Source organism: Medicago truncatula, chromosome 4 (genome assembly GCF_003473485.1).
Source record: "Medicago truncatula cultivar Jemalong A17 chromosome 4, MtrunA17r5.0-ANR, whole genome shotgun sequence".
Lineage (NCBI taxonomy): Eukaryota > Viridiplantae > Streptophyta > Magnoliopsida > Fabales > Fabaceae > Medicago > Medicago truncatula.
The window spans coordinates 8,685,283-8,746,230 of record NC_053045.1 but is presented as its reverse complement, the minus strand read 5'-3'; the positions used below and the strand labels follow the sequence as shown (position 1 = coordinate 8,746,230).

At 32.5% G+C, this 60,948-nt stretch overlaps 5 protein-coding genes across 5 annotated transcripts; 1 reads left to right on the top strand and 4 right to left on the bottom strand.

The window, feature by feature from the left end:
- Positions 1–649: 649 nt before the first annotated feature.
- Positions 650–2,066, bottom strand: LOC25480307 (F-box/kelch-repeat protein At1g26930). The gene has a single exon (XM_013587254.3). The coding sequence runs from the start codon at positions 2,022–2,024 to the stop codon at positions 678–680; it is 1,347 nt and encodes a 448-aa protein (XP_013442708.3). The 5' UTR covers positions 2,025–2,066; the 3' UTR covers positions 650–677.
- A 15,211-nt stretch (positions 2,067–17,277) lies between these two features.
- LOC25480924 (F-box/kelch-repeat protein At1g26930) lies at positions 17,278–18,780 on the bottom strand. The gene has a single exon (XM_013586592.3). It carries the CDS (start codon positions 18,736–18,738, stop codon positions 17,392–17,394), a length of 1,347 nt encoding a protein of 448 aa, XP_013442046.3. The 5' UTR covers positions 18,739–18,780; the 3' UTR covers positions 17,278–17,391.
- Positions 18,781–26,233: 7,453 nt separating this feature from the next.
- LOC112418000 (uncharacterized) lies at positions 26,234–27,036 on the top strand. Its single transcript, XM_024774177.1, has 4 exons — positions 26,234–26,444; positions 26,548–26,644; positions 26,738–26,865; positions 26,957–27,036. The coding sequence occupies exons 1-4, from the start codon at positions 26,234–26,236 to the stop codon at positions 27,034–27,036; spliced, it is 516 nt and encodes a 171-aa protein (XP_024629945.1).
- A 12,008-nt stretch (positions 27,037–39,044) lies between these two features.
- Positions 39,045–40,463, bottom strand: LOC11424014 (F-box/LRR-repeat protein 2). The gene has a single exon (XM_003605072.1). It carries the CDS (start codon positions 40,461–40,463, stop codon positions 39,045–39,047), a length of 1,419 nt encoding a protein of 472 aa, XP_003605120.1.
- Positions 40,464–53,813: 13,350 nt separating this feature from the next.
- LOC11418939 (uncharacterized) lies at positions 53,814–55,091 on the bottom strand. The gene is made up of 2 exons (XM_003605056.4): positions 54,933–55,091; positions 53,814–54,728 (listed from the first exon to the last, which is right to left on the bottom strand). The coding sequence occupies exons 1-2, from the start codon at positions 54,987–54,989 to the stop codon at positions 54,126–54,128; spliced, it is 660 nt and encodes a 219-aa protein (XP_003605104.1). The 5' UTR covers positions 54,990–55,091; the 3' UTR covers positions 53,814–54,125.
- Between the last annotated feature and the right edge of the window lie 5,857 nt (positions 55,092–60,948).

Below are 60,948 nucleotides of genomic sequence, written 5' to 3'. Positions count from 1 at the left end.
TAAATAAGTATATTCAATAAAATTATTGTGCATATATTTTCTTCCTATCTTGTTTATGCTTTATACATAAATTAATTTTTGCATAACCCAAGTGATGTTCATAGTGAAAAACTTTTGTTATTAATCAGAAGGTCATGTTGTTGTGAAACATGAAGAAGTTTAATTAAAAAAAATGTATCTTATTACTTACACAAGTTATTTTACTTGTAAGAAATTATGCACATTTAAATGTAAATATAGGTTATCAAATTTCATAAGATTTATATTATGACTTAATCTTTCCAACAAGAGAAGCTTTCATTAGTGTCAAATTGACCTTACTAATTTCATTAAGCATTTTGAATTATAGGTTATAAATTAAAAAGTGTTAAAATATTAACCCTTCTTTTTGTGACACTTTCACTGTAGTCTTCAAAAAATAAAACCGCTATTGATATCTATTACTCCATCAAATAAAAACCATTGACAATCCATCATAACAACTAGCTAAATATTTTCTCACTAACACCAATAAGAAAATGGAAATTAAAAACAAAAACAACATATAATAAAGACCAGAAAAATCCATTATTATAAAAACAACACCCACAACAACAAACCGAAAGTTATTATACTACAATATTTTGAGCTAAATTAAAAACATGAAATAATAAAAAAAAAAAGCAAAAGTACTACCATCAACATCCCATCACAGTACAATTATGCACAAAACCCCCTGATTGATTTCCTGCAAGCCGATTCCATTGTGGCTCTCCTTCATTTGGGATCCAAGCATTGATTTCCATCATTATTCCACCATGAATAACAGGACCTCCAAGAAATAATAGATGATCTCCGCATGCTCGAAAGGCTAATCCCCAACCATTCATCGAAGTAGCTTGCTCGGGAAAGCTTCCAATGATGACCCAAGAGTTGTTGTCTTTATCATACTTCTTTACTTTTTGTTGTCCATAATCTGCAGCATACAATACATTTTTTACAACTGCAATCAAAGGAGGTGACCCAAAAGAAGGTGGTGTCTCAAACACTCCAGTTCGTACGGGGAACATGTTAGGTATTTCACGCCATTTTTTTGTCTTCATATCAAACTCCTCCCCACATGTAAGCTGTGTTTTTTTGTCAGCTGCTATCCCACCAAGGACATAAAATTTTCCATCCATGAATACACTTGAACACATTTTTCTTGCTTTATTCATGTTTGGAAGGGTCTTCCAATTTCCAGTGTCTGCGTTATAGAGCTCAGCAGCGCTCAATATGTTGCCACATGGATCACAACCACCGGCTAGTATTGCAATTTCTCCAAGACTAGCCGAACCAAACAAGCATCTCGGAGTATTCATCATATTTCCAACTGACCACATATTTGTCAGAAGGCTATACTTATGAATGATAGGATCCATTAATTCCTTTCCAAAGACTAGAAGCTCAGTACCAACAGCAAATGATTCCCTATCCGCCAGCGAAAAACATGCATCACAAGTCATTTTTGGAAAATGTATCCATCGATTACGATTTGGATCAAAAGCCTCCCATTTAAGGGCTTCAGAAGAGAAGTACACCCAATGTTCTACTATGCCCGCTTTTCTCCGTAACTTATATAGTTCTCCTGATCTAATTAGAGATCTAAAGCTCTTGTTTATTGCAGCAATTGAACCATAATCAGATCTTGACAACCGAAGAAGACAATGGATTGATATATCTCGACCGAGATGCTCACTAAGCAAATTTGAGTCAGAAACCATAATGTCATACCTTTTTCCATTCCCGTTGTCTATGGAATGGACAGGAAAAATGACATCATTTTGCATATCCTCTTCTTCATTCTTCGACTTTTCCTCTTCCTTTGGATCAACTACTTGCTTTTCTAACTTTTTTGACATACACTGCTTTTCTTCTACATCCAGCTGATGATTATTGCTTGGAAGATCCATCAAGTGATCAGCCTCAAAATTCAACTGGTTCTCTTCCTTATATGAGTTTGACATCAAACACACATAAGCCCACACAGAAACCTGAGTAAACATGCATACAAATGTCAAATTGTAAAGTACAATCAACAAAAAATAATAAACAATTTCAATCAATAAACAAATTTTAATTCAAATGAAGAAGAAATTTCATGTTGAATCATAAATTAATGCTTTATGGATACACAAATTTCACACAAGGATCACAAACATGGAAGTGAGTATCCAGTTTACGATACTATCTTATAAAAAATGATAATAAAAAATAAAAATTTAATGTCCTAAAAACTTATTATTTTGAAAGTCAAATACACATAGGTTACTTTTATTATAAATTAAAATAAATCAAAATGTAGCATATCCAAATTTAAGGTCTACACCATTCCATCAACAATCTTTAAAAAAAAAATCCATCAGCAACAAAATAACTTTTGAGAAAGGTTCCCTTATAAGTAGAATTTGCATGACTCTCACTCTCCTATTGCTACACGATTATTTGTACTAAAAAAATGAAACAAAAGGATTACCAAGTAGGAAAAAAAAAACACACATGAAAAAAATCAGATCAAAATAAAATGAGAGCACAAGAAGAAAAACTTACGAATTTGAAAGAATTGAAAAGTTAGTTCTCTATCTACCACTTCTCTATTCTTGAGAGTGTATATACTCTCTTTAAAATTTTATATTTCAGAGATCATATTGTTTGTGTGTCTATATTATTCTTTATTTATAGTGAAAATAATATTAAGTTATATTTCAAAGAAATGTGTGCACCTATGGTGAACGAAAACCACATAATGCAAACCACTGACGTCCGTTACTTGAAAATACTGTCAACTTTAGTTTGGAGCCTGAGTAAAGACAAACCCCTAACGTCTGTTACTTGAAAATATTGTGAACTTGGTTCATTGTATATAAATTTAATTTCTCTTTTAATTTACTTTAATTTTTGTTTTTTCTTTCTTTTCCACCATATCAACTCCTTTCATTTTATTTAAACTTTTTTTATCTTTTTCTCACGCATCTACTTTTTTTTTCCTAACCCACCGTAATTTGGATCTTTGACCTCTAGTAGGTGGTCTAAGGTATCCAACAGTAAAATCCCTTTATGCGACTAATCCGTGAGGTGACAATCGAACATCCACTTTTTCACATGGGATAGACAACCTATTAAATAATTGTTTTCATTGGGAAGTGCTATTTTTCCAACTCTCTCGAAACTATGCTTTTTTTTAGCAACTCCCAACACCATGTCGGTGTTTTGTTTTTAAATTTCCCCTATAAAAAATAAGAGTAATTATGAAGTTTAAAAACTGAAGTTTTCTATGGGTAGACTTTGTTCAAATCCCATTAAATTTAATTTTACATTCATTGTGTGAAAATGATAAACAAATTTGATTTTTATTTTATTTTTATAATTCGACAATTTTCTATGGGTATACTTTGTTAATGGGTAGACTTTGCTAATATTTAATATAATGTTGAAAATGACAAACAAATATGATTTTTTTTTTCTTTCTGAAAATCGACAATTATAATATAACATAGGGAGTATTTAATAATTCAAAAGATAATACTTAATTAATATTGTTATAAAATTTAGAATATTTTTTATGTGATTAGAAATCAAGTTATTCTAGAAACTATGAAGAGAGTTATTACTTCAAAAATGAATTGGTCTAAAATTGAAAGGATTTGGTCATCTTAAGTAGACAATCATGGATTTGATCGTTGACTCATACTTATGGTAATTTAGAAAAAATAGTGAGGAATGATATAGTGTTACTTTACTTATAGTTACTCGTGGAGTAACTCTATTCTCCTCTTTATATATAATTAAGATAATTATATTATAAAAATTATTTAAATGAACTAAGTTAATTTGAGTTTATCAAAAACCTTTGACTACTTCAATATAAATTTTGACCATACAAATAATAGCAATCTATTAAAAAAACTTATAGCAATAAAAATATAAAATATTTGACCAAAATTGGCATTAATGTATTTTTTTGGGATAAGAAGCTAACCAAAAGAAAAGAAAACAAAAATCATTTAAAAACTAGTCTCTGTGATACATCTCTCGCCGGGTATCAGCCTGTAGCTGCGGAAGTAAACCCTCTGGTGGCTCCGAAAACATTTTGATGTTTTTATCTTTTAACGCACCACTGCCTTGCAAACTAAGAGACTTTATTTGAGGGCTTATAACAATATCCATTAAAGAATTATAATTCTCTACACTTCTTATCCGACTTACCCAACGCTTGTAGTCGAATATGATCTCTCTAAGTGAAGGGCAGTTCCTAATGCATGCAAACAACATCGCATAGTCTTGTTGTCGTTCATAGAGTGTAAAGGATAAAAACCAAAATGTTGATTTTTCAAGTAGAGCAGAAGCAACGCCTGCTTCTGTTAAATGAATACATTTAACAAGGATGGCCTCTTCGAGAAGCTTACAACTCTTACACAATTGGAAAAGAAATTTTCCGTTTACATAGTAATGATCAGTGAGATTAACCATGCAGAGTTTGAAAAATGCCAAGGATAGTATCTCTAACTCTTCTCCATAGAGGAAGTTAACGAGATCATTGCAATGTACAAGGTTGCTCCACATAATTTTGAAGGTGAAAAACACAAGAAGGGGGGGGGGTTGAATTGTGTTTTCTTTTTCTCTTAAAAAATACTTCTTCTGATAAAACTTCAGAAGCAGTTTGATTGCTTCTGATGAAATGATCAGAGTCAGATTGCAGCGGAAAAGAACAGAGCAGAGAAAAGAAAGACAAAGACACAAGCAGTTATCCTGGTTCCTTCCACAACACGGAAGTAGTCCAGTCCCCCTTGCACTTCCAAGGAGATTTCACTATAATCACAAAGATTACAACTGCTCAATACTTTCTAAGTATGAGACTTCACAAAACTATGCTCAAGCACACACGCAAGAGTCTTCCAATGCTCAAGCACTAAGCAAGAGACTTCTATTGCTCAAGCACGCAGGCGAGAGACTTCTAATCAAACAAAAATACAGAGAATTGAGTTTGAATTGAACACTTGATATACAATCAGTGGTGTTCACAATACAATACAGAAAAGACTCTAGACTTTGAATTTCTAAGATGTATCAAATCAGTGCAGAAATTCAGTGTGCTTTGTAGAATCAAATTGACAGAGTTTTGGCGCTTTTGAACTTATGTATATCTCTATCAAATCTTCAAGTCTTCACTCCTTTATATAGAGGCGTGAAAGAGACGTTGAGATAATCAGCACGTCTAAAGAGTCGTTTGAAATCCTTTGATTATCCACCAGTGATCCTTTGCCTGATTTGGGTGTAGTCCTTTGAAGAATAAACTTCAAATTCATTCCCATCTTGAGTTGTACAAATTCTGCAGGCATGGCTGTTGTTTTGTCTTGTAGCGTAGACAGAAAACAGAGTAGTGGAGGTAGTGGTTGTACACTTGTACTTTGTCAACTCTATTAATGAGAGGCAAGTGCTCAGTGTTATCCATATATCCGTTGATACCTCCCTTTCAGTTCTTCGTTCTTCTTTGATAAGACTGAATTGAGAATCAGCAACTTTGAATCTTCAGTTTGATTAAAGGATCAAATGTAGCTTCTGGTGAAAATATTGCTTCTGATGAAAACTTTTGCTTCTGATGACTTTCTGCTTCTGATGACGTCATCTCTTCAGGAGCAGTTTAGCTTCAGGAGCAGTTTAGCTTCAGGAGCAGTTTTCTTCAGATGCTCAGAATTTCTTTTTTTTTTTTCATTGTTCTTCCAAGACCTATTGAAATAACTTGAGTAGCCTTTGGTCCTGTACACTTGAACAATTATTAGTAATAACCAATTGACAATTTTTAATACCTTGTTATCATCAAAACTTAATAAGGTTCATTGTGAAACACATTTTGTTCCAACAATCTCCCCCTTTTTGATGATGACAAACAATAGTATTTAAAATGTTCAATTGTTGTTGATCTAATTAATAAGTTGACCACTGGGATAGAGGTTTGTAAGCTCCCCCTGAGTCTAATAGATCCTTAAGGTGAGGTTTGTAAGCTCCCCCTAAGTTCTATTCTTATTAATTAAATTTCAATAAAATACTCATAAAAACAAATCAGAAGTATTTAAAAGAAATTTAGAAGTGGTTGTAGTGGGGCTCAGTGCCTTAAAAATACTATACATTTACTCCCCCTTTTGTCATCAACAAAAAGAATAAGAACAAAAGACAGAGTAGCAGAGCATATAACCAAATAAAAACATAATAAGTATCAGAGCAAGAAGTATCAGAGCATATGACATTAAAATCAATAAATATCATTAGAGTTAAAAAAATAGAACATAATATTTCAGAAACAATGATAATATTTATAAATGAAGGTTAAGGTACAAAGATAAGACTACACAGAACAAAAGTAAAAACAAGCTAGAGTTGGGTGTGCAACTAAGGTTGGGCTTGCTTATACAGCTGTTCTAAGAGATACTTGATCTGTTCATCTTTCTTCTTAAGTAGCTCATCCTTTTCCCTCATTCTTCTTACATGCCCAGCATGAATTCTTGCAGCTCTTGTGATATACTCTTCTTCAGGATAGAAAGGAGTGATGTCCAGAAGAGGTACATAATTCAGCTCTTTGTCCTTAGCTGCTTCATGCATATCATCCAAAAGCTTCTTCAGCATTGCAGAGTGAGATGACACACATTTGGTTCTGAGTTGATCCAGCAACTCATCAAAGCTCTTCTGAAGATCTATCCACTGATCATAATAGTGAATAGGAGGTGCAGGAACTGTTCTGCGAAGAATCAGTGCCTGAATCTCATCACTAAGTCTGATCAGCTGTTCCTCTATATACTCAGACTCTAGGATATGGTCAGGGATGGGTGAAGGTTCAGTTTGAGTTGTATTTGATGTGGTTGGTTGGTCAGAGGTTAAGTCTATTATAGTGGGTGAGTCTGGTTGTTGTTGTTCTGTTGTTTGATGGTCAGAAGGTATTGTTTGATGGTCAGGAGCTGTTTGGTCAGAAGCAACTTGTTCAGAGGCAGTTTGCTCCTGAACAGTTTGCTCAGGGATGGTTTGGGTTTCTGTTTGGGTTTCCAAAACAGTCTTTTCAGGAACTGTCTTAGAGGCCTTAGTGGGTGTTGGTTGCATTTCACCACCTAGATGTTTTTCTAAGTTGTGAAGGGTTGAGGATTCTTGGTGTTGGGGGTTTCTGAAGTAGTTGCATCTGAAGCTACTTCAGAGGCTTTTTGTGGAGATTGGTTATTTGGTGAGTTTGTTTGGGTAGGTTCTGGGTTGGGTTGAGGTTGTTGTACACTAACAGGTTCAGGATTATCTGGAAAGAGTGGATGAGTAGGAGGCAAATTGAATTTCTCACAAAGTTTAATTCTATTCTTAGAAAATTCTATTTGAGTTTGCTCCCAGTCAAGTGTTCCTAAATCTGTTAGTTTGGTAGGTTTGGTTTTAAGAAGCTTGTCTATGTGTTGGCTAAGGGGTTGGTCATCTGATTCTGTTGATGATGAAGAGGGTGAAGAGGGTAGAGAAGGAATCTGAGTATTAGTTGGAGCGTTAGATGGATTACCTGAAGACTGAGCTTCTGGATGAACTGCTTCTGGAGCTTCTGAGGCTGGTTCTGATGAAGTTGCTCCTGAAGCTTGCTTATTCTTCAAGGCTTGAGAAAGCAGAGTTGCTCCATACTTAACAGTTTCTAACTCCGATGCTAAAGCAGCAATGTCAGGAGTAGGCACATACCCTGCAGCCTTGAGACGTTCATCCCTTTCTTCTTCATACAAAATCTTCATCCTTTTCTTCTCTGCTATCTTGGATGCAGCAACCTCCCTAGTATACTGCTTCATTTCTTCAGTCATTTCGAAGCTGGGCATGACTATGGGCTCAGAAGTTGCAGTCCTTTTTGCTTTCTTAGGGCTTGAGTCTTCATCCCAGTTCTCTTCCAGTTCTTCCAACATTTGTGCCCTTCTTCCTTCAGCTGTCTTCAGATTTCTTGTTAAATTAGACCTCTTCCTTTTGATGGTCTGAAGAGCAGCTTCTCTTTTATTTTTGGGACTTGGAGGCTTTTCAGAAGCAGCTTGATCAGAAGCAGCTTGTTCAGAACCAGTTTGTTCAGAAGCAGGCTGTTCTGCTGTTTCTTGAGTACTCCTTGTCCTTTTTCTGATAAGAGGGACATCATCCAAATCCTCCACTTCCTCAAGAATGGTGGACATAGCAGATTTTTCCTTCTTTGCTTTCTTATGCTTCTGAGCACCCACCTCAGTAGCATTTTCAGCAAGGTATTCTTCCTTGGTGATCTGCTTCTTCTTAGATTTTCTGCTTTTGGCCACAGGCAGATCACCACCATACATTTCTTCTGGAATATCTTTCAGGCTGATTTTCTTGTTGTAGCTCTTGTAGTAGTCTAAGATGTAGGCCCTCTGCACATCCAGGGGATCTTTCTTGCAGATAGGGATGTGATGAGTGACTAGATCAGATATGACATCAGATTCATGCATATCTGTATCTAGTTTCTTGCAAGTTGAAATCAGCCTCATCTTGACTAGAGTTGCCCCATTGATTATTTTTCCTGTGACTGCTCCCAGCTTCTGATTATCATAAATACCCACATCTTTCAGGGCACTTAGGAGTCCTCCTTCTTGAAAGATTATGGAGAGCAGCCTTCCATAGGGAACAAACTTCCTGTTCTCCATCTGGCTCTTCTTGAGTTCCTTGATCATGTATTTAAACATATACTTGGGAACGTTCATTGTTGTTTCCTGAGAGATGGTGTGATGCAGAAAGACTTTGTGACCAAGTGAAGGTTGATCATTTCCTCCACCTTTGGGAAAAATGTTTTCATTTTGGATCTTCAGCAGCATTTTCTTTTCCATGCTTAAGGTGCTGTAAGGCTTAGCATCCTTTGATCCATAGATAGTGTTGTTTACTATCTCCTTCCATGGGCTTGTTCTGGGGTTAGGAATCTCTTCTCCATCGTATGTCCCAGAAGCATCCCTTCTCATGGCTTGAGCAATCACATGCTCATTGATTGTTACAGGAATCCCCATGACGTTTGATCTAATCTCAGTCCCAGTGAAGGCGAGTAGACCCATTTCTTCTCTGGTTTTTCCCTCCAAAGTAGGATCAACCAGAATCATCTGAGCTTCTTCCTGTTTAGCAGCAACTTTGTCAAATACTGAAGCTCTTACCCAGAATTGTCTGACAAGCACTTCATAAGTAGGACCGTTGAGAAGACTGAAGTAACTCATCAGCTTCTGCTTTTTGTAGAATCTTACTAAGTCGCATCCATGATGAGTTAGAGAAGTGAAATCCACTGGATTTTCCGCTTGAATGATTAGATCCCATTCCTCAATCGACATAGTTCTTCCTTTGATTTCATAAGCAGGAGTATCTATATCCATATTCGATGAAGAACCACCGGCAGAACTTGAAGATGCCATTGATATGAAGTGGTTTTAGGGTTCTAAAGAGTTTTGAGAGGATGAGAGAATGCGCTTACGTTCGCAGAGGGTTGAGAAGAAAATAGAAAGTGTTTGTTGTGAAGTGAGAAGTGTGTGAAATGACTTAGTGTTTTTATTAAAACGTTTGTAATTCAGAGGGGACAAACAAACACAGCATTAATGACAAATTGGGGGCGCGTGTAAGTACGTCAAAAAGCGAATAAAAACATCATTGCCCTTTTTGTTATACTCCAATACAAATAGACCACGTCAGAGACTCTTCAGAAAACTACCTTTTGGGTAATGGGACAGCTGTTACATAAAGTAACTGCCAACGTTCCCACTAGCCAAGCTATTCAGAAGCAAAGAATAACACTTCTGAAGTTTTAGTGCTGACGTCATCTTCAGAAGCACATTTTCCTCAGAACCTCAGTTAAGAGCTTCTGATGAACCAAAATGCTTCTGAATAAACTTCAGAACCAAACTTCTTATTCAGAGGCAAGCAATTTTTCAATCAGACACAAAATGCATGTTCAAATTTTTCTTAATAAAATCAAATCTTTCAACAGACAAAGGTTTTGTAAATATATCAGCCCATTGATGTTCAGTATCAATGAATTGTATATCTAAAATTCCTTTTTGAACATAGTCTCTGATAAAATGGTGTTTGATTTCAATATGCTTGGCTCTTGAATGTAGAATTGGATTCTTTGACAAACAAATAGCAGCAGTATTATCACAATAAATGGGAATACTGTTAGCATTGATCTGATAGTCTTCCAACTGATGTTTCATCCAAAGTAGTTGTGTGCAACAACTTGCAGCTGAAATGTACTCTGCTTCTGCTGTAGACATAGCAATAGTTGCTTGTCTTTTGCTTGCCCAGGATATCAGATTCTCTCCCAGGAATTGACAATTTCCACTGGTTGATTTTCTTTCAATCCTATCACCAGCATAATCAGCATCACAGAATCCAATCAACTTATAATCTAGGGATTTCCTATACAGGAGTCCAAGATTAGTTGTTCCTTTCAGATACCTGAAGATTCTCTTAACTGCAGTTAAATGAGATTCTCTAGGATCTGATTGAAATCTTGCACACAAGCATACACTGAATAAAATATCAGGTCTAGATGCAGTGAGGTATAACAGAGAACCAATCATACCTCTGTATAGCTTCTGGTCTACTACTGTTCCAGTATCTTCTTTGCTTAAGGTGCAGGTTGGATGCATTGGAGTGTTCATCACTTTACAATCTTCTAGCTTGAACTTCTTCAGAAGCTCCTTTGTATATTTTGTTTGATGAACATATACTCCTTCTTTACTTTGGTTGATTTGAATTCCCAGAAAGAATTTCAATTCTCCCATCATACTCATTTCAAATTCATCCTGCATTAACTTAGAAAATTCTTTGCAAAGAGATGCATTAGTAGAACCAAATATTATATCATCAACATATATTTGCACAATCAAAATATCTTTCTTAAGAGTCCTTCTGAAGAGTGTTGTGTCAACTTGTCCTCTTTCAAAATCATTTTTAATTAAGAAATTACTTAGTCTATCATACCAAGCTCTGGGAGCTTGTTTCAAGCCATATAGTGATTTCTTAAGTTTATAAACATGGTCAGGATGCTTAAGATCCTCAAACCCAGGAGGTTGTTTAACATACACTTCTTCTTCAATGACACCATTAAGAAAGGCACTTTTGACATCCATTTGATATAATATTATGCCATGATTAATTGCGTAGGATAGAAGTAACCTGATTGCTTCCAATCTTGCAACTGGAGCAAATGTTTCAGTGTAATCAATGCCTTCTTGTTGACTGTAGCCTTGAGCAACAAGTCTGGCTTTGTTTCTGGTTACTTCTCCTTGTTCATTCAGCTTGTTTCTGAATACCCATTTTGTTCCAATAATGTTCTTCTGAGAAGGTTTGGGTACCAGATCCCACACATCATTCCTTTGGAATTGATTTAGCTCTTCTTGCATAGCTAATATCCATCCATCATCTGAGAGAGCTTCTTCAACAGTTTTGGGCTCAATTATTGAAAGCAGTCCTATTAAAGACTCTTCTTGTCTAAAATGTGATCTTGTTCTTCTAGGACTATCTTTGCTTCCAATGATTAACTCCTCAGGATGTGAAGATTTGTGCTTGAATTTAGGTTGAATAACCTGCTGAGTGTTATCTTGAAAGTCCTCAGAAGCACTTTCATTCTGTACTTTTGGGCTAGATTCTGCTTCTGAATTAGACTCAGCTTCTGGAGTGATTTCAGCTTCTGGACAAGATTCAACTTCTGTATACTTTTCAGAATCAGAAGGTTGATCAGATTCTGATGCATCTTCAGAATCAGTTGTACCTGCATTACTTTCACTTTGCTCTGAAGTTTTACTTCCAGGCTCTCTATCATCAAATTTTACATGCATAGATTCTTCAACACATTGTGTTTCTGAATTATACACTCTGTATGCCTTTGACCTTTCAGAGTAACCTAAAAAGATTCCTCTTTGAGCCTTGGCATCAAATTTCTTCAGATAGTCTTTAGTGTTTAAGATGTAACAAGTACATCCAAACTGATGAAAGTAAGAGATATTGGGTCTTCTTCCTTTAAAGAGTTCATATGCTGTTTTCTCCAACATAGGTCTGATATAGATCCTATTTTGAATATAACATGAAGTATTGACTGCTTCTGCCCAAAAATGTTTAGCTAAGTTGTTTTCATGGATCATGGTTCTGGCCATTTCTTGTAAGGTTCTGTTCTTTCTCTCTACAACCCCATTTTGTTGAGTTATAGGAGAAGAAAACTCATGGAGAATCCCATGTTTTTCACAAAAAAGTTCAAATGGCTCATTTTCAAATTCTCCACCATGATCACTTCTGACTTTCAAAATTTTCAATTCTTTTTCAGATTGTATTTGAGTGCAGAAGCTGCTAAACACTTCACATGCATAGTCTTTACTTTTAATGAATTTTACCCAAGTCCATCTGCTGTAATCATCAACAATGACTAATCCATATTTACTTCCATATAAGGATGCAGTGTTAACTGGACCAAAAAGATCAATATGGAGTAATTCTAAGGGTCTGGAGGTTGATACAATGTCTTTAGATTTGAACGAACTTTTCACAATTTTCCCTTTCTGACATGCACCACAAAGTGCATCTGAATGATAATCAATGTTAGGCAATCCTTTGACCAGTTGTAACTTGCTAATTTTAGAAATTAATCTCCAATTAGCATGTCCCAACCTTTTATGCCATACCCATTTTTTATCATTCATTGACAGAAGGCAAACTACCTTCTGATCAGCCAGATCAGAGAAATTTATTTTATAGACATTCTCAACTCTCTTTCCCTTGAATGTAATGGATTTGTCATCCTTGCTGACTAGTGTGCAGTTGATCTTACTGAACGTTACATCATACCCATTGTCACAAAATTGACTAATGCTCAATAGGTTATGCTTCAGACCATCTACTAGCCACACATTATTAATTGAGATGGAGGAATTACCAATAGTACCTGTACCAATGATCTTTCCAGTTTGGTTGCCACCAAACTTCACTTCTCCTCCATCTTTCATTGTAAGGGTAAGGAACAAAGCTTTCTCTCCAGTCATGTGCCTTGAACATCCGCTGTCTAGGTACCATGACCTTTGTTTCTCTCTTGCCCTTAAGCACACCTGCATTTTTGGCCAATTCAGATTTAGGTACCCATATCTTCATGGGTCCTTTTGGGTTAGTTTTGGAGGTTTTACTTTTCCTCCCTTGTACCTTAGGGTGAATGCTGAGTGGCTTCTGATCATTCAATACTTTAGGTTTGACACCTTTTGGTATTGTTTTCTCAGAAGCAGTAGCTGCTTTGTTCTTCTGATCCTTTTGTTTTGGAATTTTAGATTCTGGTTTAATCAGATTCTGATGAACAGGTTCTGATCTTTTCAGAATTTTAATCTTTTGACTCTTAGGATCAGATTTTGTCATTACCTTGATCTTAAGATTCTCTGGCTTTGATGTGATCTTAGCCTGTGAACCTGAAGCTTCAGGTTTTGACTGAACAGCAGTTATAGCATTTGTACCTTCAGGCACAAAGGTGGATTTCAATCCATCCTTGATACAATCACAGTAGCTCTTGAGACTGTATTCTTTGGATTTCTCCTCAGAATATCCAATCCCTTTGCCTTTGTTCTTGTATGTGCTGTAGATCATAGAAGCAACTTTGCTTCTGTCTATTCCAGCCATAATAAAATCATCCAAGGCAATCTCATGTTTATTGCCTGAACCTTTATCACATTTTTCTTGTAGCTTCTGACAAAGACTCTTGAGTCTATCTTCATATGTTGTTGATATGAGGTTAAACCCTTTGAGTTCTTCTTCAGAAGCTTTCAGTTCCAATAGAGTTGATTTTTGTTGTTTCATCAAATCAACATATTTTTCTTTTAAATCTGTCAACTCATTGGTTCTGTGTTCAAACAGTGATAAAAGTTCTTTTAGAGAATCAACAAGTTCTTGTCTAGGGATTTTGGAATATACCTCATTTTCATCTTCTGAATCTGATTCAGCTTCTGATACTGCTTCTGATGATACTGTTGCTACCAACCCAACGGCTGCCTTAGCATCATCATCAGCTTCTTCTTTATCAGAACCAGATTCACTATCCAAATCTTCCCAGGTTGCCATCAAACTCTTTTTGATTTGCTTTCTGAATTTACTGGAGTTGAAGCTTGATTTCTTGGATTTGCCTTTAAACTTCTCCTTCTGAAGATCAGGGCAATCAGCAATGAAATGACCAGGCTTCTTACAATTGAAGCATCCCTTCTGATCTTCTTTCTTGGAGTTCTTGTAGCTACCTCTCTTGCTCAAAAATTTCTTCTGCTTCCTTGCCAGATACTCAAGCTTGTTGGACAGCATAGCCATTTTTACAGATTGATCTTCATCAGAATCTCCATCAGGTGATTCTTCTTCAGATTCACTGGCTTTGTAGGCTTTGGAAGATTTTGAGATCTTTCCTTTAGATGGTAAAGCAATGGATTTACTCTTCTTAGAGGTTTCATGCTCATTTAAACTCATTTCATGCACTTTGAGTGAGCTAACAAGATCTTCAACACTTAAAGTATTTAGATCCTTAGCTTCCTCAATAGCAGTTACTTTGGGTCTCCATCTTGAAGGTAGGCTTCTCAAAATCTTACTAACATGATCAGAAGAAACATAGCTTTTCTTCAGTATTTGCAATCCAGAAACTAAAGTTTGAAATCTTGAGTACATTTCTTCTATACTCTCATCATCCTTCATTCTGAAAAGTTCATACTGATGAACTAGCATCAAAGCTTTAGCCTCTTTTACTTTCTTGCTGCCTTCAAAGTTTGCACATAGAGAAGCAAACATAGCCTTCGCAGTAGATTTGTCACTCATTTTCATGTATTCGGTGCGAGGTATAGAAGCCACAATGATTCCTCTTATCTTGTGATGTTTCTTATAAAGCTTCTTCTGAGCAGGAGTATGTATTCTTCTGTCTATAGCAGCTCCTTCTTCATCCAAATCCAGATCATCAACTCCATCTTCCAGTATATCCCATAGCTCTTCATCCAATCCCATGATAAAGCTGTACATATTAGTTTTCCACCATGAAAACTCTTCTGGATCTCCATTAAACTTTGGAGCTTTTCCAGAGTCTGTTTTCTTGTCAGCAGTATCATAGTCATGCTTGACACTTGTGTATTTTGTAGTAGTTGATTCCTCATCTCCAGACATGTTTTTCTAATAGATCTTGAACTGTAACACGGTTAAGTGCTGTGATAACAGAGCAAGCTCTGATACCAATTGAAGGTGAAAAACACAAGAAGGGGGGGGTTGAATTGTGTTTTCTTTTTCTCTTAAAAAATACTTCTTCTGATAAAACTTCAGAAGCAGTTTGATTGCTTCTGATGAAATGATCAGAGTCAGATTGCAGCGGAAAAGAACAGAGCAGAGAAAAGAAAGACAAAGACACAAGCAGTTATCCTGGTTCCTTCCACAACACGGAAGTAGTCCAGTCCCCCTTGCACTTCCAAGGAGATTTCACTATAATCACAAAGATTACAACTGCTCAATACTTTCTAAGTATGAGACTTCACAAAACTATGCTCAAGCACACACGCAAGAGTCTTCCAATGCTCAAGCACTAAGCAAGAGACTTCTATTGCTCAAGCACGCAGGCGAGAGACTTCTAATCAAACAAAAATACAGAGAATTGAGTTTGAATTGAACACTTGATATACAATCAGTGGTGTTCACAATACAATACAGAAAAGACTCTAGACTTTGAATTTCTAAGATGTATCAAATCAGTGCAGAAATTCAGTGTGCTTTGTAGAATCAAATTGACAGAGTTTTGGCGCTTTTGAACTTATGTATATCTCTATCAAATCTTCAAGTCTTCACTCCTTTATATAGAGGCGTGAAAGAGACGTTGAGATAATCAGCACGTCTAAAGAGTCGTTTGAAATCCTTTGATTATCCACCAGTGATCCTTTGCCTGATTTGGGTGTAGTCCTTTGAAGAATAAACTTCAAATTCATTCCCATCTTGAGTTGTACAAATTCTGCAGGCATGGCTGTTGTTTTGTCTTGTAGCGTAGACAGAAAACAGAGTAGTGGAGGTAGTGGTTGTACACTTGTACTTTGTCAACTCTATTAATGAGAGGCAAGTGCTCAGTGTTATCCATATATCCGTTGATACCTCCCTTTCAGTTCTTCGTTCTTCTTTGATAAGACTGAATTGAGAATCAGCAACTTTGAATCTTCAGTTTGATTAAAGGATCAAATGTAGCTTCTGGTGAAAATATTGCTTCTGATGAAAACTTTTGCTTCTGATGACTTTCTGCTTCTGATGACGTCATCTCTTCAGGAGCAGTTTAGCTTCAGGAGCAGTTTAGCTTCAGGAGCAGTTTTCTTCAGATGCTCAGAATTTCTTTTTTTTTTTTTCATTGTTCTTCCAAGACCTATTGAAATAACTTGAGTAGCCTTTGGTCCTGTACACTTGAACAATTATTAGTAATAACCAATTGACAATTTTTAATACCTTGTTATCATCAAAACTTAATAAGGTTCATTGTGAAACACATTTTGTTCCAACAAATTTGTTCCTTTTATATCATGAAAATATTTGGAAATAATTTTGTTATATTTGTTGACAACATAAATATTATAATAACTTTCAAATAGTTTATGTAAAGTTTCATTTAGACTAATGTTATGTTTCCATATATTTTCTTCCATTCAAGAATCTAACATATATTACTCTCTAAAAAGCTCCATAACTTATTAAAAATAAAGATACATAAATAAGTATATTCAATAAAATTATTGTGCATATATTTTCTTCCTATCTTGTTTATGCTTTATACATAAATTAATTTTTGCATAACCCAAGTGATGTTCATAGTGAAAAACTTTTGTTATTAATCAGAAGGTCATGTTGTTGTGAAACATGAAGAAGTTTAATTAAAAAAAATGTATCTTATTACTTACACAAGTTATTTTACTTGTAAGAAATTATGCACATTTAAATGTAAATATAGGTTATCAAATTTCATAAGATTTATATTATGACTTAATCTTTCCAACAAGAGAAGCTTTCATTAGTGTCAAATTGACCTTACTAATTTCATTAAGCATTTTGAATTATAGGTTATAAATTAAAAAGTGTTAAAATATTAACCCTTCTTTTTGTGACATTTTCACTGTAGTCTTCAAAAAATAAAACCGCTATTGATATCTATTACTCCATCAAATAAAAACCTTTGACAATCCATCATAACAACTAGCTAAATATTTTCTCACTAACACCAATAAGAAAATGGAAATTAAAAACAAAAACAACATATAATAAAGACCAGAAAAATCCATTATTATAAAAACAACACCCACAACAACAAACCGAAAGTTATTATACTACAATATTTTGAGCTAAATTAAAAACATGAAATAATAAAAAAAAGCAAAAGTACTACCATCAACATCCCATCACAGTACAATTATGCACAAAACCCCCTGATTGATTTCCTGCAAGCCGATTCCATTGTGGCTCTCCTTCATTTGGGATCCAAGCATTGATTTCCATCATTATTGCACCATGAATAACAGGACCTCCAAGAAATAATAGATGATCTCCGCATGCTCGAAAGGCTAATCCCCAACCATTCATCGAAGTAGCTTGCTCGGGAAAGCTTCCAATGATGACCCAAGAGTTGTTGTCTTTATCATACTTCTTTACTTTTTGTTGTCCATAATCTGCAGCATACAATACATTTTTTACAACTGCAATCAAAGGAGGTGACCCAAAAGAAGGTGGTGTCTCAAACACTCCAGTTCGTACGGGGAACATGTTAGGTATTTCACGCCATTTTTTTGTCTTCATATCAAACTCCTCCCCACATGTAAGCTGTGTTTTTTTGTCAGCTGCTATCCCACCAAGGACATAAAATTTTCCATCCATGAATACACTTGAACACATTTTTCTTGCTTTATTCATGTTTGGAAGGGTCTTCCAATTTCCAGTGTCTGCGTTATAGAGCTCAGCAGAGCTCAATATGTTGCCACATGGATCACAACCACCGGCTAGTATTGCAATTTCTCCAAGACTAGCCGAACCAAACAAGCATCTCGGAGTATTCATCATATTTCCAACTGACCACATATTTGTCAGAAGGCTATACTTATGAATGATAGGATCCATTAATTCCTTTCCAAAGACTAGAAGCTCAGTACCAACAGCCAACGATTCCCTATCTGCCAGCGAAAAACATGCATCACAAGTCATTTTTGGCAAATGTATCCATCGATTACGATTTGGATCAAAAGCCTCCCATTTAAGGGCTTCAGAAGAGAAGTACACCCAATGTTCTACTATGCCCGCTTTTCTCCGTAACTTATATAGTTCTCCTGATCTAATTAGAGATCTAAAGCTCTTGTTTATTGCAGCAATTGAACCATAATCAGATCTTGACAACCGAAGAAGACAATGGATTGATATATCTCGACCGAGATGCTCACTAAGCAAATTTGAGTCAGAAACCATAATGTCATACCTTTTTCCATTCCCGTTGTCTATGGAATGGACAGGAAAAATGACATCATTTTGCATATCCTCTTCTTCATTCTTCGACTTTTCCTCTTCCTTTGGATCAACTACTTGCTTTTCTAACTCTTTTGACATACACTGCTTTTCTTCTACATCCAGCTGATGATTATTGCTTGGAAGATCCATCAAGTGATCAGCCTCAAAATTCAACTGGTTCTCTTCCTTATATGAGTTTGACATCAAACACACATAAGCCCACACAGAAACCTGAGTAAACATGCATACAAATGTCAAATTGTAAAGTACAATCAACAAAAAATAATAAACAATTTTAATCAATAAACAAATTTTAATTCAAATGAAGAAGAAATTTCATGTTGAATCATAAATTAATGCTTTATGGATACACAAATTTCACACAAGGATCACAAACATGGAAGTGAGTATCCTGTTTACGATACTATCCTATAAAAAATGATAATAAAAAATAAAAATTTAATGTCCTAAAAACTTATTATTTTGAAAGTCAAATACACATAGGTTACTTTTATTATAAATTAAAATAAATCAAAATGTAGCATATCCAAATTTAAGGTCTACACCATTCCATCAACAATCTTTAAAAAAAAATCCATCAGCAACAAAATAACTTTTGAGAAAGGTTCCCTTATAAGTAGAATTTGCATGACTCTCACTCTCCTATTGCTACACGATTATTTGTACTAAAAAAATGAAACAAAAGGATTACCAAGTAGGAAAAAAAAAACACACACATGAAAAAAATCATATCAAAATAAAATGAGAGCACAAGAAGAAAAACTTACGAATTTGAAAGAATTGAAAAGTTAGTTCTCTATCTACCACTTCTCTATTCTTGAGAGTGTATATACTCTCTTTAAAATTTTATATTTCAGAGATCATATTGTTTGTGTGTCTATATTATTCTTTATTTATAGTGAAAATAATATTAAGTTATATTTCAAAGAAATGTGTGCACCTATGGTGAACGAAAACCACATAATGCAAATCACTGACGTCCGTTACTCGAAAATACTGTCAACTTTAGTTTGGAGCCTGAGTAAAGACAAACCCCTAACGTCTGTTACTTGAAAATATTGTGAACTTGGTTCATTGTATATAAATTTAATTTCTCTTTTAATTTACTTTAATTTTTGTTTTTTCTTTCTTTTCCACCATATCAACTCCTTTCATTTTATTTAAACTTTTTTTATCTTTTTCTCACGCATCTACTTTTTTTTTCCTAACCCACCGTAATTTGGATCTTTGACCTCTAGTAGGTGGTCTAAGGTATCCAACAGTAAAATCCCTTTATGCGACTAATCCGCGAGGTGACAATGGAACATCCACTTTTTCACATGGGATAGACTACCTATTAAATAATTGTTTTCATTGGAAAGTGCTATTTTACCAACTCTCTCGAAACTATGCTTTTTTTTTAGCAACTCCCAACAACATGTCGGTGTTTTGTTTTTAAATTTCCCCTATAAAAAATAAGAGTAATTATGAAGTTTAAAAACTGAAGTTTTCTATGGGTAGACTTTGTTCAAATCCCATTAAATTTAATTTTACCTTTAAATTTACATTCATTGTTTGAAAATGATAAACAAATTTGATTTTTATTTTATTTTTATAATTCGACAATTTTCTATGGGTATACTTTGTTAGTGGGTAGACTTTGCTAATATTTAATATAATGTTGAAAATGATAAATAAATATGATTTTTTTTTTCTTTATGAAAATCGACAATTATAATATAACATAGGGAGTAATTAATAATTCAAAAGATAATACTTAATTAATATTGTTATAAAATTTAGAATATTTTTTATGTGATGAGAAATCAAGTTATTCTAGAAACTATGAAGAGAGTTATTACTTCAAAAATGAATTGGTCTAAAATTGAAAGGATTTGGTCATCTTAAGTAGACAATCATGGATTTGATCGTTGACTCATACGTATGGTAATTTAGAAAAAATAGTGAGGAATGATATAGTGTTACTTTACTTATAGTTACTCGTGGAGTAACTCTATTCTCCTCTTTATATATAATTAAGATAATTATATTATAAAAATTATTTAAATGAACTAAGTTAATTTGAGTTTATCAAAAACCTTTGACTACTTCAATATAAATTTTGACCATACAAATAATAGCAATCTATTAAAAAAACTTATAGCAATAAAAATATAAAATATTTGACCAAAATTGGCATTAATGTATTTTTTTGGGATAAGAAGCTAACCAAAAGAAAAGAAAACAAAAATCATTTAAAAACTAGTCTCTGTGATACATCTCTTGCCGGGTATCAGCCTGTAGCTGCGGAAGTAAACCCTCTGGTGGCTCCGAAAACATTTTGATGTTTTTATCTTTTAATGCACCACTGCCTTGCAAACTAAGAGACTTTATTTGAGGGCTTATAACAATATCCATTAAAGAATTATAATTCTCTACACTTCTTATCCGACTTACCCAACGCTTGTAGTCGAATATGATCTCTCTAAGTGAAGGACAGTTTCTAATGCATGCAAACAACATCGCATAGTCTTGTTGTCGTTCATAGAGTGTAAAGGATAAAAACCAAAATGTTGATTTTTCAAGTAGAGCAGAAGCAACGCCTGCTTCTGTTAAATGAATACATTTAACAAGGATGGCCTCTTCGAGAAGCTTACAACTCTTAAACAATTGGAAAAGAAATTTTCCGTTTACATAGTAATGATCAGTGAGATTAACCATGCAGAGTTTGAAAAATGCCAAGGATAGTTGCTCTAACTCTTCTCCATAGAGGAAGTTAACGAGATCATTGCAATGTACAGGGTTGCTCCACATAATTTTTTCCTTTTATATCATGAAAATATTTGAAAATAATTTTGTTATATTTGTTGACAACATAAATATTATAATAACTTTCAAATAGTTTATGTAAAGTTTCATTTAGACTGATGTTATGTTTCCATATATTTTCTTCCATTCAAGAATCTAACATATATTACTCTCTAAAAAGCTGCATAACTTATTAAAAATAAAGATACATAAATAAGTATATTCAATAAAATTATTGTGCATATATTTTCTTCCTATCTTGTTTATGCTTTATACATAAATTAATTTTTGCATAACCCAAGTGATGTTCATAGTGAAAATCTTTTGTTATTAATCAGAAGGTCATGTTGTTGTGAAACATGAAGAAGTTTAATTAAAAAAAATGTATCTTATTACTTACACAAGTTATTTTACTTGTAAGAAATTATGCACATTTAAATGTAAATATAGGTTATCAAATTTCATAAGATTTATATTATGACTTAATCTTTCCAACAAGAGAAGCTTTCATTAGTGTCAAATTGACCTTACTAATTTCATTAAGCATTTTGAATTATAGGTTATAAATTAAAAAGTGTTAAAATATTAACCCTTCTTTTTGTGACACTTTCACTCCAGTCTTCAAAAAATAAAACTGCTATTGATATCTATTATTCCATCAAATAAAAACCTTTGACAATCCATCATAACAACTAGCTAAATATTTTCTCACTAACACCAATAAGAAAATGGAAATTAAAAACAAAAACAACATATAATAAAGACCAGAAAAATCCATTATTATAAAATTAACACCCACAACAACAAATCGAAAGTTATTATACTACAATATTTTGAGTTAAATTAAAAACATGAAATAATCAAAAAAAGGAAAAGTACTACCATTAACATCCCATCACAGTACAGTACAATTATGCACAAAACCCCCTGATTGATTTCCTGCAAGCCGATTCCATTGTGGCTCTCCTTCATTTGGGATCCAAGCATTGATTTCCATCATACCATGAATAACAGTTGAGATTTTGGGTTTGTGAACTTTAGTCTTCATTTGAGAGTATTCAAAGTTGTAATATTTTGGGATAAAACTCGCAACCCATCTGCGGGAATTATGGGTTGGTAGGAGAGATTGAGTGATGTGAGGTTCAATGGGAAACGAGAGATTTCATGGAGTAGCACGTTGAGGTCACTGTTGTAACACGAGAGGTTAAGGGAGGTAAGGTTTGTGAACCTTCTAAAGATACGTTCGGATACGGCCAGAGTATTGAGAGTGAGAGAGAATTGGATACGATTAATTATAGAGAGGAACTCTTTGGAGACCAGGGAGATACAGTTCAAGATGCCACGATTGTCGTAGTCGTCTTTCAAGAGATAGTGGTCATCGTCGGTTAGAAATTTGAAGACGCGTTCCCAGCATTCATCTGGTAAATAAAGATCTGCTGCTGTATTTGTTGTAAGGGTGATCGCCATAGCCAACGAGATGTTAGTAACGGCGGTGATATTGGGCGATTTTAAAAAAAGTAGGATTGTTGAAAAAGAACTAGGGTATATAGTTTTAGCATGTGGACTTGGACTAGATAAATATCTTTATCATTATCTTATCTTTATCTCTATTTTATCTTTATCTTTATATCTATTACTTGTAAATATTAATCCGTCTCGCTATACTTAACTTAATTTTCCCTCCACACTTTTGCATTTAATGTTTATCAAAAGTATAGTAAAGTAAAATAAAAGTATGTTTCTAATTATATGCTATTTTTTTTGGAAAGAAATAACTGTTAACCCGTCTCGCTATACTTAACCTAATATTTTTCCTTGCTTCTTTATTAGGTTTAACCTAACAAATTCCATCTAAAAAATGCATCGCACCAATTTCATTCCTATCTTCTTGCCTTTTGTTTTTTTTGACAATATTTTCTACACTTATCCTTATTTATTAATTTTGTTGGGCCCGTAACAACTTAATTAACCTAATATTTTCCCTCTCATTTGCTTTATTAGGTTATCACTAATTTAACCTAACAAAGACAATTTCCTTTGACTGTATCATTTGCAATGACAATTAAAAAAAGTCAAAGGCAGTCCGCTTAAACATGTTGGTGTATATCTACCAACATCTGTATTTTCTCACGGACAATTGTATGTTGCTGTTTCAAGAGTTACATCCGGAGAATGACTAAAGATATTGATCACTGATGAAGATGGTGAAGATACCAATGTAACGTCTAACGTCGTATATAAGGAAGTGTTTTGCAATGTGTGATGAAATCACATGTCAATGTACTAAAAATTTCATATTTCTTTTACCGAATTATTGATAGGATTACCAAATTTTCTTTTATAATATTTTCAGATTTCATACATTTTTTGAAGTGTTTTATTTTGACTACTATGGATTATCACGTGTTATTTTTTTCATTGTTACTAATTATATATTGAATTTATGATTCGTATGTTAATCCCTTTATAATAAACCCGTGCAGAGCACATGTCAAAAATTTATACTTATAAATGTTAACCCGTCTCGCTATACTTAACCTAATTTTAACCTAATTTTTCCCTCGACACTTTTGCATTTAATGTTTATCTAAAGTAAAATAAAATTATGTTCCTAATTATATGCTATTTTTTTTTTGGAAAGGAATAAACGTTAACCCGTCTCACTATACTTAAACTAATCTCTTACTTATAAATGTTAACCCGTCTCGCTATACTTAACCTATTATGTTACGTTACGGTATCAAGGACGATGTCATGGAAATATTATGTTATGGTACAATACCAACGTTTATGCTTCTTAATATTATGAAATACTATATGACAATCGTGACATTCATCTAAACTATTTAGTTACCTATTACCGTCTAATATTACCTTCGATATAACCCGTGCGTTAGCAGCGGTCGATGGTCTAGTCTTCTTATTCCTAAACAAAGCTTTGTTGCCCTAATTTTAACCTAATATTTTAACCCTAATATTTTAGCAACTTTTCCCTCCTTTAAAACCTAACCATATTTCCTAATTCTCCTCCTCCAAACCTTAACCATCTAACTTCACTCCTCCTAAACCATATTTCCTAATTCCCCTCCTCCAAACCCTAACCAATATATTTTAATCCTTTCTCCTAAACCGAAATCTCTTTTTAAAACCATACCTTTCTCTCCTCCAAACCCTCACCAATATATTTTAATCCTTTCTCCTAAACCGAAATCTCTTTTCAACATGGCTTCCAGAAACATTCAAACTTTGTTGTCATACCACTGCCTCACTGGTAACCATATCTTCATTCCACTCTGGTTTAAACTAAATATATAGATTTTTGCTCTTATTCCTCGCTGTTTTAAAGTATAAATCATTCTTTCAATCCCTTTCAATCTTTTGTAGGTCCGTTGGTGAAAAACCCTTTTTCCGATCTTGACAAAGCAATCAACAAGCTCAGACTGAAATACAGATCATATATCGTTGAATATGACATTGATGTTGTATGTGTTTTTTGCAAAATATACCTATTATTAATTATTTGCATTCTATTTTTATCAATGTTTGTGATGTTTTTGTTTGTTATTTTTTTAGGGTGCAGTATGCTTGCTTAACATGTTTGGCGGTGATTTCGAAGATCAAATTGGGCGCTATGCAATATTGACTGATCCTAAGTCCAACAAGGTGTGAAGATCAGAGGGGGTGCTCCGATGGTTGGGTCACATGATACCATCTACCTTGATGTTATTTACAATTAGTCCATGTTTAGATAAATTGTGCAAGACCTTTCCAATTTGAATTTTAAGTTTTAGTTTCTTAGAGTTTTGGAAGCATCTATTTTTTTGTCTTTGAATTTAGCAAATGTCCCTTGAATTTCATAAATAATTCAGCCTTGCTTGCTTTGCTTTTTGATTTCATCCACATCTCTAAAATATGTTTTGGGTGGAAACAAACTTAAATCCTAATCCTAATTTCTCTCATTCAAGTAACTAAGAGATTTCATCCACATCTCTAATCTAACTTTTTGATGGAAACAAACTAAAATCCTTATTTCTCTCATTCAAATAAGTAGGGGATTTCATCCACATCTCTAAAATATGTTTTCGGTGGAAAGAAACTAAAAATCCTAATTCTTCTCATTCAAGTAACTAAGAGATTTCATCCACATCTCTAAAGTAACTTTTTGGTGGAAACAAACTAAAATCCTTATTTCTCTCATTGAAATAAGTAGGGGATTTCATCCACATCTCTAAAATATGTTTTGGGTGGAAACAAACTAAAAATCCTAATTCCTCTTATTCAAGTAACTACTACACATTTCATCCACATATCTAAAATATGTTTTGGCGAATCAACTATGGTAATTCTTAAGTAAAAAAAAAAAATGTCAATTCTTAAGTAAAACAAAGTGCCCCATCAACAATATTAATTTCATTTTATTCATATTAATCTTTATCCTAAAATGTTGGTCACTTCCTAATTATGTGCTTATCCTGATAACTAATACTCTTTATTGCTCAACCGACATATCCTACTCACACGTATTCCACCTTTTTCCTATAAATATATCATAACCTATTAGCCAAACCATCTCAATCTAAATAAGCATCCTCTTTCTTAGAAAGGAAAAAACAAGCCAATGATTTTTCCCAAATACACTCCAATCTCAGCTGTTTCTGGATGAAGAAAGAATCTCAAGATGTGTGTGCGAGTTGCTCACATTTGGTTGATTCGAGAGAAGAAGGTCCCCACTAGCATCATTTTCATGAACATGTTACTGGTCGATGAAAAGGTTTCTGCATGTTTGCACTCTTAGCTTTAAAATTAGACTAATGTCATTGTTGTTTTTTAGTTATGTAATTTAACCAGCTGTTTAATGTTGTTGTTGTCGTCAATAGGGTGGACGTATTCACGCCACAGCTAGAAAAGATTTGGTGGCAAAGTTCAGCTCATGGTTCAAGAAGGAGGTACATATCAGCTTGAAAATGCAATTGTAGATTTTAATGAAAGTCCTTATAAGGTAACTTCACACAAACATAAGCTTAGTATGATGCACAATTCAACTTTTACCAAAGTACACTCGCCTGCTATCCCTATGAACGTTTTTGAGTTCAAGCCATTCAATGAAATTCTCTCTTCAACTGCCGAGGAAGTATCTACGGGTAAGACTTCAATTCTGAATGTGTGTTGTACATTATTTATACCTATAAGCATTCGTTTAGGAATTTCATACATTTGTTTTTGCTTTTGTATACGTAATTTCAGATGTTATTGATCATGTAATTGAAAGAGGTGATATAAGGGAAACTGAAAAGGACGGAAGGAAAAGCAGGGTTATTGATCTCACTTTAGAAGATCTTGAGTAAGATTTGTCTCTTTCTTTGTACCTGGTTGTAATATAATTTTAATATACCTTATGTTTTTGAATTGATATTTTGGTAATATTTTATTACAGAAACAACCGCTTGCATTGCTCTCTTTGGGGTGAACATGCTGACAAAATTGTGAGCTTTTTTGACAACCATGACAACGACACACCTACTATATTGATATTGCAGTTTTGCAAGACACGCATGTATTTAGGTATGTCGTGTTTTAAGTTTTTGCTTTCTGCTGATATCAACAATGAAATGTGAAATTATGTTCACTTGCTGTTGATTTTTAAAAAAATTAGATGCTATGGGAGTTGCTAATGCCTTTAATGGGACTAAGCTGATACTTAATGGCGATTTGCCTGATGTCGCTGCGACATGACACGGTAACCATTTACATTTTTATATGCTTTAGAATAATGACAAGTTTTTTTGGTCATAATTAAGTTGTCTAGAGGTCTCACCACTATTCTATTAACATTGGTGCCATTTTATTAGAATGAAAAATGCATCAATACAGTTCACCCGAAGTGTCAGCCAAATTTCAACGAACAGCTCCGCGTCTTTATCAGATGACTTGCTCAACACTAACCGAATGACAATTGAAAGCATGATTGAGTCACCTGAGGTAGCTATCTGTTTATTGAAATTTTTAGATGTCGTTTTGGATTCATCTTTGTTATTTTTCACATGGACAGTTGTACGTCGCAATATCACGGGTTACTTCGAGGGGTGGTTTAAAAATATTGATTAATGACGACGACGGCGATGATACCGATGTTGCATCAAGTGTGATCTACAGAGAAGTTTTCCGTAATGTGTAGGACTTTTTTGTGTACTATTCATTTTCTTATTTATTGAAACTATTTGCATGTCAACGAACTTCAGTTTCCCTTTTAAAATTATATGTTATGTTAAAGTAACAGGAACTACGTACTAGAATTATAGAACAATAACAAAGTCTATGGTAATTGACATTTTGCTTTGATTCACGACAATTTTTACATTCAAGCGAACTACAATGTTTTATTTTTTCAGTGAGTATTAATTTTTTAAATGACACGTGCGTTAGCACGGGTCAATGGTCTAGTTATGCTAAATGTTAGAAAGTTTGCCATAACCCTAATCTTGTTTTTATCCTTTACTATTAAAACTAGACTTGATGAGCTGTCACCTTAGCCCTAATCACTCCCTAATTTCCCTCCTAAACCTATCTTAATTGCTATGTTAATCTGCCAACGAATCCAACAAATCTCAGCCGTTGTTACCTCACGTTCATATACTTCCATTAATATCATATCCTTTCGATTACCTCTTTGAACTACAAACAATTTTCAAACTAACCAATCAACATCCATCGCTAACACTATATATCTCTTCGAATGTCTATCCATCTTAAAAAACAGTGTTGCACACTGCTCCATATTCCTTACTTTCTCTCTAACATCATTCCAATCCGGTTCTTCTTCTCTCACACTCTATTCATACCCATGAACAAACAATCAGTTAAACCCATCCATGAATTCACTCCAGATCGGTGAGTGGCTTCGTTCTTCCCTCCTAACCCCCAACTTCCACCAAACAAACAATCATGACCGAACACGGCAAACTCAAATCCTACTCCGGCCACCCTCCTCCGCCGTCGTTGCAATCCTTTCAACCTCCTTAGTACGAGTCTTTCCATGGCATTTCCAATTTCCCACCTCTTCACCCTAACCCTTACCCCTGCCGTCGGTTTCCCTCCTGGATCCGACCCCTCCGCCCCTATTACAGTTATTACTACTAAGCTTTTTCCGGTATTGTTCCTTCTTTTATTTATAGCTTATTTCTTCCATTTGGTTTTGTTTTGTAGCTTGAAAATGAAAATGTTTTGCAGCTTGAAAATGAAAAAATTGAATTTTTTTATTTTGATCAGCTCTATGACGGGTCATACGAATTTAGAAATTTAATGAATAAGTTCAATTTATCGATCTTACCTTTATGTTTGGAGATTTTGTTATTTTTTGTTGGTTTATACTTATCTCTATTCTTGACTGACTCCTCTTTGTTGTTGGAGATTTTATTCTTTGCTTTCCTTCACATTTTATGAGTCTTACTAACCTAATTTGATTACCCTTCAACAAAATTTGGACTTTGCAACTTCATGCACACCTTTTTTTTTTCCTCGGTTGTGTAACGATTAAGGTATATGTACTGTGAAGGGCATTGTTAGTATGCAAGAGCCATGTCAATTAATTCATTTCATGTTATGGATTGTTTTCCTTGATTTTTTTTTTCTTTTCAAACATCCAATGTGTATTTCAATGGATTATATGTAAATGTCATCTTTCGTCTGTGTATGCTACTGTTAAGCTACTTCTTCTAGGTGTTCTGCCATATCACTGTGAAGCTACTTCTTATCTGTTTGAGTCATTCTTCTCACCACATCGGTGTTCTGCCATTTTCTTACATGATTTAGGTTATTTCTGCTTTTGGTTGTTTTTTTCTTTACATCACTTCATATATTCTTCTTTTATCTTTAATTTTGCTTTTGGTTGTGCTCGATATACTATTTCAAATGTGGCTGCTAAAGTGATTCTTGAAACTTGAAAACAATGTTATGTAAATTTGTTTAACTCTGTGATTTAAATCTTATATTTGAAGCAAGAATGTCAAATAGCTATTGGTGATCAATGATATTAAATAATTTTATCTTATTGTAATGGTTGAATAACTGTTGAGAATGTAACAGTTTTGTTCAATGAATTGTTTACTATGCTGAGATTATTGATCACAATATACGTTTATTCATACTCTGTTAAAAATGAGTTCTTTTTTGAATTCTTAGGTAGCTCTCTCTGTGAGTTCCAACTCCTCCACTTATATAAACTTAAAAAAGTGCTAACGAGTTCTTTTTTAAATTAGGACTTATTTACTTGACCTTCTGACTTAGAAATTATGCAGGATTTAGGGAGTACTCAGTTATTGAAGATCAATATCAGTACGTTGTGTCATTGTTGTATTTTTTTACATTCTAATTCTGTCAGTTTCGTATCTGCTACTGTTCTATATAATAAGGTACCTTTGATGTAGTTGTGTGGTACCTTTTGTACTCTGTTTGTGTCTAAGTACAATTTATCATTCCTTTTAGGTTGGCTATATTGTTTTGTAGGAAAAAATTTGGTTTTTATTTAGTGATTGACACTTGAGTATTTTGGAGAAAGATTTGAAAAAGAGAGGTTAGTTTGCTGACTGGTAAGTATTAGAACTTTGGAGAGAGATTTGGAAAAGATGTCAGTTCATCATCTTTAGTATTGGAATAATATGTCAATGAATTATATTTTCCATGCCTTTTATGTTGTCACTTTCCAATTTTTTTTTACCATTTTGTGCAGAAGGTGTCAAATGTAGAAAATTTGGATTTGGATTGGTTTTACATAGTGTTTTCTGAGTTAATTATTCTATTTCAGCTACATAACTTTCTTCTAACTTTTTCTTTGTTATAAAAGTTATAATATTGTTTTCTGTCAAGCTTCCTTGATTTATCATAGATTATATAACAATGATTTAAACTAACTTCAGTTAGATCATACAAGGTTCATTCCATATCAAGTTAAATGTTAAAGTATCCTCCTTTGTTTCTCTATGCTCAATTGACTCAAATATCCCCTCTTGGTAATTCTTTTCAATTACATTAAAGAAAATATTATTTTCTTTTTGATTTGTTTCTTTGTCGTCTCATTTAGATCATTAGAGTTACAAACCAATGTTATATATGCATCTCACTTTTTAGTCATGTCAATTTAAGCGGTTAGGAAATTTATGGAATAAGCTAATTACACAGTTAGTGTACGGCAGCTTTGCTGTTGCTTTCATACTGTTGAGTGTTATACTTCAACCTTGATTTAGTTTCCCTTATAATGGCAGCTTTGCCATGCTGTAAATTTATAATTTTTTTCTAATTCTCATGTACTGAAGTACTTACATATTTGTAATAGAAAATTATTGCTTTCTTTTATGCCCATCACATAGAGGATATAGTATAATACCACCCTACGACCAAAAGGAAACTCATAAAAGGATGATCTTTAGTTTAAAAGCTAAAGAGATGGAAAAAAATGTATTCAACCCAATTAGGGGGAGAAGTGTTAAAGGGTCTAAAATGTTAAGACTGTGGGAACCAAGCAAAGAAGGATTGTGCATACTCAAGGTGCAGAAGTTGCTGCAAAAACAAAGATTTTAACTGCCATACACATATCAAAACTTCAGAAGCACTTGGATTCCTGCTGATAGAAAATTAGTGGAAAAAAAGATCTGAAATGCATCCACCGCAAAGAGTCCTAAAATGCCATGGATCGTGATTGAAGATTCAAAGTAATCAAGGAGCATTATTTGGTAATATTAGTTATGCCGACATCTCTTTAGTGAAACCATTTTGGCTATCTAATTGTTTGTTGTCCCTTTCTTAGTTAAAATTTTCCATTTATGGAGTTGTCATATTTTGTGTGAATTATGTAAGGGCTGGGTTAACTATTTTGGATACAAATTTGTATTTGCACCTTTTGCTGGAAGTATGTTTTGTTTTTAAGCTTGAATCTTGGATTTGATATTACTTTAGTGTAAACCATGTGAATCTGTGATGCCATTTTTATCTTTTTATGAATAGCGGTGACATCCACTTTTGAGTTTTCCATATCAATTCATGTTTGCTATTTCTCACTATCAACTCATTTTTTATCGTATAAATTGTGGTCCATCATGAATACATAATTGTATTCAGTCAGCGAACGTAAAAATAAAATAAAAAAATGTAGAGTTTTTAAAAAAGGAAACATTTTTTCACATAAGTAAATAATATGAAAATCAATTTCATCTTAATTTTATATATATGACGGTAATTTGCTATGGTTATTCTCATAAACTTTCAGCATGATGAACGATCAATTAAGTTAACCATAATCTTGAATCAAGACATGATTGGCATTTGCCATGGAAAAACATGTCAAGACAAATTTTATTATGATATTGCATTTCTAATAATTTTATTGGTGTTTATTGATAGACTCATGGGTCAAAGGTCAGTTATCGGTATCAATTACGGTCGATAGGACCCGTGCAACAGCACGGGTCAAGAGTCTAATTATACTAAATGTAAGTAAGGTTGTCCTAACCTTAATCCCGTTTTTTTTAGGTCTAAATAATTTATGCAAAAAAAGAGAGGTTATCTATATATATATATATATATACAAATCCTACTGAGTCTCCAAACCCTATTCCCTAACCATAATTCCCAATTGTCTATTTTATTCTTATTTTTACAACCTAATTTCAATTTTATCCTTAAACCCAACTTTTTTGTCTTCCTTTTATGAAAAAAGGAAATCCTATTGTGGATCGAACCGGGTACCACATGCTTCAATTTTACAACTCTTACCACGGGCATTGATATTTTTTTTGACATGTGATTGCTTCAATGATATGTAAATCTTGGGTCCTATTTCTTTCAATCTCACAATTCCTAAATCATTTCTCACCATCGTGCAATTGAACATAATAACCATAATCCCTCCCTTTTTGGCAGACATAATTAATTTTCTTGAAAAAAAAGGTCTCCAAGAAATTGAATCAGGCAACACATGAAAAGTTCATTTTATTAAAGTCATTAATGCCATTGCAAATTTTTTTTTTATAGCAGTTCCTTTTCATTATTATTTTTCTTTTAATTACCACATAACGGTTCTTTTTCATTATTATTTTTTTCTTTCGATTACCACATAGGAGTTTATTTTCCTACGAAGTCTCCAAACACTATTCCATCACCCTAATACTCAATTTGTCTATTTTACCTATTATTTTTACAACCTAATTCAAATTTTGTCCTCTCACTCCCAATAAAATCATATTGAGCTCATCATGTCCATAACGTAAAGAATGAAAACAAACATTTCAATAATAGAGAGACAATAACATTGAATTGATTAAATTGATATATTCAATTGCTTAAGAATGAAATATTCGTATTAAAGACAAAATATTCTACTTCAATTTGCAGTTTCAGTTGGCAATACACTTCCAAGTTTAATTGTTTTTACTTATATATAATCGCTCAAATTCAATTGGATAGTTCCAAATCAAGTAGGGAAGGTTACACTTATATTTGAGTATACCATTTTTAATGTGGATTTTATGTGGGATAATACGGTAGAATTAATCAAGAAAAAATAAAGATTGCGATGTCAGAGTGCATACCTTCGATGTACAGTGACGCTACTGTATTAATCTTCAGTGTTTCTTATTTTTTAAATATCTTTAAACTCAAAAAAATGCGGTGACATTGATCTATGGTATGTGAGTTTAAAACCCATTTTTTAAAAAGTCTCTTTGAATTTGGTTAATGTAGATAATATATATTTTTTCAATTGTTAATACACTGTTTTTAGGGTTGATATATTTTTGAAAAAATATTTATTTATTATAACATATAGTAACACATAAGACCCGTGCGTTATAAGGAATTGAATCAGATACCATATGCTTACACTTCACAACTTTAACCACTACGCGACTTCCATTTTTTGTTGAAATATTGTTGCTTCCAAAAGTGATATACATGACTAAAACATTTTTTATAAAGCTTCAACCACCCTAGCGGTTCTTTTTCTCATAGAAGTTATTTATTATTATTATTAGAGTAAATTACACTCCCCTCCCCTCAAAGATGCTTGAATTACACTCCCCTCCCCTCTTAAGTTAAAATATACACTCCCCTCCCCTCTTATTCAAAACATATTAGAAAAAATTTCACTCCCCTCCCCTAAGAGAAGCTTGAATTACATCTCCCTCCCCTCTTATGTTAAAATCTACACTTTACTCCCTCAATATTCTTTTTTATTATTTCTAATAATCTAGCAAAAAATAATAATTTAACACACTTAAAAAAAAAATAGTATTGCGGGTCTATTTTAATATAATAAAAAATTGAATACATATTTTTCGCTATTTTTTATTCACAATTTCATTAACATGTAGTTTTAAACTCTATTATAAAATATGAAACAACCAAAAACAATTAAAATATGTGAAAAATTACTAAAATCATTAAAACATGATTATTTAAAAGTTAACTTTATACTCTAATTTATAAAATCAATAGCAATATATTTAAATTTAATTATCATTAACATTTAAACTATAAATAAATGAATTAATTTTTCTAAAATGGTGATTCAAAATTAATATATATTATAAGAATATTTATTTATGTTCAAATAGATTAAAGTGTAGTGAATATGTAATTATTAAGGGAGGGGATTGTAATTCAAGCATCTTTGAGGGGAGGGGAGTGTAATTTACTCTTATTATTATTATTATTATTATTAGAGACTCCTTTATTCATAGTAATTTTTTTTCATTATTATTACTATTATTATTATTATTATTATTATTATTATTATTATTATTATTATTATTATTATTATTATTATTATTATTATTATTATTATTATTATTATTATTATTTTTACTTTCTGTTACTACGCAAAAGTTTCTTTTCATTTTGTTTTCTTCTTTCGGCTATCATATAGCAGTTCATTTTCCTTTTCATTTTCAGAAATTAGCAGCCCTTGCAGTTAGGATCAATTTTTTATGTGTACGCTTACTTCGTGTTACGATATTAAAGTTGCATCTTTAAAATTGTTGATAATTTAACTGATCCAGATGATAATATTATCATTAGAAACTTTACTTTTTATTGTAATTTTGTCGGCCTCTTTGTTTCTCCTATATTATATATATTACTTGAAGTTATTTATTCTTACTTTTTATTTGCAAAAACTATTTTGGCAAAGTAATGACTTTGATTCCATATTCATTTTTGTTAATGCAAACTAAATGTTTTTAACTTTCTTCTTTAAAATTGTGCATGTCGATCATTCTCAATTGTCACTTAGTTTAATTGTTTTTGAGTTTAAAAGTAACTCTATAAATAATAATATAGTCAATTTAATATTTTATACATGAAACTCTACAACATCCGTGCATCACATGAGTTAGGATCTAGTTGTAAGTGAATGTGCATCTAACTATTGAGTATTGAGTCAATATACTATTGGATCAAGTTAAAGCATTGTAATTTTTTTGTTGAGGAAGTTAAACTTGTGTACTTATCTCTTTAATCATATCATTGTAACATATTTGTATACTCTCTCTACTATCTTTATACTCGTTTCTATTCAAAGAGTTTCATATAACAAGTTATCAATACATTATCAATACGAGCTTAACAACAAGAGTTATGCAATTCTTCTTAATATTTTTTTTTATATAAATAACTTTAATTTTTTATCGATTATTATAAGGTATACTGTTACAGCTTCATCAATTAGAATTAGTGCCTTATAGATACATTAAATCATTATTACGTGAATTGTATTAATTTTTATTTGGCTAAAATATGGTTTTAGTCCCTGCAAATATGCCTCGTTTCGGTTTCAGTCCCTGTAAAAAAAAATTGAAGAAAAAAGTCCCTACAAACTATTTTGTTTTTTAAAATAGTCCCTGACCCCACTATATTGTGATGATTTGCATACGTGGTACATGGTGACTGAACTCATTTTGTAGAAAAAAGTCCTTGCAAAATATATTGTTTTTTAAAATAGTCTCTGGAGAGACTATTTTAAAAAACAAAATATTTTATATATTTTTACAGGGACTAAAACTAAAACAAGACATATTTGTAGGGATTAAAATCATATTTTAGCGTTTTTTGTTTATATTTATTCCATATGCATTCTTCAAGTATTGCAAAAAGATTGATCTCATATTATAAAATTAAAGATATTTTATTATGTAGATCCTGAAAAACTCAAAGTTATTTTCTGTGAATTTTTGAAAAAATCAAAAACGTAATTAAGAAGAACTCAATATTATCCTCTATGAATGAATATCGGAAGAATCAAAAAGCATTCATACCTGAAGGATTGCTTAGAAATTGATATTAATGTTTAAATATGTATCGCATAGTTATTGAAAAACTAAAAATAATTAAACCAATAGTGATGCTCAAAGATTGCACGAATAATTAAACCAATAGAATATATTTGGAAACAATTGCTAAATCATATATGTTATTGTGTTGTTACACTTACTTACAGAACAAATTAATAAGTTGGGATGATTAATGCAATTACTAGCAAGTGCAAGTTCAATTCTAGCTACAAGAGCAAATACTTCACCGATCAATGCCATATCTTTATGAGAAGCCTTTAGCTACTAACCTTGCTTTGTGCTTTGAAAGTGTGCCATTTGTATTCAGCTTGACTTTGAAAATCCATTTTACATTTTTCTTCTTCTGTGGTAGCTCAACCATTTCTCAGGGCCTTATACAGGAAAAATGAGAGAGTCGTTTTTTGAAGAGTACCAACACATCAAAAACATGCTTAAGGACCTCTAGTAAGTTTTAAATAAATTGGATCATTTCGTTGAATAGTACTAGATGGACCATTTTATTCTTTGGGAATGAGCCGTTGCATTCTCTTTTATTTTGAAGTTTTTTGTTTGTTTCTACATGTAGTCAAAAGAAGACAAACAATACGATCAAAACTTTGAAAGCAGCATTTTTTCATAAGAAGACAAAACTGGCCAACGTCTTCCGGACTGCTGACGTGTCCATCAGAACTTGAGTTTCAAAAGAAGACAAACGTTTTATTAGAAGAAGTCAAACATCAGCTCTTGGAGACTCTGACTCAGTTTGTTGTCCTCTGAAGGAAGGTCGCTTTTCCGTGTTTGAGAATTTAAAGACAGAGAATGTAACAGGTCATTCTATCCGAAGCAAAAGATTTTCGAATGACTACTCAGTGACATTATCCATTCGTGGAAAAGCTTCAATGTCTCTGATCAAGCTTCTCAAGGACTTATTTGATGCGCAGACACTTCTTCAACAACGGATCTCTCATTCTCTCCTATATATGGACCTAAGCAGTTGAAGAAAAATAACAAGACTTAGAAAAATTCTTCCAAACTTTAAATCTCATAATTTCTTAAGTGTTCATAAGTCACTTGCACTTTAAGTTTCTTACACATATGATTGTATCAAGTGTCAACACAATCTCATTTATTTGTTAAACTTTGATTTTAGAAGTTTCTTACTTGTGTTTGAGGAAAGGAAGCCAAGTGATTGCCGGTGCCGATGAGACATCAAGTGATTTTAGAAGTTTTACTTGACGAACTGGTTCTTGTTCTTGTTCATCTTTCTTGTTGTCAATAGGTCTAGCGACACGTGTCGCGGAAGAACTACTCGGAACCGGATCATCCAAAATCTGAGAAAATGAAGCTAGACGACCATGATAGACGACCATGTGTAACTTGTAATGAGCTCACGGAATTAAAGTTTGGCTTCGACGTGAGAGTGGCAAGCTTTGTGAAGTTGGGGAGATTTTGAGAAGAGTTGATAACTGTTAAATTTACTTGTTTTCACCTATATATTTAGGACACTTATTAACTTATTTTACAAGTAATCTGATGGAAATCCCCTAATTTACTTTTAATATTATATAGTTAGGTTTCAAGTATTAGAACCAATACTGTGACATATTTCCATTGTTTTGACAGGTTTTGAAGATCAAAAGATGCTTGAAAGCAAAAGATTAATGAAGTGGAGCAAACTTACATTCACTCTGCAAAGCCACAACGGGCTTAGAGTGAATAAGTTAGAGAGTATGGAATGTAGAACATGGCAAATTAACTTGGAGTGTGAAAAATTCTAGAAGATGGAGGAATTAGGTTGCTCACAGAACTTTTTAACAAAATTTTGAGGCTCTTGTTCTTTCAACTAATAATGTTGTGAAAAGAGAGAAAAAGTTTGAGCCAATGCCATCGCTTATGTTTTGCATAAGTTTGACCCACGCTGCTAAGAGTGTCACGTATGTCAATAGTGTAAGTTAATTCAAAATCAATTGGCAAGCTACAATAGCAATCTGCCCCATGCTATGGCATATCATAATTATCTCTCTTTCCATGCATGGTGAAAGTTAATATGAGCACAATAAGAGAAAGATAATGATAAGATATACCCTTAAGATAAATATAATGAGTATAATACATAAATTAATTAGTAAAAGAACTTCAGCAGAACATTAAAAATGTAAGGAAATGGTAATCCAAGGTTAATTGGGTTTAAAAAAGTATTGATTCACATGCATGTGAATTAGTATGTTTCCCCTAAACCATATATATTGATGAATGTAATTTGTTCTCATACATAGAATTTTTGAGTAACCCCGTAAGCTCCATGAGTTTATTTAGACTCTCGAGTTTGACGACCTTCATAGGAAATATACAACGAAATTATCAAATCATATGTATCCCAACTTTCTGCAAACCCTGTCAAAGATGATAGCAGAAAATGAAGTGAACTTTTATCAATATCAATACACAATTTTTAGTACTTTGGCTTAAGTGTCTCTACAAATCCAAATAAATAATCACTTCCTTTACTTGAGTTTGATATAGATTATATAGAAAATAATGAGAAATCTTCAAATACCCAAAGTGAAGGCTAAAAAGGGAAATAATTAGCATTACCACATGCAAGAACTTGAATAACTGCTAGCCTACTGACTTTATTGTATAGATATTTTAGAGTAAAGGAACTATACTTTTAGTTACAAAACATTCTTGCATCAGAGAAATTCCCAAGAAAGTAGTGACATACAATATTTTTCACTTTGAAAGTATTTTTTTATTCATTCACAATGTAATCAAAACTGGACCAGACCGGCGTGTTCAACCGATTGAATTGGGAACTGAACGTCTGAACCTACTGATAAATACTTGCTCTAATATGAATTACTGATGGAATTTGTGCTGCTCTCGTGTTAAAGAAGTCGTAAATTTCAATAATCAAGTTAATGGAACATATTATGGAATCCTCCAAAATGAATTTATGAATGGCAACAAAAGTAGCATAAATGAGAGACTCTAATAATCAAGAATCAAGTCACCAAAAGCAGAATCAACAAGAAACAAAAAATATTAATCAAAAACACCACCTCTTGTTCTCTTAAAATCACATGCATATCCACACTAAAGTTAGTAGGACATATAAAACTCACCATATCAGAAATTAGGCAAATAAACCACTAAGTGGAATATATGATTTACATGTTATATTATGACAGGGCTAAAGAAGAAACAGAAAGTATATAGGTTAATGTTTGTAAGCTTGGTCCAAAAAAGAAATAACATAAAATTGGTTCTCGAAAGAAAGTAGGACACAGAAATACCCAATGACTTGCATTACACAACAACTTAAGCAATTGTCATGTAGACTGATGAGCAAATACACATTTTTTGAAGTAATTTCTCAGAGATATAAATCTGTAAACAAAAACAAAAAATCTCACATTTCATACTTCATAGCAGTTCCAGAGTAGATGGCAAGACGAGGTTCCTCTTTTTGTTATACCAAGGTGGGACAATTATCTTTCTCAGCGATGGCCTTGAAAATATCATCGAGTCAACAACATCAGGATGCACATTATAGCAGCGCCTCAGATTGACTTCTGTCAGTTGCGTGCAGTTTTTTACCACATCCATCACTCCCTTCCCTGTGACGTTACGACAATTTTCCAGTAACAACTGCAAAAGCCCACAACAACTCTTTGAAATTGCATAAAGTGTTTTATCATCAACTCTTGTATGTGACAAGTTCAACACCTCCAGTTTGGAAATTTCAAAGTTCATTCCGGAGAGCCCAACTCTTGGACAGTAGGCTAAGTTCAAATCCCTAATCTCACAACATCTCTTCAAAACTTGACAAATACCTTCTTCAGATATGTCATAGCAATGACTCAAATCAAGCAACTGCAAATTGGGGAATAAGGAAGATAACATTTCGAGGTTTTCATTACTTAACCAACAATTGTAAATCAAACTGAGAGACTTCAGTTGAGGTCTTACACCAAAATCAACCAAACAGCTAGCATTCTCTAAACTCTCTACGCTCATACATTTGAATTCCACTTTGATCTCACTAAGTGAAGGGAAATTCCTAATGAATGCATACAACTTTGCACAGTCTTGATCGAAATAATCGGTAAAGGATAAAGACCTCAACGTTGGTCTCTCCCATAGGGCAGAAGCAATGCCTGCTTTGGTTAACTGAGAACACTTAAACATGATAACCTCTTCGAGATGCTTACAATTCTTTAACAAGTGAAAAAGCAATTTGTCGTTGATATAGTTATGATTAGATAGATTAACCTTGCGAAGTTTGAAAAGTGCCAATGAAAGAGCCTCAACTCCATCAAAGAAGATACTGAGATTGTTGAACTCTTTAGGGTTACTGAGATCGAGTTCTTCTAGGAAAGGAAAACAATCGGCGATGAGGAAGATGTCAGTGCTATTGATAGATTCAATGTTGGAACATGTGAGTGAGGTCAAAGTTGTAATATTTCGGGAGAGAACTCGCAATCCATTTGCAGGAATGGTGGGTTTGTTAGAGAGATTGAGTGATGTGAGGTTCAACGAAAAACGAGAGAGATGGCAGAGGACAGTGTTGAGGCAACCATTGTACAAAGTGAAGTCGAGGGAGGTGAGATTAGTAAACCTTTGAAAATCGCGACAAAAGAAAGAGAGTGAGGCATTTTTCGAGATAGTGAGAGAGAACCGGAGACTGCTGGTGATGGAGAGAAACTTTTTTGAGATGACCGAGAGAGATTTCAAGACATGGTTGTAGTCTTCGAAGCCTTCGTTGTTGGTGTCGGTGAGGAGTTTGCAGATACAGTCCCAGCAACCATTCGGTAAATTTAACAAAGGTGATGCAGAATCCATTGAAGCAGAGAGTTGGAAGAAACGAAACCAATTTGTTTGAAGAACTGAGAGAAAGCGTTGTGTTTTCTGAAAGTGGGAGATTTTAGGGTTAGGTTACGTGCAAGTGACAAAAGAAGGTTTTTTTTTTTTTTTTTTTTTGACAAAAGAAGGTTGCATATGTTAAAAATAAAATAATTTAAATGAGTTTTTACATGAATGTTTTTATAATATGATCTGAAAAATAATTTATTTTAACAAAACATGAATTATATATTTTTAGAACTTAAAAATTCATATCTAATTTATGTTTGGTTAAAACATTCTAATCTTTTTGGAAGAGATTTCTAAATTATTATAAACTTTCCTGCAAAAATTCATTCAAAAATTTAAAATATATACATGATTTGACTTAAAGCCAAGGACCAAATGCGTGGAGGAAAAACTTTTGGACGAATGAAAGTCGAAGAAATTTTTATGGAGACTGAAACTAGTACGATTTGTTTAATCGATACAAATTGTGACCCAGATCTAGCAGATATTTCGATTCCAGCTAATGATGATGCTATAGCTTCAATCTGATTAATTCTTAACAAATTAGTTTTTGCAATTTGTGAGGGTCGTTCTAGCTATATACGAAATTTTTGATTAATAATAAGATAAAGAAATTGTTAGATTTGGATCCATGACACTTGGTCGGGGGTGCACAGTTTTAGTGTAAATAATTTAAACGACAAAATTTATAATTTCATAATTTTTTCCTATAAGAATATGGATCCGGAAACGTTGCTTATGAGTTTTGCAGTAAAGACCTTGAATCCGGAAACAATTTGTATGAGTGTTCCGGTAAAAACCTTCAATCCGAAACAATTAATATGTTTTTGCAGGTAGAAACATCAATTCCGGAATCTTTTCTGAAACATTTTCCGGTAAAAATACCCTTCTGAAAAATGTTTATGATGTGTTTTTGGAAACCATACAAACCGAAAATCATATTCTCTGTTTGACAAAACCAGTGGTTGACCAGTTTGTCCCCAGTTCAAGACAACAACAACTTGTGTGTCAAGTCAAGGAAGTCTCTTTCATACCCAAACCATGTGTATTGATTTCTTCCTATCACCGTGTGCGTGACTATTTTACATTTTTTTTTATTGTTACACATATGCAAGCAATATTAGAAAATGGGGGCTGAATTATTTTAGAATAGGAGTGCATATGCCTAAGCTCTAGAAATTCTATCACTGTAATATAATTTGTATTAGAGATAAGAGATGTCTTGAAGTGGGAACAGGATGAGATACTATCAGTCCACGGTTACATCAGTACAAACAGAAAAACTGATAGCATCACATTGACCTTGTAACGGAGTTTGAACTAAAAACCACGGATGGAACTTGTGTATCGACGTTATAAATTTCAATAATCGAGTTCATGGAACTCGGAGACCTCCACTATGAATGATAACAGAAAGTAGCATAAATGAGAGACTCTCATAATCAAGAATCAAGTCACCAAAAGTAGAATCAAATGAGGAATTCAATAAGTATGACACAAGAATCTTATACATGTAATATAAATCAAGGCAAAGCAATGAAAAGCAATACAGTGTAAAATATCATATAACACCCTGTGGGCTTGCATTACACGATAACTTAAGCAATTATCATGCACAAACTGATGAGCATATACACAGTTCAATGGTTTCAGAATTGAGGGCTACAGGAGTTGGAGGAATTATCTTTATCAACGATGGCCTTGAAAGTATCATGGATGCAACATCAGCCAGCACTTTATCACAGTTCCTCAAATTGATCACTTTCAGTTGTGTGCAATTTTCTAGCACATGCTTCACTCCCTCATCTGTGATCATTTCACAATTTTCCAGTAACAGTTCCAAAAGCCCACAACAACTCTTTGAGATTGCATAGAGTGCTATATCATCAACTCTTGTATGTGACAAGTTCAACACCTCTAGTTTCGGAACTTCAAAGTTCATTCTGCTCAGCCTCATTTTTGGAATGTAAGCTAAGTTCAAATCTCTAATCTCACAACAACTCCTTAAAATTTGAGTAATACCTTTTTCAGAAATGTCAAAGCAATGACTCAAATCAAGCCGCTGCAAATTGGGGAACACGGAAGCAAATTTTTTGACGTTTTTATCTGTTAACCAACGATTGATTTGCAAACTTAAGAGACTTTATTTGAGGGCTTACAACAAAACCAACCAAAGAATTAGCATTTGCTACACTCTTTAACCTAGAATAGTTGTATTGTATTCCACTCTGATCTCACTAAGTGAAGGACAGTTCCTAATGAATGCAAACAACATCGCATAGTCTTGTCGCCGTTCATTGTTAGTAAAGGATAAAGACCTCAATGTTGGTCTCTCAAGTAATGCAGAAGCAATGCCTGCTAGACACAAGCAGTTATCCTGGTTCCTTCCACAACACAGAAGTAGTCCAGTCCCCCTTGCACTTCCAAGGAGATTTCACTATAATCACAAAGATTACAAATGCTCAATACTATCTAAGTATGAGACTTCACAAAAATGCTCAAGCACACACGCAAGAGGCTTCCAATGCTCAAGCACTAAGCAAGAGACTTCTAATGCTCAAGCACGCAAGCAAGAGGCTTCTGATCAAACAAAAATACAAAGAATTAAGTTTGACTTGAACGCTTGATATACAATCAGTGGTGTTCACAATACAATACGTTAAAGACTCTAGACTTTTGAATTTCTAAGATGTATCAAATCAGTGCAGAAATTCAGTGTGCTTTGTAGAATCAAATTGACAGAGTTTTGGCGCTTTTGAACTTATGTATCTCTATCTACAATCTTCAAGTCTTCACTCCTTTATATAGAGGCGTGAAAGAGACGTTGAGATAATTAGCACGTCTAAAGAGTCGTTTGAAATCCTTTGATCATTCACCAGTAATCCTTTGCCTGATTTGGGTGTAGTCCTTTGAAGAATTAGCTTCAAATTCATTCCCATCTTGAAGGCACAAATTCTGCAGGCATAGCTGTTGTCTTGTCTTGTAGCGTGGACAAAAACAGAGGAGTGGAGGTAGTGGTTGTACACTTGTACTTTGTCAACTCTGTTAACGAAGGACAAATGCTCAGTGCTATCCAAATGACCGTTGATACCTCCCTTTCAATTCTTCGTTCTTCTTAGATAAGGTTGAAATGAGAAACAGCTACTTTGGATCTTCAGTTTGAATTTACGGATTAAATGTAGCTTCTGGTGATGATTTCGCTTCTGATGAAAACCTTGCTTCTGATGACCTTCTGCTTCTGATGACGTCATCACTTCAGGAGCACTTCAGCTTCAGAAGCACTTTAAGCTTCAGACGCAGTTTTCTTCAGATGCTTCGAATTTCTTTTTCTTTCCATTGTTCTTCCAAGACCTTTTGAAATTACTTGACTAGCCTTTTTGGTCCTGTACACTTGAACAATTATTAGTAATAACCAATTGACAATTTTTAATACCTTGTTATCATCAAAACTCATTAAGGTTCATTGTGAAACACATTTTGTTCCAACAATTAAGCCTAATAAATAATATATATAATAAAATCGTATCTACTAACGATATATTTTTTGAAAGAATCTACTAACAATATATGAAAGTTAAAGTACAAAAAAATTTCATAATCGTCCTATTTCAAACTCATGATCTTCTTAATTTTATGTCATTTTGCAAACTTACATTTAATTTTTTTTATTTTTTTAAATTAAGGCTTAATTGCACTTTTCACCCCTATTTTTTTGCTAATTGTGCGATTTTGCACCCCCCTCTTTTTTTGTTGAGCGATTTTGCATCCCATCTTTTACCAATTGTGTTTTGTTCAAAATCATCATTAAAAGAGGGGAAGGGGGTTAAAACATGGGGTGCAAAATCACTCAAAAAAAAAAAGAGGGGGTGCAAAATCGCACAATTGGCAAAACGATAGGGGGCAAAAGTGCAATTAAGCACAAGAAGTTCCTTCTAACCAAAAAGGGGGCAAAAAAATGGGGTGCAAAATCGGTCAAAAAAAAGAGGGGGAGCAAAATTGCACAATTAGCAAAATTTAGGGAGGAAAAGTACAATTAACCCTTAAATTAATTATGGATAATGATCATCGTATGTAATGTAACCAATTTTCATGGATATGAAGTTAATTAATTTTGTAAAAAAAATTACCGATAATGATTATCACAAGTCTAACAAATATTTCATAGATAACAATAGAATTATTTAAGAAAATAATATATAAAAATCAAAATCCATTAAAATTCCATAGTTGACCTTTTTAAAAGCCAATATATTATCATAATAATTACGGACGACTATTTTTTTCAATTGATTTTTGAGATATAAGCAAATAAATTCTACAATGAGTGCGGTGTAAATACACAAGAGTATTTTGGAGAAACAATACATACAGTGATGTTGATATATTAAAAATAGTCAAGGGTTTTTTAAATTTTATCATATCGACTATCACATATCGTTACATATTTTTTTTTCTTCAATATATAAGCATATAAAATCTTCAACGTGTGCGGTGCAAATATTTAACGGTGTTTTAAATATAAAATAAAAAGTTATTTAACATAAACACTACATTGATGTTGATATTCTGAAAATAATCGAGTTTCCAAAATTTTATCATATCGATTTTCTCATATATATACATAAAAATTTATTAAAGCATATATAAGCACATAAAATCTACAACGGGTGCGGTGCAAACGTTGAACGATGTTTTGCATATATAAAATAAAAAGTTATTCAATAGAAACACTATGTTAATGTTTATATTTTGACAATATTAATCAGCTTTCACAATTTTATCATATCGATTTTCTCATATATGTACATAAAATTCTATTTATGCATATATAAGCACATAAAATCTGCAACGAGTGCGGTACAAACGTTGAACCGTGTTTTGCATATAAAATAAAAAGTTATCCAATACAAATACTATATTAATGTTTATATTTTGACAATATTAATGAGTTTCTACAATTTTATTATATCAACTTTCTCATACATATTTACATAAAATTTGTTTATGCAGATAAAACGCATAACATCTGCAATGGCTGCGATGTAAACATTGAATGGTGTTTTTCATATAAAATAAAAATTTATTTAATATAAAACATTACTTTAATTTTGATATTTAAAAAAATACTCATGAGTTTTAAAAAAATTATTTTATTAACTTTCTCAAATATGTATACAAAACTTTATTTTTATTTAATATACATGATTCAAATATTTAACATATTTTTCTATATATAAGTAAAAAATATTCAATAAAAATAATGTATTAATGTTGTTAATTTTTATTTAATATCTTTAAACATATGGCAATATTAACAATTAAATAATTTTTTATATGATTACCACAATATTATATGACCCGTTCCGCACGGGTCTATTACTAGTTACAGTAAAAATTTCATTTTTTTTTAAAATCCCGGATCTTCTAAATATAATATTATTAGAATATAAAATATTCTTTGTATAAATTATATATTAGTTAGAGATAATGGAGGCACAAGTTAGATATACTTGATGCCCAAGTTAAAAATACTTGAGGCCCAAGACAACATCATTGTATAAATACACATTAGAGCATAATGAAACAATCAAGAGAATGAATGAGAGAGCTTCCATTTCATCTTACAAACCAATCTCTATCCCCGTAGACACTAAAGCAAAACTCAATGGCCTCTCAGGTAACTCATACCATAATCCATATGAATATCAAAGCCACTCTTATCTATTGTGACAACATTAGTGTTGTTTACTTGTCAGGTAATCCTATCCAACATCAACGCACAAAACATATTGAAATGGATATCCATTTTGTGCGTGAAAAAGTTGCTAAAGGTCAAGTACGTGTTCTACATGTCTCATCTTGCTATCAAATAGGTGACATTTTCACCAAGGGCCTTCCACTGCAATTATTTGATGATTTCAGAGATAGTCTCAACATCCGTCAACCTCCCGTTTTGACTACGAGAGCGTATTAGAATATAAAATATTCATTGTATAAATTATTAATTAATATATATATATATATATATATATATATATATATATATATATATATATTGTATATTAGTTAGAGATAACTGAGGCACAAGTTAGAAATACTTGAGGCCCAAGACAACATCATTGTATAAATACACATTAGAGCATAATAAAACAATCAAGAGAATGAATTCTATTAAATATGTCTAATGCAAAATATATAATTTATTTATTTTTTCTTAAAACAAAAATTAATTTGTTTCTTTTTCCTTCTCCTTATTATTCGATTCCTTTAAATATAGGTAAACAAAGTTTATTATACTCTACATTCTCTCCAAAAAAAAGTTTATTATATTCTATATTAATGTTGATATTTTGAAAATAATCACAAATTTTTAAAATTTTATCCTATCAACTTTTACATATAATTATATAAAAATTTGTTTATATATATCTAAGCACATAAAATCTGCAATGAATGCGGTGCAAACATTGAATGGTGTTTTGAAAAATAATAAAATAAAAATATGAAATAGACGAATAATGATCAATCAATGATACAAGTCAATTTCTCCATATTATGATTAGTCATTAGATAAATAAATGAGGGATAAACAACAAAAGACGGTGGATTAACAAATGAGAGATTCCAAAAGTAGATATATGAATTATAGACGAATGAGCATATGCTTAATTTGTATATTTGGTAGGGAAAGATTAATTTAGTATTCGAATTTCGTTAAATCGCTTGTTATAAAAGTCTATGAATATTTTTCTTATGCCACAACTAATTATGACATGTTATTAAATTTCATTTAATAGAAAGTAATGGGAAAGGGAAAATTCGTCCTAATAGAAAGCAACGGGGGACAATTACGGATTTTCAAGTGCGATGAGAAAAAATTGATTGAAATTGGTCGCACAATAATTATTAGGGCATATCAATTAAATTAACTAAGCAATCTTTTCGATAATTATCATGGTTGATGGAATTTTTTGGTGAACCCATTTAGCGTAATCCATTCCCTTTAATGATTCTACAATAATGAGCAGAGTTAATTATTTGGGTTTGGACTTTTATGACATTAAATATAAAATTTATGATCTAATCTTTGTAATTTGAGAAAATTTTAGTTTACCTCATGTCGATTTTGTAAAGTCAAAATTTTTGAAGGTCTAAAACTAAAAAATACAAATTAAGGATAAGAAACATAGACACCACATCTCTAAGTAATGCAAGCATGAGGTATACGAGTCTCTTCTCTTATATATCCAACATTTGTTCTATTTATAGCTGATGTGGACAAATTACTCACGCTTGATTCTCAAAATAAATAAATAAAAAGCAATGGAAAATAAGAGGAAAAAAATTGATGGAATCAAATCATGTGTGATGAATCCTCTATCTAATTTCAAGTATGCTCCATTCGTCCTAAATTATAAGGAAAAAAAATTCATTTTCTTTGTCTCAAATTATAAGAAAAAAGACCAACTTTTATCATATTTAATTATATTGTTTCAAAAAATTATATTTTCTAAAAGAAAATTAAATGCAAAGTGCATTCAATTTGCTCTCTCTTTCATTTTCTCAATAACCAATAACCAATACAAATTGTTTTTACATCTTCTTATAAAACTTATTTCAAAGATAACACATGAAACTATGTTACAAACTACTATGTTTTACTCGCTCCGTCCCAAATTGTATGTCGTTTTAGGAAAAAAATTGTCCCACATTATATGTTGCTTTACAATACCAATAAAACATTAATGTAATTTTTCATATTATATCCTTTACTATTTATTACTCTCTCTTATTTCAATTCTTTCATTTATCTTTCCCATATAATTTATTGAGGACAATTTTGTAAAACAACTTATAATATCTCTTTCCTATACTACATTAATTACATTTCTTAATACGTGTACAATACTCAAAAAGTGATACAATTTGGAACGGAGGGAATAGTTTTTTTCTATACACATCTCTACGAAAACTGAAAATGACATATACTAGAGGGGTGAAAAACACTATTAATTCTTTATTTATTGATATAATAAATATTACAAATCAAATTCTAGTATTATTGCGCCAACTAATAACTTTTGTCCAGTGGATATGGTCAATTGTACTGAATAAACCATCGGTTTTTATTATCCAGAATTCATCAATTCTTGCAACTATATATGCATATAAACGAACCCAAAACACGGTACATCCCACTCCTTCATTAGTAGGAGTACTCCTTTCGACAATTTCTCCTGCATGCATTTCAAATTGCCCCCACATCTCTTCACAATCAAAGTATACTGGTAATGAACCTGAAGGCAGTGCAATAAAGAATTTAGCATTTTTGTGTTGGATTTCTTGAAGCTTGGCATCATTTGAAGAATAACCTAGAGAAGATATTAGTGTAAGGAAAAAGAAAAGGACGACATAACATTTGGCTAACATTTTTGAGGATTTATTGTGTAATATTTCTATGGTTGATTAAACATGAATGATTAGTCAAAAACTTCTAATATATTTATAGTTGAAAATGTAAAAGGATTTAAAGACAGATGTAATATCTAGTTTGACTAAAATTATGTTTTTTCATAAATAAACTTGCAATAAACTTTTTTGTTGACTTTTTCATAAATAAACCTAAATGCAATAACTAAAAGAGGAAATTTTAAATAAAAAATAATATTTTTTAAGCATCAATTACACAATTTTAAATGCAAATATTACCTTTTTCGGGTCATTAATTAAGCATTTAATATAAATATTATTATATTTGACTTCTTAACCACTGTCTCAGAGGCACCGATTAGTATGACCCGCTTCTTATTTTCTTTATGCAACTTTGAGAGAAACTTAATTTGATACCATAATAATCTTACATAAGACCGCTAGTTTATGCCAAACATAATATGATTAAAGTGCTGAAAAATTGAATATTGCACCTTCTCATTAGGGTATATAAGAAAGGACATGTTGTTGATTTTTTTTTTTGTTACACGGACATGTTATTGATTGACACACAGTTTACACGTTAGAGTTGGAAAAATAGGAATTGGCTTTAAAGAATGAGTCATGCTAATCGGTGTCTTCCTAGAGTTGATTAAGAAAATAAAAAAAGAAAGTTTTAAATAAAAAATATCATATTTTGACTTTGAAGAATATACAACTTTAAATACAATACCTACTATTGGGGGATGTTCGCGGTATGGTTTAGTTCAATTTTGAGGATAAAAGTCATTCAAACTGTAAGATAAAAACGCATGCGGTTTGGTTTGGTTGATTTTTAAAAAGTCATCTAAACCAAACCAATGCGGCTTGGATTGGTTCGGTTTGTGCGGTTTATCGTGAAATAAAAAAATATTACATTAACTCTAATATTGCCCACTTGTTACAAAATAAACACAGGACATTTTATTTTGCTGTTTATATGATAAAATATTAGGAAAATCTTATATCAAAATAGGTAAAATTAAGAAGAAACATAAGCATGAAACAAATTATTGGGAAGAAAATGAAACAAATTCATAACTGAAAATGAATTAAAAGAGATGGAAAGGAATTAGGATCGAACCTGATGGTGCAACAATGGAAAAATCGAATCAAAAGAGATTATTTTTGGGCTATGTAATTGGGCTAGTACATGTTTAAGTAATCTTCATTATTCTTGCGGTTTGGTTTGGTTGCTGAGATGCAAACCGCAAATCGAACCGAACGACGCGGTTCAGTGCAAAAGTCATTCGAGTTCATCCGAACCAAGTGCGGTTTTTTGCGGTTTCGATTTGGATTGGTTTGGTTTGTGGTTTTTCTATTTGGTTGGTTCGATTTTGAACACCCCTATATTGTCCCCTTAAGCGGTGGATTGGGAATCTCTCTAGTGAGTTTTACACGGGAGGAGGTCCAATGTCAATTTTGACCATTCAATTGGTCTTAATGTTTTTCAATGAATCCAATTAAGTCAAATCAATGGTTGGAATTCCACTTGACCCTCCAATGACCGAAGAGGATCCATACCCTTACTGGTTATCATTTTCTAAAAAGAATTTTCATTGACCTACGTTCCAAAGCCATGAAAGGTCAAATAATTGCTGATTTTCTTGCTAATTTTCTTTTGTCTTAAAATAATTGTCTCTTTAACATTTTTCTGTCTCAAAATATTGTCACTTTAGAATATTAATGCAACATTTATTAATTTTTTCTACTGTTATACCTTTATAATTTATTCATTGAATTTCATCTAATTTAACACAATTATTCATTTTCTTAATTAACAAGAGTATTTTAATAAATGATATTAATTTTACCATTGAAATCAACACAATTATTCATTTTTTTAATAATCATGCACAAGCCATAAACAACTATTATTTTGAGACAGAGGGATGGAAGTATATCAATAGTGATGATAATTTTGAACAAAATTAGATAAGTTTGAATGATTGAAAATATATTTCAGTGGCACTTGTCATAGTAAAGGGAGTGATATCGAAATGCATGTATTATCTCCAAAGGGAACATGTAATCAAATTTTTGTATAAATTTTTTCAAGAAAATGATCTAATAGCGAGCCAAAATATGTAGCTTTGATAGCAAGGCTCAGAAAATTGGTTGACTTCAGAGCTAGAATTATATTAACCTATATTAACCTGAGGACTCTTAATTGGTCATAAGCTGATTAGAACAAAGCTATAAATGTTAGAGTGATCCTAATCTTTTGGAATACAATGATGATGGACTACGTGCCAATAAGTTCAGAAATGGTTCTTAGAATCAAAGCTTTTAAAGAAAGAAAAGGATATCAATTGTACTTAAGGTTGCATATGAGGTAGATAAGAATTGCAAGTCAAGGGAATTGCAAGTCATAATGGACTTTAAGATGGGAAATTCACAAGACACCAAAAGGATTAATAATGGCAGAAAGATAACAAAAAATGCACAAGATCAGAAGCAGAGAAACAATGCACAAAAACTAGTTTCAAGATTTTCTTTGAAATGCCCCGTATTTTAAATATTAAAAATTAAAATAAAATTTAATAACTAGATCATTTTAGTTTTTTTATCAAGCTGTATTGTTTAAAGAATGAGTATTGCAATTAAAGTAATATTTTTAGTGGTACATTTCTAGTGGTGTATTTTTTAAGTAAGAAGGATAACTCTTGGCGTTTTTGTGTTGATTACGGAGTATTAAATGCCGCAACTATCAAGGACAAATTTCCCATTCCCACAATTGATGAGTTGCTAGATGAGCTTGGTGGTGCTTCTATTTTCAGTAAATTGGACCTTTGAGCGGGTTATCATCAAATTCGTGTTCATCCAAGGGACACCTACAAAACAGCATTTAGGACCCATGACGGACACTTTGAATTTCTCGTCATGCCGTTCGGATTAACAAATGCTCCCTCCACGTTTCAAGCTACAATGAATCGCCTTTTCTCTTAATTTTTACGAAGATTTGTCATTGTTATCTTTGATGATATTTTGATAGCCCGCGTTGCAGCTAATTTTTTCTGGCCTAAGATGCATCAATCTGTAGAGAATTATGTTGCTTCTTATCTTACTTGTCAACACATCAAATACTCCACTGAAGTTCTGACGGGATTATTACAACTACTTCCAATTCTGGAGTGTGTCTGGGAAGACGTCACAATTGATTTTATTACCGGCCTTCCTCCCTCTCACGGATCCACTGTCATTTTTGTTGTAGTCGATTGTTTGTCTAAATCGGCTCATTTTGGGGATCTTCTTACTGGGTTTACAGCTTCTAAAGTGGCAGAATTATTAGTCTCATTGGTATTTCGACTTCATGGATTTCCATGTTCCATTGTGTCCGATAGAGACCCGGAGTTTTTTAGCACTTTTTGGCGGAAACCATTTGATTTAAGTGGTACTAAGTTGACTATGAGTAGTGCTTATCACCCACAAACGGATGGCCAATCCGAAGTGGTTAACCGCTGCCTTGAGAAATACCTTCGTGCCTTTACACAAAAGAAACCATCTTCATGGGTTACATTATTACCTTGGGCTGAGTTGCATTATAACACCAACTATCATAGTGGCTTAAAAATGTCCCCATTTCAAGCCTTGTATGGCCGCACCTCTCCATCCATTCCGCTTTACACTAGAGGCTCCACTATCATTGCAGCTTTGGATGAATCTTTTTTGGAGCATGATGAACTGTTATGCGTTCTCAAAGCCAATTTGTTAACTGCTCAACCCAGATGGTTCAGCAGGCCAATGCACACTGTCGTGACTTACAGTTTGATGTAGGAGACTTGGTACTGGTTCGTTTAAAGCCTCACCGACAGATCTAAGTTCGACAACAACACCAACAGAAACTATCGAAGAAATTTTATGTGCCTCTTGAGATCCTCGAATGCATTTGCAAAGTGGCTTACTGATTTCAGTTGCCACCAGAGATTCGTATCCATCCAGTTTTTTATGTTTCAAACTTGAAACCATTTCGCGGATCTGCGTTACCTTTCCCTCATGTTCTACCTCCAAACAATATCTCTAACCAAACCTGTTGAGGTCCCTGTAGCCATTGCTTCCACTCGTACTGTTTTGGTCAATGGTGTTCCACAACAGCAAGTTCTCGTGCAGTGGGCTAATTGTCCACCGGATGAAGCCTCATGGGAAGATTTTGTGCAGTTCCAGGCTGCTTTTCCATCCTTCCACCTTGAGGACAAGGTGGCATTTGAAGAGGGGGGAATGATACAAGCCCAATCCATGAAGAGGTAATGAGCCCAAATGATGAAGAGTCGTCCAATACCAATGCTAGTGAGGAAATGACTATGAGCTTTGGCAAGAGACAAATTCAAATTCATAAACCCAAATGGATGGAGGACTTTATTTGCAATCCATGATTCTAGAAGCTGGCTGACAGCAATTGCAGCTGCATTTTATTCTCTGCTATGTTCGTTATTTCTATTTTACCGGTATTTTACACTTGTTGGTTAGAAGGTTGTGAGCTACCAATCCTTTATATCACAGTGTAATTGTCATTCTGTTTTATAATAAATATTAATGAGAATTCTCTCCTTCTGAACTCTTCTCTTCTTTCTTAATTTCTTTGGAGTCTACACTCACTCGAAGAGTGCAATTTATCGATCACTTAGCTGGCTAGGTGTATCATAAGATCAAAAAGTTACAAAACTCAACTATTTAAATGAAAGCGCGATTACACCAAATCAAGAGAAAATTTAAAATGAATTTCCAAATAAAGTCAATCTCAAACTTCTCAAAACGATTAAATGCTTCATTGATAGTCATTCTAAAAAAGGTTTGATCCATGACCATACTAAAAGTTTAACCATGTCGATAAGATTACCGTTATAACCAATCTTTATGACCAAAAAACATGCATATATAACTAATATATATTTTTTTCATTTACAAGCCAAGATTGTAAATTACAGACCACAACAAATAACGAGTCAATACAAAGATACAACAGAATATCAAATTGCTCCTGCTCAATTCTTCAAGACCTGTCAATTAAAATTTACCATAAGTGATTGAAATATATTCTCCTAAGTACTACTTTTAACATACTTACATTATTAGATAAATTTCTTTAAACTCCACATGAATTTTATCTAATAATACAAGATATGTTAAAGAGTATGTTGTCAGCATCATCGATCAATTTACGACTTAAACCTCGACATGTATTTTCTTATTAGGAGAGGTGACCCTAAAAATATGTTCCTCTCCGGTGCAATTATCTACTTGAACAATCCAATTACTCTTATTCCTTTGGACAACCATATCATAATCTTTCTTCACATTAAGATCAATTTTGGTCACAAGCAACCCTTCTCCTATAGGTAAATATGTTGCCCTAAATTGTCTCCATCTCAATGCCCTATGCCTAACATTATAACCAACCACAAGTGCTCCATCTTTATTGGCACCTTTAAATGCTGCTAGAAAAACTTCTCTTGCATTATTCATGTCACAATCTACAAGAACAAAATCAGCTCCTTTGTAGTCATTTAAGAGAAGGGTTTTAGCATCTCCTACAACAAACTCAACACTATCTTTATGAACTCCTAAAGCTTCTTTGGATGCTTGTAATTCATTTTGTCCAGATGAAATGTATATCACACGGCCGTGTGTTTGTTGAGAGGCCGCAGCTAGTGCTAGCGTGGTAGAACTAGCCACGTTAGCACTTGCTACCACCATGAGTTGTGCATTTTTTCCTGCTGCAATAGCTGATATGAATTCGGCTACATCGGGTTCTTTGTCCCTTTTGGCCTGCAAAATGAAATTAAGAAAGATAAGACTGGAAATTAAAAAACTACATTTAATTCAGATTCTCTAGTGTATCAAAAATTGTTGCGCAACGGCGAGGCAAGAACAACAACTCACACACAACCTTGGGACTATTTATCTTGCATATAGGAAAAGAGATTGTATTTATGATAACATAATAATGATATATGCTCTTTCTCTGCTTACCATTTTGAGAGCTTGAAGATAAGCCTTCTTGGCATTTTCAGGTGACCATTCAGACATGATGATGTTGGATATCTTTTCCTCAACTTTCAAATTTTTTTTGTGAGATTGATTTGAAGGTATCTTTGATGTGTGAAAACCGTTGTTTCAAGTTGTTGGGGAACATAGGCAATGTATTGTATATATACATAAATATTGTGGTGAGAAGACCATAGCTTATTATAAGTTATTAATTAAATCATCTCCCAGTATTAAGTATTTTATCATGTTAACTTTTGTCCTTAAGACATATGTTAAAAAACTCAAAAGAAGAAATATTCATTAAAATTTTGTGCATTCAATTTATTAAAAAGTTAAAAGATTAAATATAATGCACACATTTCAATAAATTGTTTGGGGGTAACAGTCACTTTGGTCCCTGGATGTGTAATGAGTAGTCATAATAGTCCCTCAATGTATAAAAATTTCAAAATAGTCTCTGATTTTGCAATTCGTTAGTCAAAATAATCTCTAATATTAAAATGTTTCATTAATATTGTCATATTAGTACTTCAATATACTTACTTATTGTCATATCAGTCCATATAAGTGCTTATTGTCATTTTAATCCTTATATGAAAAGAGTTATCAAGAGCATTGAGAGACTATTTTGACGTCAGAGACTATTTTGACTAACAAAGTGCACAATCAAAGACTATTTTGAAATTTTTGATATATTGATGGACTATTATGACTAATCATTCCACATTCAAGGATCAAAGTAAATATTATTCCAATTACTTTTATATTTGATTCATTAACTTATGCATAAAGGACACAAGTTAACATTTCACCATTTAAACCCTAAAAATCCTCAAAATCACCAATTACTTACTAAAATAAGTATACTTTTTTGTTAGTAAAAAAAATAAATTTTTTTTGTTAACCCTCTAGTTTTCATAGGATAACTGTCCCAGTAATCCGGAGTTCAGCTGCAATGTAAGTAAAATCTTATTAAAAATCATTTTATCCGAAAATTAAACTTAAATTTTTTTGAACAATTTCTCATTGCTAGAGCTTATTAACCACTTTAGTTTAATTTGCTATACATTTTTCTAATTCTGGGTAGAATTCATGGGAACTTGAACCCACAACATCTCTCGCGATATAAGTGTTCTCATTTGTCATCCAAGGTAGAATTCATGATTCATGAGTTTGAATATGTTTTAAATAAATCTTATAAGTTTCAATGATTAATATAATATATTAAATTTTACTAGGTTTTTGGACTTTTTGAGTTTGGTTGCAACTGAGGAAGGTTATTATTCTAGATTCTCTGCATTCTGCCGTCCAAATGGGTACCAATTATGGTGGTGAATGTCTTATGTTTCGACAAAAATTATTGAATGAATATAAATTTGGCACATAGTATAGTTGATTCTTCCCAAGCACGCACGCACACGTTGTGCCTACGGGAACAAAATTTCAATTTTATTTTCAATATAGTTTGCTAGTAGAGTATCTCGATGATGCTGGAATCTAAGATCTGATCTGAATTTTCCTATTAATCAAATTAATTAATCTAGTAATCCAAGTTTTTTCCGGAAAGTATCTAGTGATTTAAGCTAAAATAATGCAAATAATTTCATTTGACACGACTATTTCTTAAACAAAAATAAAAATTGCATTTGACTTGACTCTTGTATATGGTGAGAAGCTAACGAAAAATATTAACATGATGATTGGGGATGAATTCGAGATGATGAAGGTCATTTTGTTCATTTTATTTTAGTTAAAATTGAAAGGATGATTCCGCTCATTGATGTGGATTTGGGTGAGGCCTTAGGTTTATTATCTGTAATTTATTGGGTTCGTGATCTGCAGCTGGATATTATGGACTTTGAGTTTGATTTCAAAACTGTGGCGGATAATCTTTATGGTAGTAAAAGTGGTGTCTTTTATTTTAGCGCATTAATTAATGATTGTAGATGCATGTTAGCTTCTGATTTAGTAACCTCTGATGTTAGGTTTATTCGGAGACAAGCCAACGAAGTCGCTCATAGCTTTGCTAGGATGGCTTCGCGTCATGCTAGTTTCATTATTCATATTAGAATTCCACCTTATATCTCTACTATTATTATGAATGAATGCAATAAGTTTCTTCTTGTCAATAAAAGGATGAAAATAGGTCAGGCCTAGCCAAATTTTGTTTAAATAGGTCAGACCTAATTTAAAAATTTAAAGCATAAGTATGACTTGTTAGTCTGTCAAAAACTTTAATTTTAGGTTAGGTGCGACATTCTTAAAAGTCCGACTTCATCTATTAATTTGTCTATAAGTCTTGTTTTAAGATTTTAAATAAAACATTTGACATATTTATAAAAAAACTAATAATCATATATTCGTTAAGAGATTTATAGGCCGATAAAATCATGTAAAGTCTGAACATCCATTTTTTTCACTTTATAAGCACATATTGTCTTTATATCCAATAAAATTTTGTAATGCCAGTACATTCATTTTAGGGTTAAATATGTTTTTGGTCCTCATAAATATATCAAATTTTTGTTTTAACCTCTCTAAAATGGGTTAATTAAGTTTTTGGTCCCTATAAATATCTGCAGATTTGTTTTTAGTCCCTATAAAAATTAATTACACTTTTTAGTCCCTACAAAAATTTTCTTTAGTGTTTTTAGTCCCTATAAAATTTTCCGTCAACATTTTTAGTCCCTATCAAAAATTTCCATCAACATTTTTGGTCCCTAAAATGCTTAAGGAAAATGTCACAGGGACTAAAAAGTGTGATTTTATTTTGTAAGGACTAAAAACAAAACTGTGAATATTTATAGGGACTAAAAAATTAATTAACCCCTCTAAAATTTTATTTTGACTTTTAGATCCTATAAAATTTTCAATCACCACTGTTGCTCCCTATTTTTAAGCCAACTCATGTTCTTTTTAATGAAAATGTGCAGAAATATGTAGTATATTGTAAAATTCTCTCCCCAAAAAAAAAAACATGAACTAAATATGATTTTTTAACCACCAAAAATATAAAAATTCATATTTAATTCATGTTTTGTTAAAAAAAAAACTTAATTTTTTTAGAAGTTCTTATAATATTATAAATTTTTCTGCAAAATTTTAATTAAATATATGAATTATACATATGGGAGACCAAAAGTGAAAATGGAAACTTTTTGGAGGACTAAAATTGTAAGAAATTTTTTAGAGGGACTAAATTGAAAAGTTTATATATTTATAGGGACTGAAAACATATTTATCCCTTCATTTTATAAACACTAATAAGCATGTATTGTATACATTTGACCTATTGCGTTGATTTTTTCCTTTTAGGATTCCTTACTTTCTAATTTAGAGTGAGATGAGAATGACAATAGTGTTCTGAATCGGGCAAAAGGAGTTTTGACCCATTTACTTAGGTCCAATACAATCCAAAGCCCAAACACCATGTTTGGCATATTAAGTGAGGTGTCACGTGTCGATCATTATGGGTGCCACGTCAGCGAAGACTAAGTTAAAAGTGACATTGAGGGCTAAAACTGTCAAAGATCCAATATATAGGGGGGTTGTTTTGTATTTTAATTAGTTAGGGGTCTAAAATTGCAACTTTTGAAAAGACAAGGGGTCAAAAGTGAAAATAAACCTTTAATTTAATAGCAGGATATGCTTTCTTGCGTTTCAATATACTGCAATTTCATGTTGAAAACTAAGAAGTTATGTGGTCAATTGATTCTCTCACGTATAATTTACACACAAAGGTATAAAATGTGATATGTTACAATTCAAATTTATTTCATCTAAATTCTTCATGTGTTTATCTCTCTTATTGAATGAATAGAGATCACATTATACTCTCTCATATGTAAATTATATATAAGATGATCCATTCGCAAGAAGCAACAAATTGTAGTAGTAGTAGTAGCAGCAAGAAGTGTGGTTGCACCGAGGCTAAAAGAAAGTTCAATATATGAATGAAGGGTTTCAATAACATATCAAATAAACTTAAAATTTTACAAGAATGATTTTTATATTATAAACTTAAATTCAAAGATCAAATTTAAAAAATATGCATTAAGCAAAAGAATATTAAACAAAGTAGCATTGCTGCCACGGTTCATGAATATAATCTAATCTCTCAATTTACCTTAAAAATATAAATAAAGTGCACTTGTGGTGGCGGTGTGTTGTCTCCTACGTTAGAGATTTTGAATACCCCGAAAAATCACAAAATCTAATGTTAGAATAATTTAACCATACTTTGGTCCCCCTCTCCAAACAAAAACAAAAACCATACTTTGGTTCCAAGAAAAAAGCCAATATTATTTTTAAAAAATAAATTAAAAATATTTCACCATACTTTTACATCACCGCCCAAATCTTATTAACGAAACAAACATTGGTGTGATAGTCCAAATTAATTTTAAGTAAAAAATAATTCAATTTTTAATGAATAATCTTTTTTTTTCGTCTTAGATGTTCGTGAAATATCTATCGCTACAAATGACCAACCAATAAGCATCGTCGTTGATGCCATCAAACACTGTAACCTCTTTCTCCGATATGGGATTAACAATAATGAGATCTCCATGAAAGTATACAATATTTTACAGCAGAAAAAAAAAAAAAAAAAAACTTTCGAAAACATCCTGATAAAAACATTAACCAATTAAAATTTATTGTTAGTGGAATACATGGGTGTGTGGTGTGTGGATAATAAGGAGGTCAACAATAATCATGCAATAAAAACAATAATTATGTCAGCCTAATTCGGTTGGTATACATTGTACAATATGCATAGGTAGATTTTTGAATCCTGAATTTCTAATTTATTCATCTTAGGAGGAAATTTTAACCATTAGAATACTTCATAAAAAAAATCTAAATGATTTAGTCAGTTATTTAAATATATTTTTTTAACTGTATACATTTTCTTTTGAAAATAAAATCATAGAAATAGCCTACTCGGTTTCTTGTCTGTATATGTTTTTTTTTTTAAGAAAATTTTGTCTTGTATGTGTTAATGTGTAAAATCCAACAGATAAATTGTTACGTTGCTTGCAGTCATCCTGATAACTATAGTGAGATGAGATGAGATATTTATTCAAAATGTTTATTTTTTTTAAGGGAAGTGGTCTATTCAAAATGTTGGTAACATGCTTCATCTTGTCAAATATTCCATTAATTGTGACAAAAAAATAATATTCCAATTGTGAGTATGCTATATTTTGTCTTCATTTGATCTTATGCAATGTTTTTTTTAGAGGATCTTATGAAAGTCATCCTAATTTCTTTTAGGGACGAATATATAACACATGATACGTATCATGTTAGAATGGGGTGCGGTTTTGATGCATAAGGAACTCCTTATGCATCCTGCATAAATTCAGAAATGGTTTTGGAGTACAACTCACAGAAACCATTTCCACAGCAAAATAGTTTTTGCATAATTTTATACAAAACATACTATGATATATGCAGGGTGCTGAAAACCATTAAGCACATCTAATGGTTTTGGAATACAACTCACAGAAACCATTTCTGGATTTATGCAGGGTGCATAAGGATTTCCTTATGCACCATAACCGCAGCCGTTAGAATGAACTTCATTCATGGAGGAAGAAAGCTTAACAAAGAAGAAAGGCTGAAATGTTTTTGAAGTATTTCACAAAATTGAAAATACAAGTGAAACATACAAGAGTTTATATAGATTCTATAACGCTCTAACTAACTATAGTTACTTCTATATCTAATTCTAATTAGAAAACAGTTTTAAGAGGTTAAGATCCTTGTTAACTTCCGGTGCAAGTTAACTAACTAGTCTTCTTTTACACTATGCTTAACATCCCCCATGAAGCTGGAATTGATATCTATCATTCTAAGATTGTGTTAAAGTGTGTTGAAAGACCTATAATGAAGTATATTTGTCAAGATATCTGGTAGTTGCTCTTTTGAAGATACCGGTAACAAATGCAACATTCATGTTTGATCTTGTCTCTCACAACATGACAATCAATCT

Bases quoted from the DNA above. Each gene is read 5' to 3' on its own strand.
- LOC25480307 (XM_013587254.3), bottom strand. From the start codon at position 2,024: ATGTTTACTCAGGTTTCTGTGTGGGCTTATGTGTGTTTGATGTCAAAC.
- LOC25480924 (XM_013586592.3), bottom strand. From the start codon at position 18,738: ATGTTTACTCAGGTTTCTGTGTGGGCTTATGTGTGTTTGATGTCAAAC.
- LOC112418000 (XM_024774177.1), top strand. From the start codon at position 26,234: ATGGTTCAAGAAGGAGGTACATATCAGCTTGAAAATGCAATTGTAGAT. The intron at 26,445-26,547 runs GTAAGACTTCAA...ACGTAATTTCAG, and splicing joins TGCCGAGGAAGTATCTACGG to ATGTTATTGATCATGTAATT. The intron at 26,645-26,737 runs GTAAGATTTGTC...ATTTTATTACAG, and splicing joins CTCACTTTAGAAGATCTTGA to AAACAACCGCTTGCATTGCT.
- LOC11424014 (XM_003605072.1), bottom strand. From the start codon at position 40,463: ATGGATTCTGCATCACCTTTGTTAAATTTACCGAATGGTTGCTGGGAC.
- LOC11418939 (XM_003605056.4), bottom strand. From the start codon at position 54,989: ATGTCTGAATGGTCACCTGAAAATGCCAAGAAGGCTTATCTTCAAGCT. The intron at 54,729-54,932 runs GTAAGCAGAGAA...TTCATTTTGCAG, and splicing joins ATCTTCAAGCTCTCAAAATG to GCCAAAAGGGACAAAGAACC.